The following is a 72,089-nucleotide window of genomic DNA, read 5'->3' on the forward strand; positions in this document are numbered from 1 at the left end:
CCAATCTTGTAAGGTGATCATCCAACCTCAAGAAATCTTTGTTTCTTACAGTAGGTTATCATTCTAATACAAGGTAATAATCATATTCAAACTTTGGTTCAATTTCTATAACTATAACAATCTTATTTCAAGTGATGATCTTACTTGAACTTGTTTTCGTGTCATGATTCTGCTTCAAGAACTTCGAGCCATCCAAGGATCCGTTGAAGCTAGATCCATTTTTATCTTTTCCAGTAGGTTTATCCAAAGAACTTAAGGTAGTAATGATGTTCATAACATCATTCGATTCATACATATAAAGCTATCTTATTCGAAGGTTTAAACTTGTAATCACTAGAACATAGTTTAGTTAATTCTAAACTTGTTCGCAAACAAAAGTTAATCCTTCTAACTGGACTTTTAAAATCAACTAAACACATGTTCTATATCTATATGATATGCTAACTTAATGATTTAAAACCTGGAAACACGAAAAACACCGTAAAACCGGATTTACGCCGTCGTAGTAACACCACGGGCTGTTTTGGGTTAGTTAATTAAAAACTATGATAAACTTTGATTTAAAAGTTGTTATTCTGAGAAAATGATTTTTATTATGAACATGAAACTATATCCAAAAATTATGGTTAAACTCAAAGTGGAAGTATGTTTTCTAAAATGGTCATCTAGACGTCGTTCTTTCAACTGAAATGACTACCTTTACAAAAATGACTTGTAACTTATTTTTCCGACTATAAACCTATACTTTTTCTGTTTAGATTCATAAAATAGAGTTCAATATGAAACCATACCAATTTGATTCACTCAAAACGGATTTAAAATGAAGAAGTTATGGGTAAAACAAGATTGGATAATTTTTCTCATTTTAGCTACGTGAAAATTGGTAACAAATCTATTCCAACCATAACTTAATCAACTTGTATTATATATTATGTAATCTTGAGATACCATAGACACGTATACAATGTTTCGACCTATCATGTCGACACATCTATATATATTTCGGAACAACCATAGACACTCTATATGTGAATGTTGGAGTTAGCTATACAGGGTTGAGGTTGATTCCAAAATATATATAGTTTGAGTTGTGATCAATACTGAGATACGTATACACTGGGTCGTGGATTGATTCAAGATAATATTTATCGATTTATTTCTGTACATCTAACTGTGGACAACTAGTTGTAGGTTACTAACGAGGACAGCTGACTTAATAAACTTAAAACATCAAAATATATTAAAAGTGTTGTAAATATATTTTGAACATACTTTGATATATATGTATATATTGTTATAGGTTCGTGAATCAACCAGTGGCCAAGTCTTACTTCCCGACGAAGTAAAAATCTGTGAAAGTGAGTTATAGTCCCACTTTTAAAATCTAATATTTTTGGGATGAGAATACATGCAGGTTTTATAAATGATTTACAAAATAGACACAAGTACGCGAAACTATATTCTATGGTTGAATTATCGAAATCGAATATGCCCCTTTTTATTAAGTCTGGTAATCTAAGAATTAGGGAACAGACACCCTAATTGACGCTAATCCTAAAGATAGATCTATTGGGCCTAACAAACCCCATCCAAAGTACCGGATGCTTTAGTACTTCGAAATTTATATCATATCCGAAGGGTGTCCCGGAATGATGGCGATATTCTTATATATGCATCTTGTTAATGTCGGTTACCAGGTGTTCACCATATGAATGATTTTTATCTCTATGTATGGGATGTGTATTGAAATATGAAATCTTGTGGTCTATTATTATGATTTGATATATATAGGTTAAACCTATAACTCACCAACATTTTTGTTGACGTTTTAAGCATGTTTATTCTCAGGTGATTATTAAGAGCTTCCGCTGTCGCATACTTAAATAAGGACGAGATTTGGAGTCCATGCTTGTATGATATTGTGTAAAAACTGCATTCAAGAAACTTATTTTGTTGTAACATATTTGTATTGTAAACCATTATGTAATGGTCGTGTGTAAACAGGATATTTTAGATTATCATTATTTGATAATCTACGTAAAACTTTTTAAACCTTTATTGATGAAATAAAGGTTATGGTTTGTTTTAAAATGAATGCAGTCTTTGAAAAACGTCTCATATAGAGGTCAAAACCTCGCAACGAAATCAATTAATATGGAACGTTTTTAATCAATAAGAACGGGACATTTCACCAACAACAGAAGAAATTCAAATGCTAAAAGAAGAAGACATATATCGATACAAATCATCGATAGAAGAACCACCGACATTAGAGTTAAAGCCACTTCCAAACCATTTGGAATATGCTTATTTACATGGTGAATCTAAATTAACTGTAATAATATCGTCTTCTCTTACTGAAAATGAGAAATCACAACTCATTTCTGTGTTGAAAGCTCATAAACCAGCTATTGCATGGAAAATTCATGATAATAAAGGAATAAGTCCTTCGTATTACACACATAAAATCCTTATGGAAGAAGGTCATAAAACGTATGTGCAACGCCAACGAAGACTAAATCTGAATATGCAAGATGTTGTTAAGAAAGAAATTATTAAACTGCTAGATGCAGGTTTAATTTATCCAATCTCTAATAGTTCATGGGTAAGCCCAGTTCAATGCTTGCCTAAGAAGGGTGGCATGACTGTCATCACAAATGAGAAAAATGAGCTTATTCCGACTAGGACTGTAACAGGATGGCGTGTTTGTATTGATTATAAAAAATTAAATGACGCCATCAGAAAAGATCACTTTCCCTTACCTTTCATTGATCAAATGTTGGAAAGATTAGCCAAAAATAGTTACTATTGTTTTCTTGATGGTTTTTCCGGATATTTTCAAATTCCAATAACACCCGAGGATCAAGAGAAAACCGCATTCACGTGCCCTTATGGTACTTTTGCTTACAAACACATGTCATTTGGACTTTGCAACGCCCCTGCAACCTTTCAAAGGTGCATGATGGCGATTTTTCATGACATGATAGAAGAATGCATGGAAGTTTTCATGGATGACTTTTCAGTCTTCGGTGATACTTTTGAATCATGTTTAGTTAATCTTGAATGAATGCTTATTAGATGCGAACAATCAAATCTAGTTCTTAATTGGGAGAAATGCCATTTCATGGTTAAAGAAGGCATCGTTCTCGGTCATAAAATTTCAAAGGAAGGAATTGAAGTGGATAGAGCTAAAGTAGATGTAATTGCTAAACTTCCACATCCCACCAATGTTAGAGGAGTTAGGAGTTTTCTAGGGCATGCCGGTTTTTACCGACGTTTCATAAAAGATTTTTCTAAAATTGCCACTCCTATGAATAAACTCCTAGAAAAGGATGCTCCATTCATCTTTTCAGATGAATGCATCAAATCTTTTAATATTCTTAAAGAAAAACTCACTAATGCGTCGATCATGATAACTCCAAATTGGAATCTACCATTTGAACTCATGTGCGATGCAAGTGATTTTGCAATGGGAGCCATTTTAGGACAAAGGATTGAAAAATGATTTCAACCTATTTATTACGCTAGTAAGACGTTACAAGGAGCACAAATGAATTACACAACTACTGAAAAAGAACTCCTTGTCATTGTCTTTGCTTTTGACAAATTTCGTTCATATCTCGTTCTAGCTAAAACGGTGGTCTATACCGACCATTATGCTCTTAGATACCTATTTTCAAAACAAGATGCCAAACCACGATTAATCCGTTGGATCTTACTCTTACAAGAGTTCGATATTGAAATCTGAGACAAAAAGGGAGCAGAAAATCTCGCCGCTGATCATCTTTCTCGTCTTGAAAATCCCAAATTAGAAGTTCTAAATGAATCGGCCATACAAGATAACTTTCCTGATGAATATCTATTGAAGATAGATTATAGTGAAATTCCATGGTTTGCAGACTATGCAAACTACTTAGTATGTGGATTCCTTGAAAAAGGGTTGTCGTAACAAAAACGAAGAAATTCTTTAGTGATATAAAACACTATTTCTGGAAGATCCACATTTGTTTAAAAGCTGTCCCGATGGAATAATACGCCGATGTGTATTCGGGAATGAAGCTAGTCAAATCTTAAACCATTGTCACACATGACCAACAGGAGGGCATTATGGGCCTCAACTCACAGCAAGAAAAGTTTATGACGCTGGATTCTATTGGCCTACAATTTTCAAAGACGCACACCTTCTTTGCAAATCCTGTGATGCTTGTCAAATGGACGGAAAAATAAGTCAACGTGATGAAATGCCACAAAATGTCATTCAAGTATGTGAAGTATTTGACATTTGGGGTATTGACTTTATGGGTCCATTTCCAAAATCTCATAATAATCTATATATTCTCGTAGCCATTGATTATGTATCTAAATGGGCGGAAGCACAAGCTCTCCCAACTAACGATGCACGAGTTGTAGTCAACTTTTTAAAACGCCTTTTTGCAAGGTTTGGAACACCGAAAGCTTTAATAAGTGATCGGGGTACTCATTTCTGTAATAATCATCTTGAGAAAGTTCTCAAAAGATATGGAGTAACTCATAAAATCTCCACCGCTTATCATCCACAAACAAGTGGACAAGTTGAAAATACGAACCGAGCTTTAAAACGTATTCTAGAGAAAACCGTAGGATCAAATTCGAAGGAATGGTCCATAAAATTGGAGGATGCACTCTGGGCTTTTAGAACAGCCTACAAAACTCCAATTGGAACCACATCTTTTAAACTCGTTTACGGAAAGCATGTCATCTTCCGGTAGAAATTGAACACAAAGCATTTTGGGCTTTGAAGACATGTAATCTTGATTTACATGAAGCCGGACGTCTACGATTAAGTCAACTAAACGAATTAGAAGAATTAAGACATGAAGCATACTAAAATTCTTTAATCTATAAAGAAAGAACGAAGAAATGGCATGATAAAAGAATCAGAAGTTCAAAAGAATTTAAAGAAGGAAACAGAGTTCTTCTTTTCAATTCACGATTCAAGCTATTTCCTGGAAAATTGAAATCAAGATGGTCTGGACCATTTATAGTCAAAAGAGTTTTCCCATACGGAACTGTAGATTAATAAATTCAAATGGGATTGAATTTAAGGTTAATGGTCACAGAGTTAAACATTACATAGATAGTCCAATGGAAGTTGACAACGAAGTTAATCACAAATTCGATACCACAGCTAATTAAGTATGGGGAGAATCAAGTCTTTAAAGGATAATATGTATTTCTGTTAGAGTTAGATTTTCTGTTTTCGTGTAGTTCTCGAAAATGGAACCCGAATGGTCTTTCCCTAGCAGACCTTAAAGAACTAGTCTTCTCCCCCCATTCTGAATTTTTATTTTTTTAGGTTTTACGAAATGAAGACTTCCTGTGAATTAAACCATGGTCTAATGCTACACGCTTTGATCACTAAATGTAATAATGACACCCTTCCAAGTGAAATAGTATCAATAATCAGAGAAAAATTGGACGGAGTAAGAAAAGAATCCAGATGCGAAGATAATAAGTTACAATTTGGTAAAGGAAAATCAAAATTCGCAGCGAAAAGAAGTGCACGACACCTTGAAAAATGTCACAAATGCGGAAAATGGTCACACGAAGGTAAATGTTCAAATAATCAAACCTATTCAAACACCGAATTTGTTACTTTATGCAGAGACGGACCGTTCATATGTTTAGAAGAAAAAACGTTAAATGCTCGAGGTTACGCCTATGTAGCCATGGAAAACCAATTAGTCCGACTATCTTATGAGTGGGCTAGAGCATATCACTAAGAAATATATTTCACAGGTAAGTTTGTACAGTTTTCATTTTCATTTTTTATTTTAATTTTTAACCTTTTGATAATAAACGCTGATTTGTTCGCTATAAAGTATTAAATTGGTATTCGATAAAATTAGGTCTTGCGACCGAAATTATTAATATCATACAAAAATTTATTACATCACTGCGAAATTTACCGTTTATTCTGAAGGTATAAATATCTTTAATCAATCAAACCAAAATATTTCAAAAATTCGTCATGAGTTAAATTAGGTTATGAAACCAAAATTACTTTACCGAAAAGAGGGGCGTATGTTTTTGATAATATTTGATTGATTAAAGTGGGATAGAAGCCAAAAAGATTTTTAATTTTATTTTTACTTTGTTTTTATAATTAATATTAAAATAATATTATAAACTTGTTAAAATTAATATATATTTAAAATTGTAAATATTTGAAAAATTAGTATTTTTAATATAAGTTTGTATGTATAAAAATAAAAATATAATATAAGTTTGGTGTGAATTTTTAATTATTAATATGAATTTTTAATTTTATGCGTTTTAAATTTAAGTTTGGTGTGAATTTAAAAACAAAAATTTACTTTATTTCGCTAAGTTAAAAATATGATTTTTAAAATTCGTCGTGAGTTGAAGACTAGGTCTTTGAACTGAAATTGCTTTACCCGAGGGAGGGACGAGAACTTTTATTATCATTATTTTTAATCTTATTGAATTAAAGTTTGCCAAAAACATTTAAAAAAACCCAAAAAAAATCTTTACTTTTAAAACTGCGATTCGAATTGACAAATTTTAAATTTTTGTCGAGGGACGGACTAGGATAATGATCCAAAACACCCTCGCTCCTAAAGGAAAACAAAATTTTTAGAATTTAATTAATTTTATGTTTTATAAAGTTATAAGGTTTTATAAATATATATATATATATATATATATATATATATATATATATATATATATATATATATATATATATATATATATATATATATATATATATAAAAGGGCCGCGACTCGCGGTGATTTGTGGGTTCACACCACCGCACTCGTGGAGGTCAAAAAACCCAGAAAAAAAATAAAACTGGTCGAACAGACCAGTTTGTTCATCACCACACCCAATTTTCTGCGAAAAACACACACAAAAATCGCCCAAATTCGCCATTTTCATCATTTTTCATCAAATCTTTTATAAAATTACAATGAGGAAACTATTATCAAGGAATTACTCAAGAAAATCGGTAAATTTCTACACCTAAACACCATTTAATCCGAATTTTAGTGTTCATGAACAATTTCATACATAATTCGATTTTGATGCTTTCTAGTGTAATAATGCTTCAATTGTTTGTGTATTATGCTTGTATAACCTAGATTGATGCTATTTAACATAATTAGAAGCTTTGAACTTCAATTTTTGAATAATCCAGGGTTTGTGTTCTTGAGCAAAATTAGGGCTTTTTGATATAAACAGGTTATGGCCGAATTTTGTTGTTAGTTTATGCTAAATTGAGTAGTGTAACATGTTTAGGTTGCTAAATGATCAAAACTTTGATCCTAAACATGATTTATGAAGATTAAAGTGGATTTTTTGAACCAAAATTGCATAAACTTGATTTAATTGATATGAATACCATGAGGAACTTGTTTAATTGTTATAATGATTATTTTTAACATGTTTTAGAAGTTAAATGCGAAGAAACTTTGTATACATTTTTGTATAAATATATTTGGAAAAGTATAGAATTGTAAAAAAAAAAAATGTGAAAATATGTATAAGTTTAATTTTGATTTAACATTTTATTGTGATTGTTTTAAGTTGTTATTTTGCTAAAACTAATGCATATTTGGATGCACAAAAATTGTGTTTGATATATTTTGCAGACTGAAAGAGGTGAATCTTCATCCCAGGCTCGCAATGCTCCTCCGGAAGATGCAAATCAACAGGAAATTAATAACCAATACCGACAAGATATGCCTCACCCAATTGTTTCATATTCAAACATTCAAGAGGCAGATTTACATCCGAATTTGAGATTTGATAGATATTGGATAGACTATCCAAAATATCAAAAGAACCTGCACAACCTTGTGTCTAATAATGTTGAGGTACCCAGAATTATAGATTGGGCACCATTAGAGGTAGTGGAATTGGCCGAGCCAATTAGGGAATTACTTACTCAAAGGTATGGTAATTCTACTTTTAGTGATTGGGTACGTTTATTCAACATGCATAGACCTGTATATAGAGAATGGTGTATAGAGTTATTGTGTACTATTGAAATAAATGATCGGGTAGATACTTTAACCGATCGTAGTTTTATTAGATTTTTATTAGGAGGGGAGATGCACCATATGTCCTTACTAGACATGGCTCGGGCTTTAGGTATATATACGCCCGATGAGCTAGCATCTTATGATTGCCAGAGGTTAATAGTTTATGGTAGGAGGGTGGATGAGAATTTTGATACAAATGACGCATGGAGTAGGATGACTAGCCATCACCGATTTTAGGGGGGATTATACTCTTATCTTGATATTGATAGAGCTGAATTAAGAGTAATCCATAGGTTTTTAGCCAATTCGATTACACAACGAGGTAAGAATAAGGAAAAGGTAAATGAACAGGATTTGTTTTACCACATGTGTATTCGAGACCCACACAGCGCTGTAAGTATACCTTTTTGTGTGGGTTATTATTTATTGACTATGGTTAGGGGTATGAGGCGTGGTAGCATAATAGGAGGTGGTATATTTATTACTTTGATTGCTGAATATCTCGGTGTGGATAGAAGTCGGGGGGGGGGGGGGATTATTAATGGCAGAACCAGAACCTCGCGATAGAATAGATTTGCGTGTTTATCATGGTGCTAAGGTCTTAAAGAAACGAAACAACGCGGCAGCACGTTATGATGGCAGGCATCCACAGGTTGAGAGAGATCAACAGCAAGGTCAACCGGGAGGGGGTAATCCAATGACGGAAATGAAAATTTTTATGGCTCGACACGAGTATGAAATGGCTAGACAAAAAGCATTTCAAGATTGGCAGTATCATCAAAGCCAAATCATAAGTCATTGTACACACGTAGGTAGAGACTACATTCCTACCGTTATGCCCGAATTTGCTCCTTGGACTTTAGAGAGCCGACCACCATATCCTACATATGACCCGGCCCAAGCATTTTACAGCATCTATGGATACGCTTGGGACCCACACTGGAACCATCCTCCTCATCCGTAATTTTCTATTTTTGTTTATTTTATTGTAATGTTACTAATTCTTAATTTTCTTATTTCTTATTTCTTATTTTATTATTATAATAGCTTTTATAATTTTCTAACTTTATTAGATTTTAATAATTTTTGAATGTGGTGTGAAAACCCAACTTCAAAAATATGTATATATGTGTTTGTAGTTTATCTCATGTACAAAACAGGGTAAAACAACGCATTTTCAAACACTGGCATTAAGTTCAGCAAAAGCTAGTACTTTTGACGACAAAAATGAAAAAACAAATGTGATGTAACAACAGACGGAATGAACAAATGATGTGCACCATTTATCATTCAGCAAACAAACGCCAATATGTTTGGAAACTTTGGTAAAATTTAATCATTTTTCTACGCTAATCACCCTCAATAATTTAAATTGTTACTGATTTCTTGCAAATGAGGGCATTGCAAGATCTTAAGTGTGGGAAGGGGTTAAATTCTTTCGGATTTTTAAAATTTTTAACTTAAACACTTGGTTACCATTAAAAATACTAGTAACGTAGTAGTTGTATTAAAATCTAGTGCTCTCTGATAAAAAAGAACAGCCCTAGTCTTATATACTGACTACCCACTTCTAGTAAAAAATTTCAAAATTTTCAATTAAATGAACTCAAAATCATGTTTATACATATTTATGAACGATAAAACTAGGTGTTAACACCGAAATTATTGTTACCTCGGAAAGGACATAAATTGAGAAACAAACCAAAATGTTAGAATTCATTTAAAATAGAATAGAGGACAATAAAAAGGCAAATAAAAGAAAATAAAAGCCAAGTGTGGGAAAATTTACCAAGTTATCTTAAACATATGTCACATATTTCTGTAACAAATAATTGAAGATACTTTTGCTTTGGACTAAACTAAACAGTTTTACCCGATTTACTGTAAGAAAGATGGATCTACACGATGAATCAATTCCATCACTTAAAGGAAGTCTTCCGAAAAAGAAACGCGCTTCTTGATTTAGGTCATGAAGTTGTCGTCCAGACCAGCTGTAGGTTGACGAAAAATCTAGAAAAGTCATCTCTAAAATCAGCAGGAAATTCACGGACCTCAGCATCAAACAAGGTCGCCAAGTGGTCAGACTTATCCTAACCATGAGAGGATCTGTCTTGTAAAATGGGGAGGACGCCGTGCAAATTAGCTTGATAAGACTAATGAATCAGACCCCCAGAAAGGATAATCTCCTTAAAAGATTAAAAATAAGCTTTTAAGCCTGATATTACTCAATCCTAGAGATTGACCTTAAAGATTGAGAATTACAAACTCATGGAATTCGATGATATCTAAACTCGAGCTTGAACGAGAAAATATTTTGATCAAAATTACAAACCGATTTGTTTTCTGAAAACCCATTTTCAATGCGTTCATTACCATTGAACGTAAAATCCTAGGAATTCACCTAGAATTCATTAGGTCACCTGAACCAAATCGGGTGTCAACCGTAAGAACGGTGGTTGCATAGCATGGTCAAAGACAGGACCTTGTGCCAGACCGGAAAATTATAAGGGTGAGCTTTACTATTGCTCCTACAAAGGATAGTAATTGCGTCCGACACGTTATAGACCATAATTAAAAGCATGTCAGGGGACATTGCCTTAACAGTTGCTTGTTCAACACTTTCCTTTACAACCGGACGGTAGTTTACCGAAAGGTAATATTCGGAGCAAGTATACTGGACGTGTTGCTTTCCCAATACAAGGTTAGCAAGTGGGTGACACAAAACCACAAGTTTTGAGCTAAAATTTTCAAATCTGAAACCCACCAAACCCACAAAAATATTTTGCAAACATCGGTGAAGGGTTATTCCGGAAAACTTATCTAGGGTAAAAGCTAGATTGAATTTTCAAAAAGATCAAATGTTTTCATAAAGATCCAATTTCCTTAAAGGATCTAAATTTTTATAGTCATGTGGGACTGTAAACCATAACGTTACTACCATTGTTCATACTGCCGTAATGAAATCACTGATGTACAAAGTGTGAAGAATAAAGAAGTGATTCTAGTATATTTCAAGACTATATTGCTTGAGGACAAGCAACGCTCAAGTGTGGGAATATTTGATAATGCTAAAAACGAACATATATTTCATAGCATTATCCCTCAAGAAAGACAAGCATTTAGTTGCAATTATTCTATTTACAAGTGATTTTCGTTTAAATAATAAAAGGTGAAGATAAAAGACAGATTCGACGAATTGAAGACGCAAACGACCAAAAAGCTAAAAAGTACAAAGTACAATCAAAGAGGTTCCAATTATTGATAAGAAATGTCTCAAAATTACAAGAGTACAAAACGCAAAACGCAAAGTACAAGATATTAAATTATACGCAAGGACGTTCGAAAATCCGGAACCGGGACCAGAGTCAACTCTCAACGCTCGACGCAACGGACTAAAAATTACAAGTCAACTATGCACATGAATATAATATAATATATAATTAATTCTTAAAATTAATATATATATTATATTATATTATATAAACCGTCGGCAAGCTAGGAGCCAAGCTTGTGTGAGCTGGATTCCACAGCTCCGCACTCGCGGAGCTCTGAAGAGCAAAATCCACCGCACTCGCGGAGCCCTGAAAGTCAGAAATCCACCTATAAAAGGCCGAGCATTCGGCCGAATTTTTACACATCTTTTTCTCTTCACTCATACGTAAACTTATATATATATATATTTTAATTTTAATTTTAATTTTAAATCCTAATAATAAGGGTATGTTAGCGAATGTTGTAAGGGTGTAAGTCGAAATTCTGTCCGTGTAACGCTATGCTATTTTTAATCATTGTAAGTTATGTTCAACCTTTTTAATTTAATGTCTCGTAGCTAAGTTATTATTATGCTTATTTAAGCCGAAGTAATCATGATGTTGGGCTAAAAATACTAAAATTGGGTAATTGGGCTTTGTACCATAATTGGGGTTTGGACAAAAGAACGACACTTGTGGAAATTAGACTATGGGCTATTAGTGGGCTTTATATTTGTTTAACTAAATGATAATTTGTTAATTTTAATATAAAGATTTACAATTGGACATACCTATAAATAACCATATACACTCGATCGGACACGATGGGCAGGATATTTATATGTACGAATAATCGTTCATTTAACCGGACAAGGGAATGGATTAATAGTCTATGGAATTATTAAAACAGGGGTGAAATTATGTACAAGGACACTTGGCATAATTGATAACAAAGTATTAAAACCTTGGGTTACACGAAGTCGATATCCTGGTGTAATTATTAAACAAAGTATTAAGATCTTGTTACAGTTTAAGTCCCCAATTAGTTGGAATATTTAACTTCGGATATAAGGATAATTTGACGAGGATACTCGCACTTTATATTTATGACTGATGGACTGTTATGGACAAAAACTAGACGGACATATTAAATAATCCAGGACAAAGGACAATTAACCCATGGGAATAAACTAAAATCAACGCGTCAAACATCATGATTACGAAAGTTTTAAATAAGCATAATTCCTTTATTTTCATATTTAATTGCACTTCTAATTATTGCACTTTTATTTATTGTTATTGTATTTAATTGCACTTTTATTTATTGTACTTTTTAATTATCGCAAGTTTATATTATCGCACTTTTATTTATTGCAATTTCATTATTATTATTTACTTTACACTTTAAATTAAGTCTTTTATTTATTTAATATTTTACATTAAGTTTTAACTGCGACTAAAGTTCTTAAAATCAACAAACCGGTCATTAAACGGTAAAAACCCCCTTTTATAATAATAATATTACTTATATATATTTGTATTTTTATAAATTAAAACTTATATAGCGTTAAGCTTTGTTTAAAAGATTCCCAGTGGAACGAACCGGACTTACTAAAAACTACACTACTGTACGATTAGGTACACTGCCTATAAGTGTTGTAGCAAGGTTTAAGTATATCCATTCTATAAATAAATAAATATCTTGTGTAAAATTGTATCGTATTTAATAGTATTTCGTTGTAAAATATAAGCTATTTCATATACACCTCGCATAACATCACGGTCATATTTTCTATAGCCGCGATCTTTTTTGGATTAGCTTGAATACCTTGTTCTGTAACAAGATATCCCAAAAACTTTCCTTCAGTTTCACCGAAACTGCATTTTAGCGGATTGAGTTTCATGTTTATTTTTCGCAGTGTATTAAATGTTTCGCGCATATCTTCAATAATTCGCTCATGCGTTGTGCTTTTGATCACTAAATTATCTACATAAGCCTCAAGATTACGCCCTATTTGTTTGTCAAACGCGGTATCAATCAAACGTTGATATGTCGCACCCGCATTAATTAAACCAAAAGGCATCATTATATAGCAATATATGCCTTTGCCCGTATGAAATGCGGCTTTATCTGCGTCTTCTTGAGCCATTGTAATCTGGTGATAACCTCTTGCCGCGTCCAGAAAACATTTATACGGGAAAGCATGCAAAGATTCCACTTTTAAATCAATTTCTGGAAGCGGATAGTTATCTTTGGGGCACGCTTTATTTAAATCTTTGTAATCAATACACATTCTCCAAGAACCATCAGGTTTTTTCACCAACACTGGATTCGCGATCCACGATTGGTATTGAACTTCGCGCAAAATTCCAGCTCTCACCAATTTTGCTACTTCTTCGCACAACCATTTTACGCGGTCTGGGGCCATACCCCTTCGATTTTGCACTATATGTTTTAGGGCTGGATTTACATTAAGCCTGTGTTCCGCAATATGACGCGGAACACCAGTCATATCATTTTCGCTCCAAGCAAAAACATCCATGTACTGGACAAGTAATTGGATTATTTGCTTCCTAGTACCCGCACTAATATTGCGTCCCACTTTAATTTTCTGCTCTGGATATGCGGGATTAATAATTTCCATATTATCCTCATCATCAGCAGTTTCCTGCCCTGCGGTTTTTACGTTAACAGCCGCACAAATAGGCACAATCCTCATTGAACATATTGTGGCAACCCCTTTATATGTTGGAAATTTGATCATGCCATGAATTGTAGACGGGATAATTCCAAATTTACTTATAGTGGTTCTTCCCAGCAGCAAGTTATAGCGAGATGAGGCTCGCATAACATAAAAATCTAACTGCGCCTGTCGCGCCAAAGCGTTGTCATTTTCATCGGCTAGCTCGATTTCTAATGGCAAAATGCCCATAGGCAATGAAGACTCTCCTGCAAAACCAGTTAGCGAAACCGCGGTTGGTTGTAGGTTTGCTTTAATACCCTCCGGCAGCTGAACAAAGCATTGTTCGTAGATAATATCAACACTGCTGCCATTATCAACATGAACTTTCATGACTGTAATTTCAGCTTCTGCGATTTTGCACGATACTACTATCGGCATTTCAGAAAAATCATCGCTCTGCATTTTCGGGAAACTAATTGGCGCAAATTGCCAATTATGATACATTTTAGCTGACTTTCGCTTTCTTCCTCTTTTTTGGGCATTTGCTCGCACAGCAACCACTACATCGCCGTTATTTCAGATATTACTCATTATTCTAAGCAATCGAGCAACTTACCACTGATTTTAAATGTATTCGCCTGCAAATCATCACAACAAAAACACGATTGAAATTAAACTAAAGAATTAATCGTTTGATAGCGCAAAACAAATAATTTTCAGTTTAATTCGTAAAACGTGTCCCACGGATGGCGCCAATTGATCAATCCTTAATTAATGATGTTACTTAATTACGGATCGAGTGCAATAAGATTATGATGGAGGATGGAGCGTTTGATGATTATTTTGGGCCCCGATGATCGTCTTTCACTTTATCAATCAAGTGATCAACCACCCCGACCTGGTCTTGATTGTTAATTAGCATAATTCACCTTAACTCAATGTGGAAATTCCTTGGGCAAAGTCACAAGTGAAATTCACAAAGGCTTGGGCAAAGGGCAGCGAATCAACAACCCATAAATGAGAGGCCAAGCTCCCTATTTATAGTATTCGAGATATCCGCGGTCTGCGAATCACCTAACCGTCCGCGGAAACTCAGCGGATTAAACCGCAGTCCCTTATTAATGCGGAAACATGACTGCTGTACTTTATTTTCAGCGAATATTGCATAGCTTAGCTTTAGAGTTCGCGTAATTCTGCTTTTGGCCTTTAGCAAATAAAATATACATATACAATGCTATGTATATGATCAAATAGCAATCATAATAATTAGATGATACTAATATTAGTTTTAATGATAATGATATTAATAAGTATTATAATAATATTAATGATAATACTAATAATTATAATTATAATAATAACGATAATATTAATAATAATTTTTAATGATAATAACAATAATAATAATAATGACAGTAACAATTTTTAATAATAATACTTATATTAATATTAATAATAATAATAATAATAATAATTATTATTATTATTATTATTATTATTATTATTATTATTATTATTAGATAATAATAATAATAATGACGACGATAGTAATAATAATCATTTTAACAATAATACTAAAATTCAGTTGACTATAACTTCTAATCCGTTCATCGAAACCATTTGATATCTAAATGAAAAGTTATTAATTTTTCGCCAGCTTTCCAACGACATGCATATCATATACCTTATCTCAATCGCATATGTATTTAAATTCATGATCTATCATAAGCTATTTAACGACGAAATTAAACATACAAGCATGCATAATCATATATACTCGAGCACTAGTCAGGGATACACTATTAATATATAAAAGTTAAGTTATGAGTGCTCACGTATCAATATTGAGATTCAATATTGCAGGAAAGTATGTAGATGCAATGGAGATGATAAACACTAGTTTGACCTCACGAGCATACCCCCGAACAATACCCATAACCTCCATAGTTATAACCCATAATTTCCTTAGTCCTATCCCGCTCGAAAAACTCGTTTTGAAATAGCTCGAACATACCCTCGTCGTAGCATTTTATGTATAATACTAATAATATCACTCATAATAATACTAATACTAATAATAATAAAATTAATAATCTTAATATTAATATATATATATATATATATATATATATATATATATATATATATATATATATATATATATATATATATATATATATATATATAATACGAGAGAGATAGATGGGATATATGAATGAAAACTGGAACCAGTCGTGCGTTTTATAGGACCTTTCACCCATCCACACCCTATGCGATCGCATGGGGTATGTGGTTAACAGTCATGCGATCGCATGACTCACTTTGGCAGCTGGTATCCATTTAACTCCTTGCCGACACACGTTTTAATTTAATTAATATATAATATATTTAATCTTTATAATTATTTAAATATTCTATTATATTTACGAGTACGATTAACTTGTAATTTTAACACCGATGGTTTGCACGTTGTTACTCGACTAATGTCCCGGTTCCGGTTTTTCAAACGAAGTTTCGTACGCCTAGAAAACTAGTACTTTATGTTTTGTGTAACGTACCTTTATATATAACAAGACTCAAATCAATGAAAAACTATCCCACTCAAAACGTAAATTAATCATTTGAATGTTCTGGCCATTTGCTTCTATAAATTATCGTCTCGTTATATATACATATACATATATATAATAGTATCCTTTTAACTCAAAACGTTTTATAATTAATATTAAATTTATTACATTATAAATTATGTATATATATTCACTTCGAAATATATATTCGAAATATTTATTTCACAATATATAATTTTTCAAAACTAATTATATTTCACAGTTCATTATAGGATTTAATTTCGTTTCGAAATTATTATTTAGTAAACTTTATCTTTTTGAAATAAGAGTATATTTGCAAAATTTCAATACAAAGCTTTAATTAAGTTCTTCAAAATTCATTAACAAAATATATTATAAAATGTTTTGATAATAGAGTTCTTCCTAGGCAGAAAACGTTTTAGTACTAAATCAAATAAATATGATACCTTTCGTTTTTCCAAAACTAGTATATATTTAAGAATTATTTTGTTAAAGGGTTAAAGTAATAGAAATCATTATATCATAAAACGTATTTGAAAAATAAAATTATATATAAAAGGTTTCAGGTTTTTGAATTACTAAGTATTGATGAAGTGTGAAATAAAGTCCAAAGATTAAATGAACGTATGAAATTATTTTAAGGTAAAACGTCGATATCTATTTTCTAAGTTATCTATATTCCCAAATTTCACTTTCACGTAAAATAATATGAAAACTAAATTGTTAACTTAACAAAAGTCACGAGTGAAATATAGTAAAGCATGTATTGGAAATCAAACAAAAATCTTTACTAACTTTTGTTCTTACTTGTAAATCACTTTACCAATTATTCCGAATACCGTTAAAAGGAAAGGTTTCCTAATTCAAAGTGGACCTCTCAACAGAGACTCGAATCATAATGAATCTTAATAATTCAATCATTTGATATTATCTTTCAATTCCGTCGGTAAATACAATCATGTAAAGTATTATACCTAATACTTTGTTTACGTTTTCAAGTTATAATATATATATATATATATATATATATATATATATATATATATATATATATATATACACATACATATATATATACAATCATATCTATAGTTCGTGAATCGTCGGGGTTTGGTCAAAGTTAAATGAATGTATAAACATAGTCTAAAATTTTTGAGATTCAACATTACAGCCTTTGCTTATCGTGTCGGAAATATATAAAGATTAAAGTTTAAATTTGGTCGGACCGGGTTGTCACAAAGCGCACCCCAACGCCGACATCATTACTCTTATTCCCCACCAAACCGTCGGTAGTGTCAAAGCACCCGGAAGCTCTTACAACATCATCAACAACATCTGTAGCCTCCTCCATATCTTGTATGTCCTTTTGCCCATCGAGAAAAGGACTCGAAACAGGAGAGAACCCCCTGTTTAAACTGCACAAAAACAGCCCCACATTGATATCATAATTAACACTCTCGATCACATCCGCCGAAAATCCATCTTCAACGATCGAAGAAAAATGGCCATGTGCCCCAATTCGTTACCCCAAAGTTGCTTCGAACACACTTTTGCATCTTCCAAATTAACCGCAACCATCTCATGAACGTGCTTCAGATAATAAGATTGAACAAATGCAAACAACGAACCAATATTACCGAACCTAGAAGACGAATTGGCAATGGAGAGAACATTATCGAACAAGCTAGCCACCTTCCGAATGTTACCATCCGATATGAATTTGGCCGGTACACCTCTAATTTCGACCCAAACAAATCGACTATACACCGAATCATGATTAACAAACGGAGCAATCAAAACAAATCCTCCAGCCACTTTAATAGCTGCCAAGATTCTGTTATAACTTTCAACCGATGAACACACAACCATACACCCAAACAAACCAACCTTGCAAATCGACTCCACCGCAGCACAAGACCGGACCAAGAACTCTTTAATTTTACCTTCCCTAAGAAGTAGATGATCCACAAACAAAACACTCAAGTTCGTCTTCATAACCACCTCCCCATTAAGCTCCAAACAACACTTAACAGAATTAACCGTAGCAGCCTTAACAAACTCAGTGTTGGAGACGCCCCGAGATCTTCTTGGCCAACCACATAAATTTGTTTACCAAAAACACGAGCACCGTCTAAAATCTTCACCGTCTTCTCGGCAATTTCAACTTCCGAGAACGTAACAAAAGCGTATCGTCTCGCATCCCATAGCTTGATCTCGGCTATTGGCCCAATTTTCCCAAACACATTTTCGATCATGTGCCTATTAACTTCCTTTTCCAACCTACCAATAAAGATAGTCGAGCCTGGAGCCTCGAACGTCGAGCTACACCTAACCGGTGAAGACCCACCGTTGACCAAACGCTCACTATCATCGGGAACCAGAGAAGAAAACAGAGGCAAAGGTGTCGGAACCTCAGTCCCAAAATTAAAAGACTGAGCAGAAGAAGAAGTTTGGGGGTAGCCTTATTTGAGGAGAGATGGGGAAATTCAGAATTAAACAAAGAATTAGTCATATCGGAGGAGAAATAAAGAAGGTGAAAAGGGATTATATAACATGATAGTAAAAGCAGGGGATGAAAGAATGAAATGTTAGTGTGTAAAAATTAAACTATTATTTTGAGTATTCACTAGTTATTAAGTTAACAAAGTTTAAAATTTTTAGAACTAAACTTTAAATAATACTAGCATATATTTATATACATTGAAACATAGTTCAGAGACTAAATGTATAATTATATCAAATATATCATCTTCATCTTCATGCTTTCCTCTTCTGCAACCCGTAACCTACTTCAATTATTTTTTTTCCTTCCATTAAATCATTAAATTAAATCAGGCATCTGATAAGAATTCTTGCTCACATAAAAAGCCCCAATCCACTTGGCTTCGTCTCATTCGCTATACACTTCAACTTCTTCCCGTGATACTCCCATCGCGCCGGAGAAAAATTGGTTCCATCACGCCACATAGTGGCACTATGGTGGCGTGATGGTGGTGAAATCGGTGCCACCACGCTACACTACATATGGTCTTAATACCTCCTTGTTAGAATGTTATAATTCACCCATAATTCTTATTGATCAAAGAGGCCAAATATATAGTACATGATCTGATCTCATATCCCTTGATTTTAGAGATCCTACATTTAATATGAGATATGGATAGATATGCCTACATTTAATGCTAGATATTACATAAGATATTGTCTACATCTAATATCCGTTAACATCCCCCCGCAGTTTGAGCGGGAGAGGAATGAACGGTCAAACTGGATTAAAACGCTAAAAACTAAATAACATTCTTCTTTCCGAGCAGACTGATATTCGTTGATGTGGTTGCGTATTGCTTGACTGCGTTTCCTTTTCCGTAACGTTTTTTTTACGACGTGGCTTACTTTGCCTAAGGATTGAGCAGGACTTGGGCTTTGAACTTTGTCGACGATAACCAGTCTTTATCGGAAGAGATTATTATTCTTATTTTTTTTCGAGGTTTGGAACCTAGTCTAGCTAGGCGGCTCATCTTCACGCCAATGATATATATAAAATGATAAGTGGCTAGTGGGACCAAATGATAATAATAATGATATGGGTAGGTGCCATCTCGTGAAATTGAATTCTAGAATTGAGAAAGTGAATCATTACTCAGGTCCACACCTCACCTTTTGCTTTTAAAAACTCAACTTTTTCAACATAATCAGAAGAAAAGCAGCAGCTAAGTTGAATATTTTCCCAATTATTATTATCATTAGTTTTAGCAGCACAGATAAATTGGGCTAGAAAACGATTGTTTCGGAAACGACCAATACACACCACGGTTTGGTCAGAATTGAAGAACGAAGTCACCGGAAAAAAACGGCGGCAGGAGGTGGACACGCTGGGAAAGATACAAAAATTTCAGGAAATGAAATTCGAGACTGTAGGAGTCGAACGGTGGTGGATGGATAGAAGACCGAAGTAGAGTTTCGGCTCTGATGGGGTTAGGAAGATTTGATGGGTGGTAGAGCAGAAGCGGCACACAGGCGGCTGACTAGGTTTGGATCAAACCCTCTGATACCATGTTAGAATGTTATAATTCACCTATAATTCTTATTGATCAAAGAGGTCAAATATATAGTACATGATCTGATCTCATATCCCTTGATTTTAGGGATCCTACATTTAATATGAGATATGGATAGATATGTCTACATTTAATGCTAGATATTACATAAGATATTGTCTACATCTAATATCCGTTAACATTACATAAGATATTGTCTACATCTAATATCCGTTAACATTGTTAACGGATATTAGATGTAGACAATATCTTATGTAATATCTAGCATTAAATGTAGGCATATCTATCCATATCTCATATTAAATGTATGATCCTTAAAATCAAGGGATATGAGATCAGATCATGTACTATATATTTGGCCTCTTTGATCAATAAGAATTATGGGTGAATTATAACATTCTAACACTCCTTACCCAAAATAAAAATACATGAAAAAGGGAACTTTGTATATATTTATAAGACTTTTCTCTATTATAACTGACATAACATATTGAACTTCTTAACTAAACACATCGACACTAAAAAAGATAGATTTTGTTCACAAGAGCACATATAACGGCCATGTATTTTCGCCATTCAATATTTGACAACACCACGACACCCCAAATGGGGCTTCGTGACTTGTGACTAGCCGTTTTCAAGCAAGTAGGTGTAGTGGAACTAGGGAAGCACGAGCATAGTTTGAAGCGCTATGCAATTAATATTTTTCTCTACTCAAGTTAAATAAAAGTAAAGTAATTTGAACCTCTTTGTTGTTTTGTTAGTTCGGGCTTACGCATGCAAGTATTTTTTAACCGTCTCAACAGTTTTTGAGTGTCAGTTGCTCATCAAGTGGCAAGTTGTCATTGATCGGGTTGTTGATCATCTCGAACGCTAAAAGGGCCAAGCAAAAAACTGAATTATCTATATCATAACTATATTAACTGAATTAATTGAAGTTTGTGGTTCTTTTATGGAAATAAAGAATATCTACATTGATTTAACCGCACCACCATTTTATATCTTAGATTAATAATAATTAAATAGTATATATCAATAAATTACGATTTACAATTAATTAAATTTGATTAAATTTAGAACTGAGATGCTATTATGAAATTATTCTGATCATATCAGCGCTATTCAACTATTAAATCTTAGCATTTTCCTCTATTCACATGATAATCGAGTACCCGGTTAACAATTCTAGATTCATTCATTTTAATAAATTGATATTTTCTTTTCGTTCATTCACATCTTAATGACCTACTTATAAAGAACTTGTAAATCTAAAACCTTATGGTATATGTATATTAATTTTGATCGATTCGTAGGCTTTTAGAGTTAAAATGTACTCCGTATAAGCTTAGAATTTTTAGTAGATCTAAAATTACTTTGATAAATATCATTTTTGCTTTTAAAAAGGGTAAAACTAACTCTCTGGAAGTCTCGCAGCGACCGGTCACACGGTTAATATGTGAGAGGGAAATCGGGTAACCTATGTTTAAAGGGACATTGGGCTTGGATTGAACCATGACCATCGTTTTATGACATATGTCTTCCAACCACTAAGTTATCATCGCTGTTACTCAATTTTGCTCTTATATTAAAGTAATTTAAATATTTTTTATTTTTTTTTAAAGTGAATAAATTAAAATAGAATAAATGATTAAGGGTAATAAAAAAATTAAATTTAAGAGTTAATGATATTTATAGTTTTTGTTTTTTTGGAAAAAACTGATTATAATTATTGTGTGATAGATATATAAATAGAAAAGTTAGTTTTTTTTTTTTTTAGATGAGTGCCTAAAATAAAAATTAATGCTGTGTTTATCTAGTCTAGTTTAATTATATTTCAGCAAAGTTTTATTTGTGCTACTACATAGCTAATTTGTTGACTCAGACGATCAAAATCAATAACTTGAGTAACGATCAAAATCAACATAAACCAAAATTACAACCGATTCAATCTATTTCATGATTAATTCATGTAATTCTATGGAGGAGGAGGAAGAGGATTGTCATTCAGAAGAATCTGAATATAAACCAAATTCCGATGGTATCCCAATTGATCTCTTCTTATCAAAGAAGAAGCAATTGACACGTGGAGGCCTGAAATTAACCGATTCTGATGGTAATTTAGTCTTCTCCGTTCACCGATCACACTCGCATCACTTATTCAACCGTATACTTGCTGATTCTTCCGGGACTCCCCTTATTTACATTGCTCATAACCTCGTAAGTTCCAATTTCAGTTATATGTAAACTAACAAACTTTAAATTCTGTTATTTCATGACTTTGAACGTCAAATTGATGTGGATTCTTAATTACATACAATGTCTTTGATTTTTTTTTTTATATACACAATATATATACAAAAAGGATAGGGTTTTTTTATAATGCATAATGCATGTTTAGGGTGTGTTTGGATGACTAGCTCATCGCAGTTTGTGGGAGCTTAATTCTTTTTTTATGATAATGTTACGGAAAAATTAAAGTCTAGAAAAAGAAAGAAGAGCCAGTGAACTAGCTTTCAAAATAAGCTAATAGCTTATGAAATGATGGAACTATTGGTTGAGTTGTAAAAGGCTCAGTTGGTTCTGGGCTAGTATCCTTGAAAAATAGGTGCAAGTTCAAATCTTGGGGAGTTTTTTTGTGACTCTGGTATCATTCACTCTGTGCGGGCCAAGCAGTTAACCTAAAGGGAGGTGATTCTCACACACCACTTTTTGATTCATGTACACCTATTTACCTATTTTACCCTTAATTATACTTACGATAATAATATAAGTTCAACTCCCTATATTAATCTTGGGGCATAACTGGAAGTTTATGAGACAAAAGAGTACATGGATCAATAAATGGTGTGTGAGGATCACCTTCCTAACCTAAAGCATTCCGCAGTACGCTTTGCGCGATGGATGCGGGAAGTTTCTTCCTAATGGGTGTGTGGGTGGCAGGTGAGAGGATACGATGCCAAAATTGCAGTTCTAAAAAAATAGCTTATGAAATGATAAATTCATAGTTATAAGTTTTAAGTTTCTTACCAAACACTAATTAAAAGTAAATATGCTCCACCTTCCGGCTTCAAAAATAACCACAAACTGTCGACTTAGCTACAAGCTAGTTTCGTCAAACACAACCGGTGGCGATTCTAGGATTTAAAACACAAAAGGGTCCTATACAATTTGAGTGGTACTTTGTAAAAGTTGTTCTCCCCTAAGAATGACTGTTTAACGTTTACTTCAGTAAAACCATTAATTCTAGGGGTCATGTCTTTAAATTTAGTGGTTTCCTCGTAAGTTCAAATTCCAGTTATGTAAACTAACAAACTTCAAATTCTGTTATTTCATGACTTTGAACTTCAAATTGATGTCGATTTTTAATTACAGTGTCTTTAATTTTTTCATATAGACAATATATATACAAAAAGGATAGGGTTTTTTATTTATAATGCATAATAATGCATCTTTAGGGTGTGTTTGGATTACTAGCTCATTGCAGTTTCTGGGGGTAATTTAGTGGTTTCCTATATACAATTTGACTAGTATTTAGTAAGGTTGCAAAAGACGTGAGACGGGGTCGAGACGGTCGGGTCCTAAAAAGGTCGAGACGTTAGAGACGGGGTCGAGACGGACGTTGACCAAAGTTGACTTTTAAATATATAAGTATATAAATGTATATATGTGTTCATATTTTAAAGCCAAAAACTTTAATTGACTAATTTGTAATCATAATCGCTATCACCGTTAATATAATACAGAATATTCAACCTAAAATACGACAAATTTGACCGATTTTTCCGAATTTCTGGTTTTTCCGAATTTTGAGAGACCTTGACCTGATTATTTTCAACTTTGACCCGAATTTTGACAGTTGACTGTCATACTAGACAGTTTTATTCGAGACGGTACGGGCTAGTCACCAAACCATCGCAATGTACGTCGCAACGGCTCGAGACGGGGTGTTTTGCAACAGTGGTATTTAGTATAAAAAATATTCAAACTAGTGAAACACAAGATTGTTGCTTATTTTGAACACACCTAAACAATAATCACTTAAAATTTGCACTCCCAAAAGGACGAAATTGGACCGTGAAACATCCTGATTCACGTTTTACAACAACAACAACAACAACAATACCCAATTCCAACGATGTGTAAAACTGATTCACACGTTTTCTAGAAGAAAAATAACATGTTATGGTTTAACCTAACAATATCATGCCGTAGCTAGCTCATTAGAATATGCTACCAAAACTACTTATATCACAAGTATATTTTTGATTGTTTTTGCATCATAGTAAGATTTCCATTTGATGATCTTACTCTACCAGTGACGTTCATCAATTGTAAATCACAACACCTATTTGAATCATATAAACTTGAAAACAGAATTTAATAAACCCAAGTTACTTGCACATTCAAGATCAATCACTGGTAACTACTCGTATTAATTAACCACTAACAGTGTGCAAGTGCATGTAGGAGCTCTTTTAAGTTGGCTAACACATATATTGATGAATTTGTATATGTTTCACCTTGCAATTAACCTATCCATAATTTAAACCTGCCTCATTTTGTTGTGCAGAAAGCAACTTGGCATGGTTATAGGAAGGACAGTAGTGAAGAGAAGGATATAATGTTCAGAGCAGAGAGAACGATGAACACATTTAATAAAGTCGAGTTTGAAGTGCTCCTTAATAATGCAAATCCAGATGACCCCAAGAAGTCCATTTTTAAGATGAGAGGTTCTCCCTTCTATAGATCCTGTACCATCTATAATGGCGAAACCATAGTAGCACAGGTACTTCTCATATTGTTGTTGACACATAATTTGTTAGGCTACGAATTAGACATTGTATTAAGCCAGCAACTCATAAATATTTAAACTGTATAGATAGAAGATATGTTAAACTGTATTAAATGTATAGTGATCCTTATAACTTAACAGAACAGAATTGCCAATGCAGTTGGCTTTAAGATAGATTAAAATTCCAAATTTCATAAGGGGCATTTAAGGGGTTGTGATGTTGGCGGTTTATTGAATGATAATGGTGATAAGGATATTAACATGATAAATGATACATTGTTTGTTGTCTTAACACGCAGACTAGTCTTATGTACAAGCTTGGGATTCGGAATGTAATTGTGCCAAGAAATAAGTTTCGGCTAACAATATTCCCTGGATATGCTGATCGTGATTTCGTTGTTGCTTTGACCGTGATATTTTTCTATGGTCGAAAATTGTGGATCTAAAACTAGTTTCTTGTAACATATGGATTATGGATAGTTCAGACCCCCTTAACGTGTACATTTCCGCTTGATGCACTTGGGAATACAATGATCATTAGTGTTTCCAAGTTTATGACTCAACGATGTAAGTACATGATTGTGTGCAGGGTCATAAATCATTTTCCCCTTTACATATGAATCTGCAAGGTTTGATCTTGTTGGAAGGAACATCCCAAGTCCAAACAATCCAATAACTTCCAAATTTCAACTCAATTATTATGTAACTTAGTTATTGGTTACTGGTATTCAATCTTCGACTTCTCATTCTTCTACTGATGCAGATTACTATCACCCTCAGCCTCTTTTGATGTGTTTGGTAATAAAAAAGCTTGAACTTTATTAATTGTATATGATGATATATGATGATTTCCCATCTCCTGACTTGTGATTCTATGTTAACATGCACACCTTGATTGTACGGTAGTGATCTTTTCTTGTAACATTTGTATCAACTTTTTAATATTGTTCATATCTCATCAAAAACTGTTTCATGTACACTTAGATTGTGTGGTAGTGATCTTTTTGGTTTTCTTTTCTTGTTAGAATGCTAATCAATTTGATACCGATTACGTGTTATATTATTATATTATATTATTGTAACAGGTTTCTTATGAAACACGTTGAAACAGCCATGATGAAAGATTGGACAACCAAGTGTGAAAATGTTAGAATAACGGAGAGCCTTTTTCTTTCTTTATTCGCCGCAGAAAGAAATTCCAACTATGCGATAGGACTGGAATCCGAACTCCTAGGCAAAAGATTCGATGGTTTTGTTTTTTTAATCTTATATCCTAGTAAATGTATATAAGATAAAGACCACCAATTTCTTATCGGATTTGTATTTAGCTCAATTGGCTTAGGTCTTTTGTCTCGATTTGGTTTAGGTGGTCTTTTGTCTCGATTTGGTTTAGGTGAGGCTCGATATAGATTACAAAAGTAAAGCCTTCAAATATGTAAATCTTGGAGCAAACTAAATTATGTAAAATTATGTCAACTAATAAACGTATCAATATACTGCAAGTATTAGTAACATATCAAAATTTTAAAAACCGGGTGCTGAACCCTGCAAACAAACACCACACAAACAAACACCACAAACAGAACTAATTGATCTATGAATTAAGTTACAAACCCTTGTTCAACGACGAATACACTTGTATACCTAAATAGTCAGCATCTAGTTCCAGAGGCATGGAGATTTGCTTCTACCTGGCATCAAAAACAGTACATATAATCACATAATGAACTAAATTTGAGCCAACAGATACGGAATTCAAAAAGCATTTTTATCTTTATACAACCTATCCATCAATATTTGTTGAAAAAACACATCCTTTCGCATAATAGAAGTTAAAAGTATAATCTCAACTAATTATTGATCAATTAAATTACGCATATCAGATGTAGTAATTTTACTGTACCTAAAATTAGCACGGCCAATCTATGTGTCATAATCTAAATGCACAAATTGGTAAATCTTGAATAAGAGTCGTCATATGTCATACCTTGGTAGCACAGTCTCGTTTGGAGCTTGCGGATAGTTTCACCATTCCACAATTCGAATATTTATAATATTAAAGTGCAGGTCTGAGATCTCTCCACTCAGTATGAACACGTGAACAAATAAAAGCCCTAACTTGTCATCAAAATGGGGATTGGCATAAAGGACAATTAGATTTATTAGATGTGGCAAACCACTTATATAAGCACGCAGAATGAAACTTGTGCTTGCAGGTTCTGCAAGCAAGGCGTGGGAGACTATGATTTGCAGTGTGAATCACGCTGTAACAAATAGGACACTCTTCAACGCCCTCAAATTCCTTGTCAAAGTTGTTCTTCCATATTCTAATCGCTTCTGCTAATGCTCCATTCTGCAATATTAATAAAATAATCTAGTTATTACCACATAGTTGAAAAAGAGAAAACAAGTAATAATAAGTGGTAAGAACTTACTTGATTACGAACGAATGCCATCATTGAAAGTAACCATTTCCTCTTCTTAACATCACTGATACCAAGGCTCCTTGTACATTCAACATCCACAGGTCGCAGTGCATAAGACGAAGGGAGACGAACTACTAAGTCCATTCCTGTTTCGTCTTTCGTATATGTCGCGACAACCTCGTTAGCCGACTTGCTCACACTAACTGAAAAGTTCTCATCAGAGAGATTGGCTTTCTTGATCTGCAATACCAAAACGATTATTTTAAGTTACATTAGACATTTAACTTGTTATAACCGTGGTTGTCAAAGTCCCCGACTAGTCGAAATTTTGAAGCAGTCCGACTAGTCTCCGACTTGACCGATATGTTCGCTCAAAATTGTCAAAAGTTGTAGGATTTATTAGTTCAAAGTCAGAATCATTCGGTCAATGTAGGTCAAATACAGTCAATGTAAAAGTTGTCAACGTCAAACTAGTCCCGAGACTAGTCTCCGACTTGGCGTGTACTATCCATGTAGAAAATAAGCTATGTAGAATATATGACATACATACGACTTTGACTCTATACTGACTGAACCAATGACTATTCATGATTCCACAATTCCATACTGCCGATTAGTCCTTACAAGGTCTCGACCGACAAATCCCAAGGTGGCGACTTTTAAAAACCTTGACTATAACTAGTGTGACAATTTTGACCCATCAATGAATGGGTTGAGGGGTCAGGCGGGTTAAATATAAAGAAAGCAACGTAAATAGGAAACTAAGTAGATGAAGGTTGCCTAATGTGTAAATATAGCATCCCATGTCCGGTCTATCTAAAAAACCCAGATCATTATCACACATTGGATAATAGAGTTCGATTCAACCCGTCGAGAAATGACTCATAATATGAACTACAAGTTATCCTACCCAACCGGCAAACCAAACTGTGCCAAAGCATCACTGATCGCATTAAATAATATGTCAAGATTATGACACACTAAAAAACAAACCTGAGACAACTCATTTGTGATTAAGGCAGGGCTGCACCACGTTCTTGTAAAGGACTCTATTGCAGAAGTTGAAGTACGATCACGTATATCATTAAACCAATCCCTAACATAAGCAGGAAGAGCTTTCAGCATTAATCCATATAGTGCACCAGCAAACGATGCCATTTTGTCTGGACCAACCGGCCAAAGTGATTCTACAACAAATAACACTGAGTTGTCTGCAATGGCTCTAGATGATGCTTCTGCAATGTCAGTTAAACCACATGGGATTTCGGACACTTTCTTCTTTAGACTCGCAGCACACAATTCGAGTGGTATGTGTTGAAATATGCAGTCCAGTATTGTTGAATCGGATGTGTCATTTATGTGTTGAATCAGTTTTTCTCTTGTGGAAGATGATGGTGCTGAGAGTAAATGTGACATCAGCAATGACCAAGCAAGAAAAACATGCACCTGCCCAATTGAATAATATATATCATACATATATAACATATAACATAGTTATAAAAAAGAAACAGATGACAGAAAAATGGGCAGGTTGGGTACTTGGATATGTTTGTACACTTGCTTCCAATGTATATTAACTTTTTTTTTTTTTTTTTTGTGATACTAGTGTTATACATGCAAGGTTGAAAAAGAAGCGAGACGGAGATGAGTCGGTCAGTACCATGAAAGGTCGAGTCGTTGAAGACGAGGTCACGATTCACAAATAAGATGATGTGGTGTTAGTTTAAATAATATATAGGTAATTTATAATGTTTTCTATGATTAAAATGTACGGAGTATTTATTAATTTATCTTTAAGGGATGTTATGTAAGTCGATGTTTTTCAAAGTTAATTTGAAATGGGCTTGGGATTTCCGTTTACACTAGAACAAGGCTAGACAAAATATCAAATTTTGACCGACTTTGACCTAACTTTAAACGCTGACCGGGTTTTTGGGCGAAACGGGACAGGTTAGTCACCAAACGCCGCAACGCCCGTTTGCAACCATGTATAAATGATTGCAAAATTATAGTGAAAATGGGCAGATTGGGCCATTTTTTGGCTACCTATAGAAGACAGTATTGATTTTAGATAAGAAAAGACTTACTCTCTCCGAAGATACTAAATCCAGTTCGAAGATCTCAGATGGTGATTTCTCGAGAAATACAGAAATCTCGTCCCTCAGCTGAATCTTACTTCCTAAAGAAGAATCAAGACGATCTTTATCATCAACGTCATTTTCCTCAACTAAAGACAATATATCTTGAGTAACAAAGGCCATGTCAGCAACAGGTTCACTTGAAAGAATGACATAAGCAGCATACTGCAAATACGGAACCGGTTTTGAAGAAAACAGGATAGCATACAAAGAGCTAACAGCTCCTATATTTAACCCCCAAATTTCAAAAGATTTTATAGCACGGTCCCTAGCATAAGAAGATGATTTAACAGCACTTGAAGCAACTAACTCCCAAAAGTAACGATCGTCAAGCCGGCTCGATGCTATGACAAAAGATGCCATTGAAGAATATGAACCGGCAATGGCCTCAGCTGCACCAGTTGAAAAGAACAAACGAAGAATACCTTCTAGAATCCGATCTTTAATAAGATCCCATTTCTCAAGTCTTAAAGGATCTTGATCATTCTCAATTTTGCTTTCATTTTCAATAACTGGTTGTTGTCCAATAAGCCCATAGAAAATAGAAAACGCAATAAGAGCGTTTCGTGCAAGCTTTAATGGAGTAGAATCCGAGATCAAGACTGTACGCTGGAGCTTCTCTAGTATATTATCTGTAGCGGGACCAGGCCCACCTGCAACAATTTCATTTACAGACTCTGCTACCTCTTCCATCAATACAACTGTGGCTTCAATCCAGTATCTTGATTTGTACAAGACAAATTCCCAATCGTCTTCATTTAGATCGGACCAACAGTATCCAACTACAACAACGATTAACTTAGATAATAACATCTGCACAGCTGGTAGCTTGTTGACAGTGGTTGAAGTAGCAGAACTGAGCCGTTGCTTCCGGAGTAACTCAACCAGCAGACTACGTTCCAGATTGGTGATGGATCTTTGTGGTTCAAAGTTTTGCATTCCTCTTGTTTTTCTTAGGGGATAGCATGCCACAACAAGCTGAAACCAGTCTTCCATATCTGAAAAAGTATGAAACCTTAGTAAGCATTAGCGAAAAGTGGAGGTGACAATATTAACCGCTTAGCTTCGGAACGAGTAAATTTGGGGAAAGGTTCATCCCTAATGGTGAAACACAAATATACCTAAGGGAAAACTGGTCAAACGGGTCATAATTGCGTACATTTATTTCGCTTACAGCCTTCTAAATCATTTGATTTAAAGCTAGAATTAGTGTATTAAAGTAGCTTTCGCAATTAGACATTAAACATTTATAATAAAGGTCAGCCTAACCCAAGTCGACCCTACCCGTCTTTACCCGATACCTTTATCACGACAATGCTTTTTGAAATTTAATTCTCTAACCTTCTCCGGAACACCATGTGTTCAACGGCTGAAACGATAATGCTTTTTGGAGCCATCCCTCAATAATATCATGTAGATGGTTATCAGGTTTGTAGTTTTCAGTTTCATCTGCCTTCGAGCTGAGTGGTCCGATTAGGAGACTCATTATCACAGAAAGTATCTTCAAACAATTTGGATTTACAACTTCACCTACAAAAAGTCTATCAACTAGCAGATTAAAAATCCCAAGAGCTTTGTCTCTTCCCCAAATATTATCCTCAAAAAGTGTACGCAGTATCGACAATAGAGCTCTCACAAATACTTGCTCAATACTCTCTAATTCAGTATACGGAGCAGGATATATACTCGAAACACTCATGCTGTTTGCTCCTTCGATAAGAGCACCATCAAGCAAGATGTTAACAATCGGATCTAACAAGTTGTCACTAGGAAAAGAATCTTGACTTTTTGTGTACTGAATTAATGATGGTAAAAACGAAGTCAAGGCGCTACCACCGTGCCATTTCCACGTGCATAACATCTCAGCGGCTAGCCAAACACGAGGATAATTTGAGAAAGATGACATCACTTCACTGGAAGACGGTGCTGAATATATGGAGCCTGCGATAACTTTAGCTACACCGAGTTCTGATATAAGCTTGTCAACAAAAGCAGCTACTCGATGACTCTCCAACACCTGCAGAAAGAAATTCGCATTTTGTAAACTTTAACGGTAGAATACCTACAATATACAGACTATAAATAACAATGTCACTCACATTGGACAAACTGATTTCGTTTCTCAAAGTAGCTGATCTTTTTCCATCGTTGAAATCAGGTATCACCCACAATGGCCAAGAATCATCCTTGTTTAGAAGCTCCTCTAACAACGTTTGTTCAACAACTTGATCTTGACAAACACTGTCCAAAATATCTTGAACAAAAAGACAACCTAAAGATGTGACACTATCGATATCTAACTTATCTTCATTCAACACACCACCGCGGATAGCCCGAACCAAAATGCTACCCAATGTTCTCCGTGAATCCTGGCTAAGAGTTTTTAAAAACTTATTTATCTTGGAGCGAAAAACATGCACAGACTTGCAAAAATTGAATCGATCTATTTCGTCTGCTTCTAAGCTATTATCATGTCCGTCATAGAAAACGGTTGATATGTTACTTTCCCAATCAATCAAGAATAATGCAGCCAACACACCTGGAAGCAAGCCAGATCTAGCACTGAGAGTCTTCAATCTAAAAATACTACCATTAAGCACTTCCATGGCAAAATTTGCCATTTCAAGCACACTTGATAACGTTTCGCATCTACTGATGGATACATCTTGCTCAACATTTAAGAACGTATTGGCACTACTGATCCAACTAAAGTTTGAAGTCCTGATGAAAGCTTGTAACTTGCGTAAGATTTCCTCAAAAATCAAGATTGATGTGTTCTCGCTCACCAAGTATGTTTGATCATCTTCTGTTTTGCCTCCAAGAGTAGCACTGAAGGAAAAAAAGAAAGAAGGAAAGTTAACAACTTGTGGGAATAACATACAAGAACCGAGAAATAGAACATAATTAAAAGAATCCTCAATATCAGAAGCTAGAATTTACACAAGTTAAGCGATTACGCACCACGTACAATTGTATCATAAAACATACAACAGTACAAAATATTATATACGTAGTAGACAGTATAGATTCATATAACCTACCAAATGAACCTGGCATCTGAAGACCCAAAGGGAGGAAGAGAGCAAGCAATCGAAAGAGCAGTAGAGTCCAGAAGCTCATGATGCCAATGGTTTAGATTTTCACTCAATTTCCTCTTTACAGCTTCTTCTCTTGTTTTTTCCATAAGAAGTGCCAATATGAATGTATAGTTGGCATTGTTGGTGCCAGTTGCATGTGAAATTATGCTATCCGATTGTTCAAAAAAGCACTCGTCATCTAGTAATGCATATACGAGATCCAATCGGGCTAAGGTGGAGTTGCTATTTATTTGCAAACACCATGGAACAAATATCTCCTTGAAACATTGTAAAAACTGCTTTAAGCTCATATCTGTTTTCTTCTCCTCTGATAAACACCTGGAATCATTTTCTTCCCGTACAATTTCTTGAACCACCTTGCGTGGCCCAAATGTAGAGACCGCAGCCACCAAAAATTTCACAGCGTTTGATGAGTCCTACAATCATTACAAAAAAGATGATTAATCTAAGCCAAAGGGCCTTTGGCCTAACTGTATGTGATGAACCCATCAACCAAGAGGATATCATCGGAGAGAATGAGTATATATGAGTGACTGTATATAATAGAATGAGTACGTATTTGTGATTATCTTTTAACAAAAGTCTTAAATGCTTAGAGATTGTGAGTATAAAAGATGTGAATATCATGACATACCACTTTTCTCAAAAGTCTAAAATAGTATCTCTTGTTCACTAGAATGGAGAGTTAGAAATAGTCAATGACCTGTGAGAAACTTACAATAGTTTGAATCAGTTTGAAAGACTTTGACAATATGGGACCCACTAGATACGATAAGGGCCAAGATTCGCCTTTCTGCACGGCATGTACATCCAAAAAAATCAAAAACCTGATGATTTTCTCCATGTTCTCCTGGCTTTCAACGTTCTCGGTTTTCTGGAAAACATCTAGGCAATTCTCTTCAAATGCAAGACAGAAGGGTGATAACAGTTCAGGTTCCAACGGAAAGATGCCCGAAAGGACCTCTGTAATGCATTTTCCAAACTCTTGCACATGTTTTAAGTTCTCCTCAGAAGATGGTAACAAAAGAAAATCATGCCACAGTAACTTCAATAAGACCTCATTAATGATAGTAAGCCGAAAATGACTAATGGCATCGTCTTTGTCACAATATCTGATACGCCAGCAACAAAAAAAATGAGTTCGAATATTAATACAAAAAGTCCGTCCCATTTTGGGTTTCCAGACTTTACTTGCTTGATATTCTACATGAAGATAAACTTGTCTTTTCATTTGTATTATTATCCACATATGGATGGATATGGATTCAAAACCTTTGTTACTTATGGCAATTTGCAAAGGTGAAGATTTCAAATCATATGATAATGAGTGGTTCAATTTGGTTATATATTATCTCTAATAGGCAAATATTAAAATTAAAATTAAAAATAATAATGATAGTAACAAGTAATTCAATATCTGGCCTTTCGAAAGAAAAAGAAAAAAAAACAAGTAATTCATTAACTAAAAAAGAAACATGTCAAATTTGTAGAACGGGCTGAAAAAAGCCTATATTAATGCATCCAACGTCCAAGATCTTATAATAAATTAAGTAACTTGTTACTGACACAATAGTAGATATTATATTGATGCGTTAAATATACATATAGCTTGTTAGAATTTTGAGAAAGAAGTGTTTTCATGTCAAATCATCAATGCTAAAAAATTGCCAATTTGGCATAAACCCATCTTGACCGTTTAGCATTCGACCCAACCCTTTTAAAACTTGACATTTTGTAGAAGGCATGGCATTTAACAGTAAAAGTGAAATCTAAAATAGAAGCATAATGCTACAAGATAGAGTTTTACAATTCTTCAAATTCGCCGAGTGGAAAGTCATACATCACATATAAACATACCACCCTTTGAAAAAAGCAACCTAATATGCATAAGGTATGATCTATAGATATGTAACATACCTTTGAGCATTTTGGAATGTCCAGAGAAAACACTCCCGGTATGACTGAAAAAATGTTAATTGATCGGTGTTTGACGACTGTAAATGAACTTTTCCAGTCCACAAATTTTGAAAAAACTCGAGAAAGAATTTTTCCACTGTTATCGCTTTAGGAGGCACGCAATCTAAAAACAGAACTAAAGCTGGATACGATACTTGTTGAGATCCAAAGCACCCGTTCCTTAAAAAGCTCCAAAAGCGATTAAGCACAGTTTTGTGAACATTTAACGTCGTCCAACTCTCAGGAAACCTTCTAGAAAACAGCAAAACTGCTTCCCACATAGAAGGATGGCAAGCGGGGTCCTTTTCTTGAAACGCACCAAGTATTAAAGGTGCAAGAGTTTTAACATTTGCATCAATGGTAGCATGAGGCATATTTTTAACACAGCTTCTAACAAGTGAGTATGCAGCAGATCGAGTTGCAGAATTATGAGATTTAAAGAAGTCTTGAAAACATTTATGAACGGATAATAACTTCTCTGCATGTGATATAGCAGTGGTTCTTGCTTTAATAGCATGTTTATTTTCAGGACTTGGGTTCTCTGAATTCTGCTTTTCACTTGTCAGAATATCGAGTAGTGTAGCTAAAGCTAGCAAGGATGATGAAATAACCTGCAGCCGCATAATAAATAAATTTATAATATTACATATCTTGTTGAATTTGCCTATGCTAATGTGACACTATTGCCAATCCGTTATAATAAACAATTAATACAAGCCCGTATCAATACACATGTGAGGTTTGGGAATCGTTTTCTCTTAACATTGTTGATCTGGCGCGTGGTTTTTTTTATCCTTTTCATATAGTGTGTTACATATGATTGCATAACTAAATAGTCAAATTTATAATAAGGTGATTTATAATATTTTATGCATTTAAAAATATAGCCTGGATGGCTTCAACCCCTTTCGATTCACTCTAACCATTTGACCCTTTTCCTTTTTAAATTTAGTTAAACCTTTAATATCCCAATTGACACAATTGCATGTATGAAGAGTCAAAATTGCCAACAAGTATTGACAAAAATAATAGTGGACAAAAAGTAAAGTATCTTGCTACTATGCATAGCCAATTAGCAAACTGCCTAAAATACGCACTGGCCTGAAGTGGGTTGTTATTGCGTGCATTTACCCTTTTAATATATTAACATAAAATAACTAAAATATATAATTGTATACACATTGAATTCGTTATGGTGTATACCTGCTGATGCATCTCTTCTAGCTCGTCCGCAGCTACTGCCTTATCCGACATACTTTGTGGAGTTAGCTTTAAATTCTCTTCTAAATACAGAAACACCTCATCCGTACATAGCATAAGAGCATCCAATCTTTTCTCTTGTGCAGGAAATGCAGCCTATAACAAACAACGAATTCAAAAGAAAAATATCATTTTAACAAGTATATCTACTGCTTTCAATGTACCCTTGCCAAGATAAATGAAATAAGTAATGTGCAGTATAACAAGCAATTTCAAACCTGCAATGAACGTTTTGCTGCTTGGGAGACTTCATGGACTGGATCGAACTGAGAAAACCACCAAGGACCCATCAAAGACTTCAAATGCAGAGCCAAATCTCTCCTGGATGAAAAAGAAAAAAAAAATCCATAACTTGGGGAACAGCAAATAAAAATGTTCATGAATTTATTTTAAATATTTCCTATAGCTTATTTGTTAATTACACTTCACAAAATTATTATATAAATTCATGAGTAAGATTAGATCTAACCCAAGAGTGCTAACGAGATTAGCCATTGTATCATGAGTAGCTCGGCGAACATCCCTATTGTAGTCTTGCAACAGCTTTTTGTATTCAAATGCCTAAGACACAAAACGTAGGTCATGAATCAGCAACTGGGTGTCAAAACATCAAAAGTCATCAGCTACATTTTACCTTCTTGGTTTCGAATGGTGTGTAATGAACAATCATGCAATAATACAAATACAAATAATAGTGAATCGAATTAGTTAGGAATGCAAGACATTAGGCACCTACAAAAAGATTCCACTAGGATAAGGTAAACATAGTAGCCGAAATTGAGGTGTCAACAATGACTAACCAACTTAGCTATGTTTTCATACTTTCATCTACAGTTTGAAACTCAACCAGTACATGACGCTACTACCAATAAGCTAGGTTCTATTTATACTAAATACTTTCACTTAAAAACAACAACTTTGGTTGTCTTCGAAACAAAATATAGAAGATTTTACAATCTATAACAACAGACAATGGACTCTGCAACAAAGTGTCCTGCAACCTACACCATAACCATGATAACTATAAACCCTAAACGATAAACGAATGACGTTTTCCCTATTCAAGTTACCCAGGGACAGTGTCTTTAACTCATATGTATGCGGCCTACCAGGGTATGTTCGTGACAATTTATGAACGTCTCCCTGGCGACCCACAAGATGTTGGGCTAGTAAAGTTCGAACCTCAGACCCTTCAAACAAAATCCTACTTATTCAAAGCCTACTCATCAACATGTCACTTCCATTCGGTAAAGCATCTAACTAACTAACTACCATGACAAAAAATAGGTAACATGATGATAAGAATAAGTTAATAACCGCATAAATAATAAGCATACCCATTGTGGAACTATTGGTAATACATCCTTTGCGGTTTTTTGCTTAAGAAGTGTTGACAGTGTTGTCAAAGCCTTCAACTGCAAATAAACAAATTAGTGAAGATCATTATACATCAAACAACAAATTGTCTAATATAATATATGTGTGTGAATCGTTACCTTAGTTATTGGATCTTTTCGTGCAAGCCGTCTCAAATGTTGTGATAATTCACCATCAATATCCTACAATACACAAGTAATTAAATTAAATTAAAAAATTAAATAACAATTATTATTCTAGATATTATTATTATAAATAATTACGTGTATCAGTTATCAGCAAACAAAATTTGTTGTTTAAATTACCAAAATAGTAGAGCCAGCAGAATCTGAAGTTGTGGTTGTTGTTGTTGAAGATATATCAACAAGACGTGAACTACCAACATAACCCCCAAATCCAACTGCTGTAGCACCTGATGACGGTAGCAACGACGATGCTAAACTGCAATTGAATAATTATTTACTTAATTTTCATTATCAATTTAATTTAACCTATTAATATATTAGATATAATTTATAATTTATTTATTTATATATAAGAAAGAAGAAGAAGTGAAAGAATGAATGAAGGACCTGCTGCTAGAGGGTCGAGCTTTGGTTCTTGCTGCTTCTCCCTTTTGTCTGCCCATTCTTCTTTATTATTGACAGATAAAATTTGATAATTTGTAATTATAATTAAGTTTATTATTTAATTTAAGACGAATGGCTGATTCCAGTCGGCCGGAAAAACGAATGACGTGATCGGAGAGAAACAGAAGAGAAGACGGTAGGGAATGCGCGGAGCAAAAGGTCGATTTTGTATCCAACTCAAAGGATGGTTTTTTGAACAATTTATATATACGAGTGAAATCTCAAATTAGGGCTACTTATAAGGATACTGATATTTTATATTTTATATTTATATTTATATTTATTTATATATTTATTTTACAAAATATAATAATGGATTTTGTATCCAACACTGTCTATCAAAAATAATAATTTGTTATAAAAGTAATAATTGGATGATAATTTTATTATTATTATAGATATTGCATAGTATATTTTTTTGAGTATAAATAGGTGTGTTGAGTTAGAGTTTATTGTATGTATTTTTTGGTTAACAAAAACACTCTCTCTCTCTAGATTCCAAATGCCACCAAACTCTCATTGTACATTTTTCTATAAATAAAAAACCAATTACTCATACCTTTTGTTCAACCTTTGTTTTCTCCGTTTTACAGTATCTCTATCTCTATATACCTTCTACAGTCAAGAACCACTAAAGGTAGTTATAAGCCTACTGAATTATAACACGTTATCAGCACGATTATCTCAACATTTATACTAAATATGGTTGGCTCTGCCACCTAACTAATATATGGTCGGTTATACCACCTAAATGATATATGGTCGACACTGTCGCCTAATTTACATTTATGTTATCTAACATTTATTTATGTATACTAACATTTACATTTATGTTATCTAACATTTATTTATGTATACTAACATTTACATTTATGTTATCTAACATTTATTTATGTATACTAACATTTACATTTATGTTATCTAACATTTATTTATGTATACTAACATTTACAGTTATGTTCACTAACATTTATATTTATGTTATTTAAGTTATATATGGTCGGTTATACCACCTGAATTATATTTTCTGTAATCTAACTCTTATTAACTTCACTAACATTTATATTTATGTTAATAAGACCTCATGATTGTACGCAACACGTCATTTGACAACACGGTACTTTATGTACGCAACACGTCATTTGACAACACGGTACCATGGGTCGAGATTAATTCCGATCAATACGAATACGATGGGGTCTTTATATGTTATCTAACATTTATGATTACTTATGCAATTAATCATTATTTATTTCATGCATACTAATGTTTATCCTTAAAAGTAAATTTTAAAAGTTAAAATAAGAAAAAGTAGTTTGTATTTTTATTAAAAGTAAATCTTAAAAGTTAAAATAAGAAAAGTAGTTTTGTATTTTTATTAAAAGTAAATCTTAAAAGTTAAAATAAGAAAAAGTAGTTTGTATTTTTATTAAAAGTAAATCTTAAAAGTTAAAATAAGAAAAAGTAGTTTGTATTTTTATTAAAAGTAAATCTTAAAAGTTAAAATAAGAAAAAGTAGTCTGTATTTTTATTAAAAGTAAATCTTAAAAGTTAAAATAAGAAAAAAAAATCTTGTCCTTTATATTACTCATACGCGTTTTGATATAGTGACTTTATTCGTTAACGTCAACTAACGATGTTACAACGGTCATATATACATAACGGTTGTTAACGTCAACTGACGACGTTACAACAACTATATTTTTCAAATATAAAATAAACATCTCCGTTTTCACATTTTCATAAATCAATCTTCATTTTTCAGATTACTACTCTCAAAAAGTTTTTGTAAAAATGATTCACACAAGGATGATTTTTCCTATTGTATTGGTCATATTAACTATCATCATTGTTGCTAATATACCACCGGGTGAACCTATATTCTATCATGCCCTTGTGGTTTTATTATTTGTAATCATACCATTATTCTGTTGTTTGCTACTTATGAATTTAAAATGATTCTAATTTCATTTTATTATTTGTCTATGAATAGAAGTTGATTATGATTATGATTTATGTTATTCATCTTTTTTGATAATAGAAAATGTCGAATTTGAAAAGGCTTAAATTTGCTCATTTAGAACAAGTGGGAACAACTACTTAACATGGGTTATGAATGTAGAAAAACATCTCGAATCAAACGGTATTTTAGAAACCCTGAATGAAAATAACAATTATTCCGAACAAGAGAAAGCAATAGTAAGTATTTTTCTTAGCAAACATATTGACGAGTCCTTAGAATCTACATATTATATGATCGAAAATCCAAGTGTATTATGGAAAATACTCAAAGATAGATACGATATTAATTATCAAAAAAATAATAATAATAATAATAATAACGGTGATCCATGAAAGAATAAAATTAAAGATATTAGTAGACGCTCTTATAAGAATTCCGTAGATTCTTATTAATGATCTGGTAACATGGATCATCAGTCTAGTATTTCTTGAATACATGAACATCTTGTTTAGCTCTACAAATAAGTCCCAAAAGAAAAGAAAACGAGAGTGAATCTGTTGACAAATCTTGATTAAATTAACCCTGAGCTACCTTGAGACTTGAATGGTTTGAATTTTCTAAGATGCCTAGTTTTTTTTTATGTATCACTCATAAATAAATGGTTTTAGACCATAACGCATATGTTTTATTAAGTGTTATCTTTTATGTACTTCAGATTATAACTTGTTTGCATGTAATATAATTTGATTATCTTGCTGAAATATAACTCATTATTTGCTTATCTTATTTGAAGTTTTAGTATGAATCCTGCAGAAATACAACATCAATTAAATGGTAAAGTCCTATGTATTGCAGATAGTAGTAACATACACACTATGATCAAATCTAAGAAATATTTCATTGATTTAAATCAAATGAGGGAATTATAAATACTATATCAGCTCTTGCAAACTTGATATAAGAAACGAAAAAGGCAAAATTTCATATTACCAAATGGTACGAATTTTTTGGTAAACAATGTCTTGTTTTCTCCCAAATCAAAGAGAAATTTGTTAAGTTTCTCTGATATATATCATAATGGATATGATTATCAGTCAATGATAATCGAAAATGAGAAATATCTATGTAACACCGAAAAGCGCATAGGATTAAAAGCGCATATGATAAAAAGCGCATATGATGAAAAGCGCAGCGCATATGATTAAAAGCGCATATGATAAAAAGCGCATATGATGAAAAGCGCATCGCATATAATTAAAAGCGCATATAATGAAAAGTGCATATGACGAAAAGCGCAGCACATATGATTAAAAGCACATATGGTGAAAATGATATATGATGAAAAGCACATATGGTGATTAATGAAAATCACATATGGTGATTAATGAAAAGCACATATAGTGATTAATGAAAAGCACATATAGTGATTAACGAAAAACACATATGGTGATTAATGAAAATCACATATGGCGATTAATGAAAAGCACATTGAGAAATAATCACCAATGTTTCTTGAAAGAATTCAAGGGTATATATATGGACCAATTCATCCATCATGTGGACCATTTTTCTAATAGACGCATCTAACGCATGGTCTCATGTTTGTGTGTTATCAAGCCATAATATGGCATTTGCAAAGTTTCTTGCACAAATTATTAAATTAAGAACACATTATTCTGATTACACCATTAAAAGGATGAGACTTGATAATGCTGGTGAGTTAACATCTCAAGCTTTTAATGATTATTATATGTCTACAAGGATTGTTGTTGAACATCCAGTTGCTCATGTGCATACACAAAATTGGTTTAGCTGAATCAATAGATAAACGCTTACAGCTAATAACTAGACAATTAGAAATGAGTACAAAACTCTCAATATTTATATGGGGACATGTAAATTTACATGATGTGACATTAATTCGCATTAAATCAAGTGCAAGTTATAAATATTCTCCATTACCAACTTAATTTTGGTGGAGACCAAATATTTTTCATCTTAGAACATTTGGTTGTGCAGTGTATTTTTAATTGAACAACCATAACAAATGGTTCCTCAAAGAAGGATTGAAATATATGTTAGATATGAAATATCTTCAATCATAAGATATATTGAACCCATGACGGGTGATGTTTTTACAGCAAGTTTTGTCGATTGTCACTTTAATTAAACATTGTTCCCTATATTAGGGGGAGAAATGAAATATAAATAAAATGATGTTTCATGGTGTGAACATCAATTAAGGAATATTGATCATCGCACAAAAGAATGCGAAAAGAAAGTTCAAATATAATGCATATGCAAGAACTTGCAAATTAATTACTTTATGCATTTAAAGATACAAAAAATAAGTGACTAAATCATATATACCAGCAGTAAATGCTTCAGCTAGAATTGAAATTACAAAAGCTGGCAATAATGTCACTCATGAGTCTTTGCTACGGCAGAAACGTGGGAGACCAATTGGTTCCAAAGATAAAAATCCTCGAAAAAAAAAATCAGCTGATAATGAGGTAAAAGAAAGTGTTCAACAAGAACCACAAATCAATACTCCTTCTGCAGAGGATATTGATAAATGTAAATACATAAATTGCAATAAATTATGCAATATTATGAAACTGAAATGAAATGAAAAATCTTGATGAGATATTTTCATATAATGTTACAATGACATCATGAATAAAGATGATGATCTGGAACCAAAATCTGTCATTGAATATCAAAATAGACGTGATTGAACTCAACGGAAAGGAGCAATACGAGCTGAATTAGAATCGCTCAATAAAAGAAAAGTTTTTGGATCAATCGTTATCACTTTTAAAGATGTGAATCAATGGGATACAAATGAATTTTTATCCGAAAAGAAATGTGCAAATGAAGTTACAAGGCAAAACTAGACTTGTAACTCAAGATTTCCCACAAAGACCAGAAATGAAGTAGGAGAAAAACTTATCCTCCTATAATGAATATAATTACTTATTAGATACTTAATCAACCTGGTAGTTATTTAAATGCATCTCATGGATGTTGTTACTACTTATCTGTATGGATCACTTAATAGTGATATATATATGAATATACCTGAAGGGTTAAGGTATCATAAGCATCTAATGCAAAACCCAAGGGAATATATTCCATTAAATCACAAAGATTTCTAAATGAGTTTACACAATCGGGACGTATGTGGTATAATCGATTAAATTACTACTTGATAAGAAAAGGGTATACATATAAACTTATTTGCATGTGTGTTTTATAAAAACAATGTTCGGATATGTGATCATAGCTGTTTATATCAATTATCTTAAATAAAGAAATCTATGAAGCCATTCAACTTCTAAAGAAAAATTTTAAAATAAAAAAAAATCAAGTATTACGTTGATTTACATATTGAGCATATAACTAATGACTTACTTATACATCAAACAACTTATACCGAAAAGATTTTAAAATATTTTAATATGGACAAGACAAAAACCATTAAGTACTCATATAGTTGTTAGATCTTAATATTGATACTAATCCATTTCATCCTCTAGAAGATCATGAAGATCTTCTTGGTTCAGAAGTTCCATATTTTAGTGCAATTGGGGCTCTTATATATCTTACAAATTATACAAGATCTGACATTTCTTTTGCAGTTAATTTGTTGACAAGGTTCAGCTCAGCCCCTACCAAAAGACATTGGAATGGGATCAAACAAATAGTTTGATACCTTCGGGGAACTACTGATTTATAATTATTTTATTCTAACGAATCAAAACAAGATTTGGTTGGTTATGCAGATGCAGGTTATTTATCTGATCCACATAAAGCTAAATCTCAAAATGGATATGTATTCCTAAATGGTGGTACCGCAATATCATGGCGTTCTCAAAAACAAACACTTGTTGCAACATCATCAAATCATGCCGAAGTAATTGCATTACATGAAGCCAGTCGGGAATGTTTTTGGTTGAGATCAATGACACAACTCATTACTGATTCTTGTGGACTAGAACGCAATAAAAGTTCAACAACTATCTATGAAGATAATGTAGCTTGCATAACACAGATGAAAGAAGGGTATATCAAAAGTGACCGAACAAAACACATACCCCCTAGATTCTTCTCATACACTCAAAATCTCATTAAGGACAACCAGATTGAAATGAGATATGTTCAGTCCAGCAAAAACTCTGCTGACCTTTTCACCAAAGCACTTCCAACTGCTATTTTCAGAACACACGTTCATAATATTGGCATGAGGCATGTTCAGAAGATGTAACAACTCAGGCGTTGCCTACTTGAGGGGGAGTCAACTTTATGCTGCACTCTTTTTCCCTTAGCTAAAGTTTTATCCCAAAGGGTTTTCTTTAGCAAGGTTTTTAACGAGGCAGTACTAGTTATTCACTAATAAAATTATCATCCAAGGGGGAGTGTTATAAAAGTAATAATTGGATGATAATTTTATTATTATTATAGATATTGCATAGTATATTTTTTTGAGTATAAATAGGTGTGTTGAGTTAGAGTTTATTGTATGTATTTTTTGGTTAACAAAAACACTCTCTCTCTCTAGATTCCAAATGCCACCAAACTCTCATTGTACATTTTTCTATAAATAAAAAACCAATTACTCATACCTTTTGTTCAACCTTTGTTTTCTCCGTTTTACAGTATCTCTATCTCTATATACCTTCTACAGTCAAGAACCACTAAAGGTAGTTATAAGCCTACTGAATTATAACATAATTATTTTTTTCAAGATAACTTTTATAGAAACAGAACACTCTGTTGGAAAAAAAATGAATTCAACAAGAAGTACCGGTGAAGCTCGTATCTAGAAAGCGGCTACTAACAAACTATATATACCAAGTCTCACATACCTAAACCGATACAAACCAAAACTACAAGCATACGAAAGTAACGAATTGAAAATATGAAAAATTAAACAAAACATGAACGTGAACCGAAAATGAACTCAAATGTCCTTTATTAACACGCCGAATTTAACCATTTCAGCGTCTTCAACCACTTTTTCCTTTCGCTTTTGTTGTTTCTTGTTCTTAACCGAGGGACGCGGATATCACTAGAGTTAATAAGATTTAGCGTGGTCGGTTCACTCTCGGCCAAACATGTCTACATGTTATCAAAAACCGCAAAAGCCTCGTCGGCCATATTAAGCTTTGTCGAACCCGTAATGTCATTTTTGATCTCCACCTTACTCGCCGTAAATTGGTTCTGAACGGCGAACCCGAAGTAGAAGCAACATTCCTTCTTGAACGCAAATTCACGCCTTCGAATTGGTCTCTCGGAGTTTTTCTATTTATCACATACCAAGACTTACAAAAACCTTCACACAAAGGGTCCTCGCAATCGCAATAAATCCTTTCAAAAATACGTATAAAAGTGAAAGAAGTATGATAATGTTTTCAATTGTTTTCCAAATTTTTTTAAATAATTAGCACTTGATGATCTTTATTCATATCTCTAAAACTCTAAGTGTCACAAATTATCTTCTTTTACATTTATGACCTCATACCTATCTTGTGTCAACAAGTGATCCGTAGTCACACCTAAAATTCTGAGTGAGCTTCAAGGTCTTTCTGCTTAAAGTATTTTGCAATATCATCAAAGATTGATGAGACCTCTTCAGGAAATGTATTGCGAGATGAAGCGTGGAACTTGGGAGACGTCTACATTTTAATTTTCTTGATTTTTTAAGAGACATGGAAACATATCATCACCAACATAGTATTGTTTGTGTTTTCTCGGCTTGTTCCTTTGGTTCATCATCCAGATGTAAGTCATTTTTTTACAATGTTTAAGAGCGTACGTAGTCCGAAGGATTTTAGATCGTGATTTAATCGGTTTTTCTTGTTCAGCGTTCCAAGAAACATAACTATGAAATATTATGAGGTTTTTCTACTTGTATTGGGTATCGCGATGTGCCCTTAAATCATTGTTGTTTTCACCGCCATGTTAATTATTCTTGAGTTGGTCTATAATGACGTCATGCTTATTGTAGGCTAAGTTGGGTTTTTCTCTTGGGCGTCAAATCATCTTTCGGTACGGACGAGCGGCGAGTCGTTACTATTGTATCAATCCATATTTTTTATTCCAAATGGACATGTACTTTTGAGCATTAATGGGGTTCTAATCTTCCGATACTACAATTCAACTCCTAGCCAACCGTTACTCGTCATCAAGTTCTCAAAAGCTGTTTCTGAGAAAAACCTTTTCTATTTTCGATGTGATGTTTCACTAACGCCGCTTTTTCCCTTCAGTATTTCAACAAATCTGGGTTATAATGACACCTCTTCACCTTGTAAAAAGGATGTCGGGTTTGTTTTGGGGGTTATGATCGAAAAGCCACATTAGGATTTTTGTTGAATTCCTCATTAGAATGTCGTTAATTAATTGAGTTTAGTGTTGGAATAGTAATTTTGTCAACTAACTATATGAGATACTAGCTATGTTTGGCGACGGGCTTATTGGAGCTTTTTGGAGCTTTTAGATTTTATGAAAAAACTCATATTTATTTAAAAAAAGAACTCTGTTTGATTAAAGGAGCTTAAAGCTTTTAGACATTGAGAAAAAGCTAAATGTTAATAGAAGTAACGTTTAGCTTCTAGCTTTTTATCATTTAATCTTTATTTAACAGATCCATCTACTCTGCCAAACATTAAAATATATTTAAAAAACTAAAAGCTACCGGCCACCAACTAAAAGCTACCAACTACAAGTTAAAAACTACCAGCTACCAGTTAGTTTTACCAAACATACCCACTATGTCTTAAATTCCTTAAAAATTTCTACCCCGTATATCATATGATCATGAATGTTGAAATGTTGAAATACTCTCTTAAATCTGACATCAAGATTTATAAGCTTTCAATCTTTTAATTTGTAATAATACAATCTTTTATTTTGTTCATATAATCATATATTATGACTAGTTTTTCAATTTTAGTAGTTGTTAAGAAATTCGTATTCTGATAATGTTAGATTATTTCCTACATGTTGATTTAGATTATATTATTTTCATTAGGTCAATCACGTTAAAAATATTGCTATATAATATAAATACTAGTTTTATAAGCTCGTGCGTTGCACGACAGTTGTACAAATTAGTATTCGATAACGTTAGTATTGATATTTCATCAAATGCAAAAGAAGTTACAATGACAAAAATTATTTATTACTAAAAATATTTGTATCAAAAACATTAGTATATTAAATACTAACTTGAACCCGTGCATTGTACGACAATTGTATAGGTATTCAATAACGTTAGCATTGATATTTATCAAATGTATAACATGATTTCAATGAAAAACCGTTTATTAACAATAACATTAGTATTGAATACTAACGCGTAGATTATGAGTCAATTTATGTGACATATTGCTTATTTAAAATAAAAATAAAATTATAGTAGCATTTAATTATTTAAATATTAAATTTAATAAATAAATAATAAATAAATATAAATAATAATAATTAAAATAAAACGGTTATCATATACAAATATTAATTGCTACGTGTTCATACATAATGATTAATCCCGAAAATTCAGTTCCATATATAAATTTATGTATTATTTATGTATTACGTATATCCTCTTATCTTTATGATAATATGAAACTGTAAATATTATATTATATGTTAATTTAGGGAAATTTGGAAAAAAAAAATGTTAAAGTGATATAAAACAGTTTTTATCTAAATCATTAATTTAGTTATTAACAGTGAAAAGACCGCACATTCATGCAGTGAGGTTATTGCAATGCTGATTTGAAGCGATTTATGAAGGTCCTTAGTTTAATTATATATCAATGTTATATTATATTTATGTTTAAAATAGTGTAATGTATTTTTTCATGTATGGTCGATCATTTTTTGTTCATAACATGATCAATTTTCTGTGGACGTCGTTAGTCAATGATCCGTTAGGTGGTCATACTCAACTCCGAGAAATAAGGAAAATCTTAGTCAAGTAATTTATGATTCAAGACTACCTGATCTAGAGAGATTGGACAAAGTGGATCTCATGATCCAAGAAGCATATGTGCACATGGGAACATGGAGAAAGTTAGTCTTCTTTATATTATTTTACTATATATGGTTGTAAAGAAGACATATGGGGCTCATGATTCATACACCATATGTGCACATGGGAACATGGAGAAAAGTTGGCCTTCTTTATTTTGTTTATACTATATATACTTGTAAAGAAGAGATATGGAGCATGCCTCTATTCTTACATTCAGTTGTACTGTAAGTTAGAGAGAATAATAAAACACATATTCACTCCATATTATTTTATGTTCATTATACTCATCATCATCATATAGATTACATCAGAAAACAACTAAAACAATTATCCTTTTACGTATGGTGTCAAGCATCGATTCGTAACGGATCAAGTGGTATCAAGAGCCACCATTCCTAACCTGTGTATGGTGCAAACTAAGTCGGTTTATCAAGCTACCGGCGAGTCACTGTTAGTGCTTGATCGACACAGAAAATTTACAAAAGGAAACACATCAACGTCCATGGAAGGAAGCGATCAAAATCCACCCATCCAAGACGAGCTTTCCGCTAAGGTGGACAAGCTTACTTCCCAACTCGAATCTGTGTTAAACTGGATTCAATTGCAATCGAAACCCAAAGCTCATGCTACCCCCATAAAAGAAAAAGAAGTAGAGTCAGACATGAAGACTGATACGGAAGACGAACCAGAAGAAGAAACTAGTTCATCGAGAAGAAGGAATTTGAATCGTCCTTTCAAAGTTGAAGCTAAGATTGACATTCCCACCTACAACGGAGTCGTGGACGCCGAGAACTTAGATTCCTGGATCGATCAACTAGAAACATACTTCACCCTCTACGGGTTCAAGAGTGCAGAAAAGGTTTCTTTTGCCCGTCTTAAGCTAACGAGCCATGCGCTGGCCTGGTGGAATTCCCACTTGAAAACATTGGACGATGATGAAGTGAAGTGGCCTGAGTTCACTCGGCTTTTACGTCGGGAATTCTACCCGATGGGATATTCTCAAGACCGGTGGACGCGTTGGCACAATATGCGCCAACAACAAGGGCAACAAGTACAAGAATACACTACCGAATTCCGAAGGCTCGCTGTCTCTTTGGGTATCCAAATCGACGGAGAAGAAACATTTACAAGTATGTGGCTGGTTTGACTCGATCAGTCCGAACAGAGTTACGACTACATTCTGTCTCAAAAATTTCAGACGCCAGTGGTATCGCAATGGCAATTGAACAAAAGAACAGGATGAGTGGTCAACGATTTGATGATCACACGAAAGGAGGATCGAGCAATGGAACGTTCAAAAAAGAAGTTTCAAAACAGAAAACAAAAACTATCACAAGTGAGACAAGGTTTTGTGATCACTGTAAAATTGAAGGGCATGTCAAGGAGAAATGTTGGAAGGCAGACCCTTCATTATTTCCAAAAAAATGGAGCAAAGATAAAAGAAAAAAAACCACTGCTACGACTAGAGTTAATGAAGCTGTTGAACTCGGAGATGTCGAAGGGGTAGATAAAAGCCTAGCACTAATGGCTAAACCATCACGAACACCCACCAGGTTCGAAGTCGACGAAAAAGAAGAACTATTCTCGTTGCGGATACAAGTGAAACAAGAGTTGGTGGAGGCAATTATTGATACTGGTAGTCAAAAAAATCTTATCTCGGCCAAACTTGTGGAACGATTGGGCTTGGATACAACTCCCCACCCACGACCATACTCGTTAGGGTGGATCCAGCAAGAGACGGATACACTCGTGACACGACAATGTAAGTTTCGATTTGCTATAACTCGTCACTACGTGGACGAAATTACATGTGAGGTCGTCCCATTAGACATTTGCCAAGTAATATTTGGAAGTCCCTATTTATGGGAACGTAATGCCATATATTACCGTAGGGAACAAAAGTACCGGCTTGAAAAAGATGGTAAGCACTTTATTATTCGCAACCATAAGTCGTCTCAAGCGGTAGAATTGGTTACATCCGGTCATATCAGGAGGCTTATTAATGTATCCAGAAGTTTTGTGTTATTGTTGGTGCGTCCAGTAGCCTCGGATACAAAAGTATCATCTTTTACTCTTTCATGTGTTAATGGTAACAAAGAAATGAGTGAACTAATCACTAAGTATGCAGCCCTGTTTGATGATACTATACGTTTACCTCCTAACCGTGACGTAAAGCATGAGATACAATTGATCTTAGATTCAACGCTTCCTAATATTGGGATGTATCGTAATTCTATGGTCGAAAATGAAGAAATTAAACGCCAAATAGAAGAGTTGGTCAAAGTTGGGGTGATTAAACCAAGTTGTTCACCATGTGGCTCTCCGGTCATTTTAGTTCCAAAGAAAGATGGGGGTTGGCGGATGTGCATTGACTATCGGGCACTAAACAAAATCACGGTCAAGAATCGCTACCCTCTCCCACGCATAGATGATCTCTTGGATCAATTGAAGCAAGCAAGAATTTTTTCAAAACTGGATCTGAAATCCGGTTATCATCAGGTTCGGGTCAGAGAAGATGACACATGGAAGACAGCTTTTAAGACGAGGCAAGGGTTATATGAATGGTTGGTGATGCCGTTTGGATTATGCAACGCACCGGCAACCTTTATGCGACTAATGAATGATGTGCTTCGTCCGTTTATAGATGACTTTGTAGTCGTCTACCTCGATGACATTCTTGTTTATAGCAAAAACATGGAAGAGCATCTAGTTCACTTGCAGAAAGTTTTTGAGTTACTGACCCAACACCATTTTCGTCTAAATCAGAAGAAGTGCGAGTTCGGTAAGGAAAATTTAATTTATCTTGGTTTTGTTATTGGAGGAGGTAACTTGCAGGTGGATCCCACCAAGATAAAAGTGATTCGAGACTGGCCACAACCCAAAACAGTTACTGAAGTAAGGAGTTTTATGGGAGCTTGTCAATATCTTCGAAAGTTCATCCGCCATTTCTCGGTTATTGCAGCTCCTCTTCATGGTCTCACTAGGTTAAATAGCAAGTTTGAATGGACCAAGAAGCATGAAGAAGTGTTCCTACTTTTAAAGAAAAAGATCAGTGAAGCACCGGTGTTGGCTTTGCCAAACACAAATCGCCCATTTGAGTTGGAGACCGATGCTTCGGGTTATGCAATGGGTGCCGTCCTGTTTCAAGATGGGCGACCCGTTGCCTATCACTCAGAGATGTTCCAAGGGGCGCAGAAAAATTATCCTACTTATGATAAGGAATTGTTAGCGTTACATCAAGCGGTCAAGCATTGGCGGTGCTATTTATTGGGGAAGGAAACCGTGGTTCACACAGATCATCAACCACTTCAATACCTCCAGAGTCAGGCAAAGTTACAACAAGCAAGGCATATGAAATGGATGACATATCTTCAACAATTTAATATTGTTATCAAGTACAAAAAAGGTGTCCATAATAAACTTGCTGATATGTTATCAAGACCTCCAGTGGCCACTTTTTGTTTGTCAATTTACACGCAGGTGCAACCCATGTTTCATGAGGAGTATTCCAATGAGTATAAAAAGGATCCAGACTTCAAAAAAATATTAGAAGAAGTGGCACATGGAGGGATCAACGAATATACATGGAAAAATAGTTTATTATACAAGGGTAGTGCACTTTGTGTTCCTGTTTCATGTGACCGAGTTCGATGGTTGCGAGAAGCTCATACATCAAAAGTAGCGGGACACTTTGGTGTCACAAAAACATTGCAACACTTACAACGTTATGTCTTTTGGCCCCGTATGCATTTAGACGTGGCCCGGTTTATTCGTGGTTGTGTCTTATGCAGTACTTCTAAGCCATCAAACAGGAAGTTGGGGTTGTATACACCCTTACCTGTTCCGTCTCGTCCATGGGATAGCATATCCATGGATTTCGTCGGGGGATTACCATTAACCCGCAATGGTCGTGATTATCTCTTTGTAATTGTTGATCGCTTCTCAAAAATGGTTGTCTTAATTCCATGTAAAAAGAACATTACTGGTGAAGAAGCTGCACGCCTTTTCTTCGAGCAAGTATGGAAGATTTTTGGTTTACCAACTTCTATTATTTCAGATCGCGACTCGCGTTTTCTTAGCAAATTTTGGTGTTCACTCTGGTCTAAAATGGACACGAAGTTACAGCGGAGTACCGCTTTCCACCCTCAAACCGACGGTCAAACCGAAGTAGTTAATCGTTCGGTAGTGCATCTGTTAAGAGGGTATAATGCGAAGCACCCCAAGACTTGGGATGAGAGTCTACCGTATGTGCAGTTTGCTATTAATCACACGGTCCATAGTTCAACCAATAAAGCTCCAGCAGAGGTGTGTTTGGGATTTCTACCACAAAGTCCTTTCGATATTGAATTTACGGTTGATTCGGTTGGTTCTAATGTGAAGGAGCTGCCAGAGATAGCTAAAGCTCAACGTTTTTTGGACAAAGTACGCAAGGTTCATCAAGAAGTCGAGCGTCAATTACATCAGTCCCAAGCCAAGTATAAAGCTCGACATGATCGACATCGAACGCAAGGTAACTTCCAAGTTGATGATTTGGTATGGTTACATTTAGGTAAGGATCGGTTAAAGGGTGAAGGCAAAAAGCTTAAACCTATTCGTTACGGTCCTTTTCGCATCTTTAAACGCATTGGAGATAATGCATATCAGTTGGAACTTCCCGCATACATGGAACTTTATTCCATCGTTAATGTCGATAAGCTTAAGCTTTTCGAACCATCGATGTTGGATGAAGAGGTAAAAGAAGGGCTGCCTGCTATCGAAGATCTTGTTACTGATCAAGAAAAAGAATTGCTAGAAGACACTATTGTAGAAAAAAAGTCTAGTTCCACCCGTCGTGGCGAACGTCTCGCTTTTCGTATTGGTTTAAAAGGGCAAGTCCCGAGTAAAGCCAAGTGGTTATCGGAAGACGTAGCCAAGGCACGTTTTCCTCATCTATCATTTTAGGTTCAACAGGAGTTGAACCTTGCCGGAGAAGGGGAGGAATGATCCGTTAGGTGGTCATACTCAACTCCGAGAAATAAGGAAAATCTTAGTCAAGTAATTTATGATTCAAGACTACCTGATCTAGAGAGATTGGACAAAGTGGATCTCATGATCCAAGAAGCATATGTGCACATGGGAACATGGAGAAAGTTAGTCTTCTTTATATTATTTTACTATATATGGTTGTAAAGAAGACATATGGGGCTCATGATTCATACAGCATATGTGCACATGGGAACATGGAGAAAAGTTGGCCTTCTTTATTTTGTTTATACTATATATACTTGTAAAGAAGAGATATGGAGCATGCCTCTATTCTTACATTCAGTTGTACTGTAAGTTAGAGAGAATAATAAAACACATATTCACTCCATATTATTTTATGTTCATTATACTCATCATCATCATATAGATTACATCAGAAAACAACTAAAACAATTATCCTTTTACGTATGGTGTCAAGCATCGATTCGTAACGGATCAGTCAAGTTGGAGACGACAACGTCGATGTTGGTTTAAAGACTTGGGCATCAAATGTGGAGGTGCGAAAGTGGAGTCTTCGTGAAGGTCTACTAGTGAGCCGCCTAAGGTTTATTCTTTTTCATCTCGTACAATACATAAAAATTAGTTTGTTGTGAGTAGGAGGCAATCTTCTTAAGGAGGGATCGAGATGAAGAAAAGCATCTCTCGCAACGGATAAGCTCGGTATCCCTTGATTGTTTGTTTATATTTGTTCGTTTGTGGTTTTGATTGTTGTTTGTTTGCCTTGTTAGGTTTGGTAAGATATTTCTGTTGGTCTAGAGTTGGATAGGTATAGTCTTGATGCGGTACGTTTCGTCCGTCCTTTTTCTTGATTTGTTTCTCTGATTTTTGTTCAGCTCTTCTAGATAGCTTTTTAGGCTATGTTAGTTAGAGTCCCGTTTGCTTTTTACTTGTGAGGCTTACCGGAGTCGGCGTTTGGTTGTAAGTGTTCTTGATCGGTTTTTTTTATGAAAGTTTTTGGTTATTAAATTTAGTGTTTTGTGAAGAAAAAAAATCTGGTTTATGTATTACATACGTAGTAGGGCTTTTATCCTTTCTATTTTGATTTGTTGAGTAACTACTAACAACAAAAAATATGCAGTTTCCTATTTTACCCCCAACGATTATAAATGACAGCCATTTAAAATAAGATAAAAATAAAAATAAAATACAATACTATATACAAACAACACAACTTAAAACCAACAGTAACCCCCCCCCCCCCCCCCAGCTGAGTCAGCTGACTACATATTCCTCCATGGTCCCACCTCCATACCTACCTGGCCTGCAACTGCAACCCAAAACAAGCTTCACTTTAGTACCCATAATTTCTCTATTTTTTACCCATTCACTCAACTGTTTAAAACATGTGTTTGTTTTATGCCTGGTTGTTTTTTTTGGTACATAATAACATGCTAAAAATATAAACAAAAACTAGACACAAATTGTTGAAAAGAAGGCAATACTAATAGACGCAAGTAATATCCCATTGTTAAAAAAAAATGGACACCGTAACACCAACTTGACCGTAGTTATAAAAACATATAATGTTTTTCATGCTCATTTTATTCGGTAAAGAGAGATAATTTTACTTTGATGTAAACGGCTTAATTAAACGAATTATCTTGTGATCGTTTTTTGACTGATCACATGTGATGTGTTCGGGAGTGAAGTTGTACTAAATAATTTTGCTATTTGCATGTAAATTAATTCAAATGATTGCAAACTCAACTAAAACCGCTTATATATAACCAAAAAATAATAAAAATATACTGGTCCGTGGAATAAATATTGGTTGATTAATTACCATGTTACTAGCTACTACAACTATAGTAATTCAACCATGATCAGGTGTTGGTGGCTCCATTTCTGTCATCATCTCCTCAGGTTCATGGGCCCTACATTCCAAGTTCACTCCAAATAGTCTCACTGTTTTAATCTTCACTTCTCTTTTTATCTCTATTAATCAAAAATTTTATAAACAATTTAGCTAAATCATATCAAAATCTAATTAAGAAACAAATACTAATTATTCACTAGAAAAAAGCTTCATTTTTGACGCTTTTACGGAGTATTATTTTTGACACTTTAATTTAAGCGTAAATAACTTGACATGTCTTTTACACTTATAAGTGTAACAAAGTTTAATAAAGAATAAACTCTATGACACTTAAAAAGTGTCAAAAAGTTAAACATTTAAAAATTTTGAAACTATATTTTTTCACGTTTCAAAGTTTTTGACTTCATATTTTTTAATGGTTGTAACTTATATTCACATTTTTAAACCTGAATTTGTTGTGATTGTTTAATTAATAGATATTTTAAGGACAAACTTAAGTGATCATTGATGTGAATAAATGTGTTAGTACACTTTAATAACCAGTCGACTCTTATGCATAACACTTTTATGTACATTAACGATAATTTCTGGATAGAAGAATCATATCATTCTTTAGTTAATATACATAAATGTATATATGCATATAAAATATCAAACGACCTGTATAAAGACGTTTCTCTGACGAAACAGAACCGTCGCTAATTCGTCGCCTCCAACCAAGAAACAGGAGCGAATTCGAGCAGCCATCGACAACGTGTCGTTGAAAAAACACGACATCGCCAGCATCAAGTTTCTTATCCTTAACAAAACGGCTCCATCCTTTAGTCAACACATAGCTCTGACTACTATTCCAATACGAGTATCGAAACTTCCAAATCTTGCCAGTTTCATCAACAAAACTAAGAAGCAGACTCGCTGATGAAACGAGTGGTAGATATTTTTCGGCATATTGTTTAGGGATTACGAGACGGTTGAGCTTACCTACGTCACTTGGAGTCAAGCGTTTTTCGAACATGTGTTCTTTAGTGAATGGGTGGTGGTGTTGAAGGGGTTGAGTGGTGGTTGTGGGGTAGAACATGGTGGTTGATGGGTGGTGATTGGAGGTTGGGATCATGTAATTTAAAGACATGTTTTTTGTAGTAGTTTGTTGACATGAAACATAGTATGGAAATAGTGGTTGATATGATATGATGCAGTACTTTTTAAGGTTTTGGTTTGCGTGGTGAAAAAGCAAGTGAAAACAGTTGTGTGTGTAATAATTAGTAAAAGGGCTTTCATTAAATCCAATCTAATTTAATATGTAATTCCACTTATTACAAATAATTAAAAAATAAAAAAATAAAAATAAATAAATAATTAAAACCCAATTGTAAGATTTATTATATTTAATAGGAGATGATAATTTCACAATCATTTTTACTTATTCCACATGTATTATTACTTTTTTTTTTTTTTTTTATCAAAATAACCCTTGAAAAATTATAACAAAAAACTCTAAGGTGTTATAATTTCATATTGTATATGAAATATATCTTACTAATATGAAGGAAGATAGAAGAGAGTAAATTCTTATTGAAGAATGGTGTACATACTGATTACAATCGATAACATACTTATAGTACAATAATTTACTGTGTAGTTAGGTGGAACAGTAATATCCGTGATCCACCAAATATATTGATTCACCATGATTATACGGAGCTCTTCGTGCTGATAACGTGTTGTAATTTAGTAGTTTATTACTACCTTTGATCTAAGTTTATACAATACTTATATATTGAAAAGTAGTAATGAAGAGAGGAATATATATTTCATATATATGTAAGAATGGTACAATCAGTGATTACATTCGATTACATATTTATACAACAATAATTCACTGTGCAGTTAGGTGGAATAGTAATATCCGTGAATGTGAATTTGATCCACCAAATTTTACTTTAATAAATGTGTCGGCCACCATATGACTTATAACACTCCGACGACGAGTCCCTAAGCTTGGTAACTATTTAATGTGCTTATAATTCAGTAGGCTTATAACTACCTTTAGTGGCCTAGTTCTTGACTATAGACTAATAAGTATATAGAGAGAATATGAGAGAATATGAGAGAATATATATTTTAGTGTACAGTCAAGAACTAGGCCACTAAAGGTAGTTATAAGCCTACTGAATTATAACACGTTATCAGCACGAAGTGCTCCGTATAATCAAGGTTTATCTAAGCAAGCACACGTCACTAATCAAGGTAAGAAATTATCTAACTTTTATTAACTTCACTAACATTTATATTTATGTTATATATGGTCGGTTATACCGCCTGAATTATATTTCTGCAATCTAACTTTTATTAACTTCACTAACATTTATATTTATGTTATATATGGTCGGTTATACCGCCTGAATTATATTTCTGTAATCTAACTTTTATTAACTTCACTAACATTTATATTTATGTTATTTAAGTTATATATGGTCGGTTATACCGACTGAATTATATTTCTGTAATCTAACTTTTAATAACTTCACTAACATTTATATTTATGTTATTTAAGTTATATATGGTCGGTTATACCGCCTGAATTATATTTTCTGTAATCTAACTCTTATTAACTTCACTAACATTTATATTTATGTTAATAAGACCTCATGATTGTACGCAACACGTCATTTGACAACACGGTACTTTATGTACGCAACACGTCATTTGACAACATGGTACCATGGGTCGAGATTAATTCCGATCAATACGAATACGATGGGGTCTTTATATGTTATCTAACATTTATGATTACTTATGCAATTAATCATTATTTATTTCATGCATACTAATGTTTATTCTTAAATTTATAATCTTAAAAGTTAAAATAAGAAAAGTAGTTTGTATTTTTATTAAAAGTAAATCTTAAAAGTTAAAATAAGAAAAAGTAGTTTGTATTTTTATTAAAAGTAAATCTTAAAAGTTAAAATAAGAAAAAGTAGTTTGTATTTTTATTAAAAGTAAATCTTAAAAGTTAAAATAAGAAAAAATAGTTTGTATTTTTATTAAAAGTAAATCTTAAAAGTTAAAATAAGAAGAAAAAAAATCTTGTCCTTTATATTACTCATACGCGTTTTGATATAGTGACTTTATTCGTTAACGTCAACTAACGACGTTACAACGGTCATATATACATAACGGTTGTTAACGTCAACTGACGACGTTACAACAACTATATTTTTCAAATATAAAATAAACATCTCCGTTTTCACATTTTCACAAATCAATCTTCATTTTTCAGATTACTACTCTCAAAAAGTTTTTGTCAAAATGATTCACACAAGGATGATTTTTCATATTGTATTGGTCATATTAACTATCATCATTGTTGCTAATATACCACCGGGTGAACCTATATTCTATCATGCCCTTGTGGTTTTATTATTTGAAATCATACCATTATTCTGTTATTTGCTACTTATGAATTTAAAATGATTCTAATTTCATTTTATTATTTGTCTATGAATAGAAGTTGATTATGATTATGATTTATGTTATTCATCTTTTTGATAATAGAAAATGTCGAATTTGAAAAGGCTTAAATTTGCTCATTTAGAACAAGTGGGAACAACTACTTAACATGGGTTATGAATGTAGAAAAACATCTCGAATCAAACGGTATTTTAGAAACCCTGAATGAAAATAACAATTATTCCGAACAAGAGAAAGCAATAGTAAGTATTTTTCTTAGCAAACAGATTGACGAGTCCTTAGAATCTACATATTATATGATCGAAAATTCAAGTGTATTATGGAAAATACTCAAAGATAGATACGATATTAATTATCAAAAAAAAAAAAAAAAATAACGGTGATCCATGAAAGAATAAAATTAAAGATATTAGTAGACGCTCTTATAAGAATTCCGGAGATTCTTATTAATGATCTGGTAACGTGGATCATCAGTCTAGTATTTCTTGAATACATGAACATCTTTTTAGCTCTACAAATAAGTCCCAAAAGAAAAGAAAACGAGAGTGAATCTGTTGACAAATCTTGATTAAATTAACCCTGAGCTACCTTGAGACTTGAATGATTTGAATTTTCTAAGATGTCTAGTTTTTTATGTATCACTCATAAATAAATGGTTTTAGACCATAACGCATATGTTTTATTAAGTGTTATCTTTTATGTACTTCAGATTATAACTTGTTTGCAGGTAATATAATTTGATTATCTTGCTGAAATATAACTCATTATTTGCTTATCTTATTTGAAGTTTTAGTATGAATCCTGCTGAAATACAACATCAATTAAATGGTAAAGACCTGTGTATTGCAGATAGTAGTAACATACACACTATGATCAAATCTAAGAAATATTTTATTGATTTAAATCAAATGAAGGAATTATAAATACTATATCAGCTCTTGCAAACTTGATATAAGGAACGAAAAAGGAAAAATTTCATATTACCAAATGGTACGAATTTTTTGGTAAACAATGTCTTGTTTTCTCCCAAATCAAAGAGAAATTTGTTTAAGTTTCTCTGATATATATCATAATGGATATGATTATCAGTCAATGATAATCGAAAATGAGAAATATCTATATAACACGTTATCAGCACGAATAATTTCATATTTCAGCACTTGCATTAGTAACACCATTTTCTCTCTCATTTCCAGAGTATCTCGTCATGATTATATACTACACCAAATTCTAGATCTTATTTATCTGCTCGTCCGAACCGACAATCACCCCGGTGTAATAGAAAAAGTCAACGAGCTTCGCGCTCGGGTAGTGGCTTTGGAGAATATGGTGCAAAGGTTACAAACACCAGCAGTAGCACCAACAACATAACCAGTACCACCAGCAACAACATCAACAGTACCATTACCACCACCAACAACAACCGCATCGCAAACCTCAACTTCACAATCTGTCTCATGAGCATCGACGTCATACGCCCTGTAGATACTAAGGAATACCACAACGATGAAGTATTGATTCATAACTTCATTGGGAAAACATTCTATGATGATTATGTAATTTCTAAAGTTTAGAAATTATCTATCCTAGCCTTAACCATAAATTAAGTGAGTTTAATTTAATATTAACTCATTAAATCAATATTACATCTGAAGAAATATACACATATATTTCCACAAACACTGTAATAAAATTCTTTTGTACAAAATATTAATTGTGACTAATTTTTTTAACGGGTAGGTAATACCCGAGAGATATATAAATTCACAATTAATATGTTACATTCTTCGAATCTGATTCAGCAAATCATCCATTATACTCCCTACTTTCACAACAATATACATTCTTTTATAGAAATCAAAACAACCATACTCATTCAAAAATCTAATTACATATTCTGATTTTGAAATCGCCGAATAATCAAATCTAATATAGATTACAAAGATTTTCTTTTCGGAGATCAATCGTGATGACGTCAAAAGATACGACGAATCACTATTATCTTATTTCATTCATTTACGATAACTTCACTCACACATTTCGATTAATCGAATTATTTTATTCATTCTTCTTGAACATGATAAAACTCTATAATTGTTATAATAACATTCTCATTATTAGTCATGACGACCTCTATCAAATTTCGGGGACGAAATTTCTTTAACGGGTAGGTACTGTGACGACCGGGAAATTTCCGACCAAATTTAAACTTTAATCTTTATATTATTCTGACACGATAAGCAAAGTTTGTTAAGTTAAATCTCAAGAATTTTAAACTGTGTTCATACATTCATTATAACCTCGACCAAATTCCGACGATTCACGAACCGTTATATATAAATAGATATGTATATGTATATATATATATATATATATATATTATAACTTGAGAATATTAATAAAGTATTAAACGTATAATACCTTACACGAACGTATTTGTTTCAATATGATTTTCGATGAAATTAAAAAAATATATTAAATGATTGAATTATCAGAAATATTGAATTATGATTACAAGTCTCTGTTGAGAGGTCCACTATGATTTGAGAAAATCTATTCCTCTTAACGATATTCAGAATAATTTGTAAAGCTATTTATAAATAAAAACAAAAAGTGTCATTTACGAAAGTTAGACAAAAGTTAGTGGAGAATTGGTTTCCATAATATTCTATTAATTTAGTTTCAAAAGTACAAAAAACGTTTTCAGTTTAAAAAGAACTTTATTATTAAAACGTATATATCTTTTATAAATATCTAGAACCACTTTTGACAACTCATTACTTAACCAGTATGATAAAGATAACGATATTTATATTTTATTTTATTAAATATATATAACGATTTAAATTAATATTATATATACTTATACGCGTATTATACGTATATAGTTTTATACTTTTACTATACTTTAACTTTACCTTTACTTTACTTTTATTTTACTTTAACTTTAATAATTCATACTTTAATAATTCACTTTAATAATTCACTTTAATAATTCATACTTTAATAATTCACTTTAATAATTCACTTTAATAATTCATACTTTAATAATTCACTTTAATAATTCACTTTAATAATTCATACTTTAATAATTCATTTTAATAATTCATACTTTAATAATTCACTTTAATAATTCAAAAATCTGTTATAAATAGAATTCAATATGTTTCATTATTTCATAGAAACTTGAAAATATATTTCTCTAAACTCTCTCAATCGAATTACATATATATATTTTCTTTGTATTATTTCAAGATATTATTAGTATACATAAAATATTACGACGGAGTGCTGTCCGAGTGATTTCAAAATAGTTTTTTTTGAATGAGTCGAAGCTAAGGAAATTATGGGTTATAACTTTAGAGGTGATGGGTATGGTTCATGGGTATGCTCGTGAGGTCAATCTTGTGTTTATCATCTCCGTTGCGTCTACGTACTTTCCTGCAATATTGAATCTCAATATTGATACGTTCGTGAATCCGAGTCCAACCTTGCACTTGTTAAATGACGTTATATGTATTTTTACTACGAAATACAGTATTGTGAGTTTCATTTGCTCCCTTTTTAATTGCTTTTGCAATATATATTTTTGGGCTGAGAATACATGCGCTGTTTTATAAATGCTTTACGAAATAGGCACAAGTACTAAAACTAATTCTACGTGGGTTTAAACCAGAAATATACCCTTAGCTTGGTAACATTAAACTACTTGTCTATGTACGGTAGGCGCGAATCCTAAAGATAGATCTATTGGGCCTGACAAACCCCATCCTGACTATGGGATGCTTTAGTACTTCGAGGTTATTTTAAACACACCTGATCTGGTGTACTTCAGAGGGTAAAACATGAACGTTAAGGCTTGTTACCGGGTGCCTACAACTTATAGAATACTTTTATACACTTGCGAGTGTACATATATTTATAAACGGAAATCTTGTGGTCTATTAATATATTGAAATGATTGTTATGATAAACCTATGAACTCACCAACCTTTTGGTTGACACTTTAAAGCATGTTTATTCTCAGGTATTAAAGAAATCTTCCGCTGTGCATTAGCTCATTTTAAGGATATTACTTGGAGTCATTCATGGCATATTTTGAAATACGTTGCATTCGAGTCATTGAGTTCATCAAGATTATTATTAAGCCAATTATAGTTGGATGTATTATGAAATGGTGTGCATGCCGTCAACTTTCGTTGTAAAGAAAGTTTGTCTTTTAAAAATGAATGCAATGTTTGTAAAATGTATCATATAGAGGTCAAATACCTTGCGATGTAATCAACTATTGTGAATCATTTATAATGTATATGAACGGGTCCTTTCAGTTGGTATCAGAGCAGTGGTCGTAGCGAACCAGGTCTTGCATTAGTGTGTCTAACTAGTAGTTGTTAGGATGCATTAATGAGTCTGGACTTCGACCGTGTCTACATGTCAAAAGTTTTGCTTATCATTTCTAGTCGGAAATCATCTGCTTATCATCCTTAGAAAATTACCTGCTTATCATTCATAAGTCTAGACACGTTTTACTGCATTTACTGCATTGATAGTGTATAGACGAATTCTTATCTTAGCATATCTGTTATTGTGAACTTTGACTGATATCTTTTCAAAGATTCTCCGTAATTTACGGGATTTTGGTATTATATATACATATGTAAATTATGTATTGAAGAGTACCAAATCTAACTCCTATAATCTATTCCATACCAAAAATTCATTTTCCCCATTATACAAGATGGATTCCGCATCTAGTTCGAATTCTTCAGATTCCGACAGTTATGCCGATATGGATTTCCATTCGGGCTCCGAAAGCAGCGTCACCGGAATGGATAATGTAACACCCTAGGCAAATCCCACATCGCCCACATACATGAGTGATCATGGGATTATAAGGTAATACCCACGCTTAAATGACACAACGCGTTTTGGGATCACAGGCTGAGTAGAAGTGCGAGTACGTTGTGGTTAAGCGTGATCGGGCGAGAGCACTACCAGGATGGGTGACCTCTTGGGAAAGTGCTTCTCGTGTGTGGTCGCCAAGAAAAAGCCGTGCGCCTGCGGGCAAAGCGGACAATATTGTGGTCATGTTTAGCTGGGGTGTTACAGAATGGTATCAGAGCTACTCATGTGTCGTTGGGGGTGGTGGGGCAAACCTCATCGAGGACGATGAGTCCCTGAGGGGGGGTGAATGTAACACCCTAGGCAAATCCCACATCGCCCACATACATGAGTGATCATGGGATTATAAGGTAATACCCACGCTTAAATGACACAACGCGTTTTGGGATCACAGGCTGAGTAGAAGTGCGAGTACGTTGTGGTTAAGCGTGCTCGGGTGAGAGCACTACCAGGATGGGTGACCTCCTGGGAAAGTGCTTCTCGTGTGTGGTCGCCAAGAAAAAGCCGTGCGCCTGCGGGCAAAGCGGACAATATTGTGGTCATGTTTAGCTGGGGTGTTACAGAATGGTATCAAAGCGGACAATATTGATAGTTAATCGTGCTCTGATACCACATGTAATAACCCGACCTTAACCATAAGGACGAATACAATAACATATGATTTCATCGCGAGGTATTGACCTCTATATGCGACATTTTTCAAAAACTGCATTCGTTTTTACAATACAAACCATAACTTTTATTACAAATACAAGGTTTAAACAACTTAATAATGATTATCGTTTAGCGATAATCTTAGACTTACAAACTTTACATGTGATAATAACAATACGACCTCCAACATATTTTACATTACAAATCCTCCGATATGCAGTTTTATTTTTGACACAAATATGCATACTCAAGATCTTGCTTAAATTCAACATGTTGCAGCGGAAGCTTTTAGTTATCACCTGAGAATAAACATGCTTAAAACGTCAACATAAAGTTGGTGAGATATAGGTCTAAAGCCGGCAGCGTTATGAATATAGACCACAAGATTTCATATATAAACGTTTTAATAAAAATATTCTAAGTTGTTGAGCACTTGATAACCATACTTAACATTTAATCAACGTCGCATATTCCCTTTATTATGAAATCTTACTACACCGTACCAAGTGTAGTCACCGAAACGAAGTACTGTGCAACCGTTGAATACTGGTCGTCCAGTCCGGTTGGGGTTGTCAGGCCCGATAGATCTATCAACAGGATTCGCGTTTACAATACCTCATGTAAATAGTAGTTACCAAGTTACAGGGAAGTATGCCAGTGGTACAACTCAACGTAGAATATATTTTTTTAATCACTTGTGTCCATAACGTAAATCATAAAATGCATGTATTCTCATCCCGAAATATTTAGAGTTTAAAAGTGGGACTATATACTCACCTTTTCCTTGAAGGTATTTAACTCGACTTGGTCTCCGATAGATATCACGAACCTAACCATATATATGATATATCAACATATTTTCTTTTTAAGAAATAAACGTTTCATATATATACTTTTAATACTTTTAATAATTTCTTAGTCCGTAGTTAGCAGTCCGATGTTAGTAGTCCACAATTAGTTGCTAAAAAAAAATAAAGACCCTATCGTATTCATGTTGATCGGAATTAATCTTGACCCACGGTACCGTGTTGTCAAATGACGTGTTGCGTACATAAAGTACCGTGTTGTCAAATGACGTGTTACGTACGTACATGAGGTCTTATGATTAATCTTCTCGTGTTGTTTACGGGTAGTCCTGAAATATATAAAATTAAATCATGAGTAAATATATATGAAATATCATATTAATTAGGAAAGATATGATTTATTTAATTTTTCTCCAATTATTTTCGTTGTTAAACAAGCTTTGGATACCCGATCTTATTTTAGTCGTAGTTTCTTCGTTACAACTCCGTTTTTGTTGATTCAACTTGCCACTTCCTTGGATCGAGTCAAATTTTAAGAATATGAACTGTAAATACCTTGGTTTACATTCGGAATCACAGGTTATAGTCCAAACTCTAGGTGAATCTTATGAAAGTAATCATTTTTGTCATAAAAACAACATTTAATGGTCATTTTTCTAAAAATACTTATACTTTGAATTAAAACTTGAAATTTTTATGTGTTAACATATTCATAAGAAATATCATTTTTCCAGAACATGAACTTCTAATTCAAAGTTCAAGATGGTTTTTAATTATCCAACCCAAAACAGCCTCCGGTTACACTCCGACGACATAGATTCAGTTTTAAGGTGTTCTTTGTAAAAACAAGTTGTATCTTGTAAAATTAGCATATCATTATGATATATTACAAGTCTTGAAGTATTTTAAAAGTTAAGTTAGAAGGATCTATTTAGTTTGCGAACAAATTTGAAATCATTCAAACTATGTTCTTGTTGTTAAAATTTTATATCACAAAATAAGATAGCTATATAAATATGAATCGAATAAAATTATGAACAAGGTTACTACCTCAAGTTACTTGGACAAGATTGCTGTAAAAGATGAGTAAAATCCTAGAACCAAAAGAGTGGTGGAGTTGGATCAAAAGGTTGGAAGTAAACTTGTAAATTTGGAAGGATTTTTGAAGTGTTCTTGGAAAGATTTTCTTATGATGTTTAAGTGTTGTTTTTGAAGCTAGATCTTCATGGTTGTTTGCTGAGATATTTAAGGTGTTTAAGGCTCATGAATATGTGTGTGTTTAGCTAGGAAATGAAGGTAAAAGATTGAATTAGAAATGGAATGGGGGGGGGGGAGGTCATAAAAATGTGAAAATGGGGAACATGGACAAATTTTCATTTTGTTATTTTGTAAAATTAGTCATGCATACTTCCAATTCTAGTTACCTAGCCTTAAGGGCATGAACAAGAGCTGAATAGATGTTGATTTGACATGTATATACCAATAGTAAATACATCTAGAAGATGGGTATGATACCGGTACATATACCCTAGGTATACGTATAGAAATCTTTGAGAAAATGGAACGAGGATTCAAATATAACTATCTTTTGTAAATATACTTATATTGTTTTATGTATGTAAGCCCTTTAAAAGTGATTAAATACATATCTATACGATGCATGTATAAGTATTATAGATTATAAGTATTTATGTCAAAGAACGTTACGTATAGTTATCGTTTTGAAAACTTAAGTTAGTAGTTTCAAAATATACCTACAACTCATTGTTATTAGTACACAATGAGATGTTAAACATCCTTAGATCATGTTAAATATATATAGATACATATATATACCCAGACGTATAATTATCATATGTTATATAGTTCGTGATATCATCGGTCAAATTGGACGGTCAAACGTTGTGTAAAACTCTTTTCAAAAATATAAATCTCAACAATTTAGATTGCTCATCATGTTGGTAAGGTTTAATTTATGTAAATATTAATCTTATATGCAATAAACGATCGGAAAAATCCGGGTCGTTACATTACCTACCCGTTAAATAAATTTCGTCCCGAAATTTTAAAATTGTACCTATTTTGCGTCATCGGGAAACAAATGTGAGTACTTTTGTTTCATTTGATCCTCTCGTTCCCAAGTAAACTCGGGACCCCTTCAAGCATTCCAACGAACCTTGACGATTGGTATGTTGCTCTGCTTAAGCCGTTTAACCTCACGGTCCATGATTTCGACTGGTTCTTCTATGAATTGTAGTTTCTCGTTGACTTGAATTTCTTCAAGAGGAATGGTGAGATCTTCCTTTGCAAGACATTTCTTAAGGTTTGAGATGTGAAATGTATTATGTACTCCGGCGAGTTGTTGTGGTAATTCGAGTCGATAAGCTACCGGTCCAATGCGTTCGATGATCTTGAACGGGCCTATATACCTTGGGTTCAGTTTACCTCTTTTTCCAAAACGTATTACACCTTTCCAAGGTGACACCTTTAACATAACCATGTCACCGATCTGAAACTCTAATGGTTTCCTTCGGACATCGGCGTAGCTCTTGTGGCGACTACGGGCTGTTTTCAATTTTTCCTTGATTTGCACTATCTTCTCAGTAGTTTCATGGATGATCTCGGGTCCAGTTAATTGTCGATCTCCTACTTCGTTCCAACAGATAGGGGATCTACACTTCCTTTCATACAGTGCTTCGAATGGTGCAGCTTTAATGCTCACATGATAACTATTATTATACGAGAATTCTGCTAATGGTAGATATTTATCCCATCCGTTTCCAAAATCGATCACACATGCCCTAAGCATGTCTTCAAGAGTCTGAATTGTTCTTTCACTCTGCCCGTCAGTTTGCGGATGATATGCGGTACTCATATCCAAACGAGTTCCTAGGGCCTCCTGTAGTGATTGCCAGAACTTTGATGTAAATCTACTATCACGATCGGATATAATAGAAATAGGTATTCCATGCCTTGAAACAATTTCCTTTATGTATAATCGTAATAGTTTCTCCATTCTATCCGTTTCCTTTATAGGCAAGAAATGTGCAGATTTGGTGAGACGATCAACTATTACCCAAATGGTGTCATAACCCCAGGCAGTCTTAGGTAATTTTGTGATGAAATCCATGGTAATACCATCCCATTTCCATTCTGGGATTTCTGGTTGTTGAAGTAATCCTGACGGCTTCTGGTGTTCTGCTTTGACTTTGGAACAAGTTAAACATTCCCCAACATATGTTGCAACGTCTGTCTTCAAATTAGGCCACCAATAACGCGTCTTAAGATCTTGATACATCTTTCTAACTCCAGGATGTATCGAGTATCTTGTCTTATGTGCCTCATTAAATATTAACTTCCTTAATCCACCCAACTTTGGTACCCAAATACGGTTTGCAAAATATCGAATTCCATCTTCCCGCATAATGAGTTGTTTCCCATACTTCTTCATTATTTCATTTCCTATGTTTTCTTTAGTAAGAGCTTCTCGTTGAGCCTCTTTGATTTGTGAGTTGAGATTCATGCGAATTTTTATGTTCATTGCTCGTACTCGAATTGGTTCTCGTTCCTTTCTGCTTAAAGCGTCGGCCACTACATTCACTTTCCCGGGATGATAGCGAATCTCACAATCGTAGTCGTTTATCAGCTCGACCCACCTACGTTGCCTCATGTTCAGCTGTTTCTGATCGAAAATATGTTGAAGGCTTTTATGATCAGTAAACACAGTGCATTTAACTCCATATAAATAGTGTCTCCATATCTTCAATGCAAACACTACTGCCCCCAATTCTAGATCATGCGTCGTATAATTCCGCTCGTGAATCTTCAATTGTCGGGATGCGTATGCAATAACTTTCTTTCGTTGCATAAGGACGCAACCAAAACCTTGTCGCGAAGCGTCACAATATATCTCAAAATCATCGTTCCCTTCAGGTAACGATAAAATAGGTGCCGTGGTCAACTTCTTCTTGAGTAATTGAAATGCACTCTCCTGCTCAAAGGTCCATTCGTACTTCTTCCCTTTTTGTGTTAACGCTGTCAATGGTTTAGCTATTCGGGAAAAATCTTGAATAAACCTTCTATAATAACCGGCTAAACCCAAAAATTGGCGTATCTGCGTTGGTGTCTTAGGAGTCTCCCATTTTTCAATGGCCTCAATTTTAGCTGGGTCAACCTGAATTCCTTTGCTACTAACAACATGGCCAAGAAATTGCACTTCTTTCAACCAAAACACACACTTAGAAAATTTGGCGTATAATTGTTCTTTTCTTAACAATTCTAATACCAATCTTAAATGCTGTTCATGCTCTTGCTCACTCTTGGAATAGATAAGAATATCGTCAATGAAAACGATAACAAACTTATCTAAATACGGACTACAAACTCGATTCATGAGGTCCATGAATACAGCTGGCGCATTCGTTAATCCAAACGGCATGACCAAAAATTCATAATGACCGTAGCGTGTCCGAAAAGCAGTTTTCGGAATATCTTCTTCTTTGACGCGTAGTTGATGATAGCCCGACCTTAGGTCGATTTTTGAGTAAATACATGATCCTTGCAATTGATCAAATAAGTCATCAATTCTCGGTAGTGGATACCGATTCTTGATAGTTAACTTATTTAATTCACGATAATCTATACACATTCGGAAAGATCCGTCTTTTCAATAAGGTGGTATAAACCAAGGACAATATGTGTACGATTATATACATCAAATCAACATCCTAATCAACATTATTACTGCCCTAGATATGAGGTAACTAGAATTTGTCAAGTAGTATGAATTATTAGTAAGAAAACAAAATTAGGAATCCTTTTCTTTCTTTATAAACTAAAAACGTTTTTATAAATGAACACCATTTCTTCACTCCATTTTCTCATAACTACACCCTCATTTCTCTCTTAAAATACTCCTAACTTCATACTTGATCATCTCCAAGCATTTTCCCCATCATTTAGCTTCAATTACAAGCCTTAAACACCATAAGAAATCTCTTTCAGGAACATATCAAAATAACCACCCATTTGAAGAAGTTTACTTCCAACCTTTTGATCTAACTCCACCACTCTTTGATTCCAAGATTATTTCTTATCTTTTGCAGTAACTTTGTCCAAGTAACTTGAGGTAGTAACCTTGTTCATAATCTTATTCAATTCATATTCATATAGCTATCTTATTTTGTGGTATAAAATTTTAACAACAAGAACATAGTTTGAATGATTTCAAACTTGTTCGCAAACTAAATAGATCCTTCTAACTTGACTTTTAAAACACTTCAAGACCTGTAATATATCATAATGATATGCTAACCTAACAAGATATAACTTAGTTTTACAAAGAACATCTTAAAAACTGAATCTACGTCGTCGGAGTGCAACCGGGGGCTGTTTTGGGTTGGATAATTAAAAACCATCTTGAACTTTGAATTGGAAGTTCATGTTCTGGAAAAATGATATTTCTTATGAATATGTTAACACATAAAAATTTCATGGTTTAACTCAAAGTGTAAGTATTTTTAGAAAAATGATCATTAAATGTTGTTTTTATGATGGAAAATGATCACTTTCATAAGTTTCACCAAAGTTTGACCTATAACCTATGATTTCGAATACAAACTAAGGTATTTTCAGTTCATATTCTTAAAATTTGACTCGATCCAAGGAAGTGGCAAGTTGAACCAACAAAAACGGAGTTGTAATGAAGAAACTACGACTAAAACAAGATTGGGTATCCGAAGCTAGTTTAGCTACGAAAATATTTGGAGAAAAAGTAAATTAATCATAACTTTTCTAATTAATATGATATTTTTATATATAATTACTTATGATTTGATTTTATATATTTCAGGACCACCCGTAAACAACACGAGAAGATTAATCATAAGACCTCATGATTGTACGCAACACGTCATTTGACAACATGGTACTTTATGTACGCAACACGTCATTTGACAACATGGTACCATGGGTCGAGATTAATTCTGATCAATACGAATACAATGAGGTCTTTATTTATTTTATTTAAGCAACTAATTGTGGACCACTAACATCGGACTGCTAACTACGGACTAAGAAAATATTAAAAGTATTAAAAGTATATATATATGTAACGATTACTTAAAAAGAAAATATGTTGATATATTATATATATGGTTAGGTTCGTGATATCTATCGGAGACCAAGTCGAATTAAATAACTTCAAGGCAACGTCAAAAGTAAGACGAAACTTTATTCTTTCAACTCACTCTTTTGTAATAACTTCACTCATACGCTTCGAGTAATCGAATCATCTTATCAATATTACTCAATAGTAATAAAACTCTATTTATCAACTCATATTCGTCATGAAAACATTTTTAGTGTTAGCCACGACAACCTCGATCAAATTTCGGGGACGAAATTTCTTTAACGGGTGGGTACTGTAACGACCCGGACATTTCCGACTAAATTTAAACTTTATCTTTATAAGATTCTGACACGATAAGCAAAGTCTGTAATGTTGAGTCTCAATATTTTTTAACTATGTACACGGATTCAAATAACCTTTGAACTATTATCATATATCAATTACCCTTTGACTGTTCTCGACGATTCACGAACCATTAATTGTAAATAGTTAAGTGTGTATATGTAAATATATATAATGGAAATTGGAAAAATAATTTGAAACATTATATGTTATTGTATTTAAAAGTAATTATGTAAAAAAATAAAAATAAGAATAAGATATTATAATAATTATTATTTAAAGCATAACTATATATAAATAAAATATATTAAAAATAAATATTAAATGATTGTAATACTCGTTGGACGTTTTGATTATCATTTAGGGAAGTTAAATTCGAACTTATGTGATTTTAAAATAAACGGTGATCCGAAAATGAGTTTTATAAATTACAGGCTTACTAAAAATGTATTTAGGACCTAGTTATTGAATTTTAGAACTTTTTATATTTTGCCCATAATTGAGAGGGACAGCTGATGTAATTTTTATTTAACAATTTAAGGATCGAATTTTTATACCATAATAACCAAAATAAATAAATATAGTTAATCTGAAAATATGAGATTTTTCTGAAGACTTTTATCCACTACTGATTAA

General features: G+C 33.5%; 3 protein-coding genes across 3 annotated transcripts; 1 reads left to right on the forward strand and 2 right to left on the reverse strand.

The window, feature by feature from the left end:
- The first annotated feature begins 22,478 nt into the window (after positions 1-22,478).
- On the forward strand, positions 22,479-26,356 carry LOC139855565 (protein LURP-one-related 7-like). The gene is made up of 3 exons (XM_071844803.1): positions 22,479-22,847; positions 25,201-25,416; positions 25,722-26,356. The coding sequence occupies exons 1-3, from the start codon at positions 22,587-22,589 to the stop codon at positions 25,866-25,868; spliced, it is 624 nt and encodes a 207-aa protein (XP_071700904.1). The 5' UTR covers positions 22,479-22,586; the 3' UTR covers positions 25,869-26,356.
- A 506-nt stretch (positions 26,357-26,862) lies between these two features.
- Positions 26,863-38,470, reverse strand: LOC139851670 (E3 ubiquitin-protein ligase listerin). The gene is made up of 17 exons (XM_071840769.1): positions 38,250-38,470; positions 37,983-38,118; positions 37,797-37,859; positions 37,638-37,715; positions 36,770-36,861; positions 36,519-36,621; positions 36,244-36,396; positions 35,002-35,651; positions 33,803-34,196; positions 33,028-33,500; positions 32,086-32,815; positions 31,328-32,003; positions 29,936-30,984; positions 28,842-29,294; positions 27,858-28,088; positions 27,410-27,775; positions 26,863-27,113 (listed from the first exon to the last, which is right to left on the reverse strand). Exons 1-16 carry the CDS (start codon positions 38,303-38,305, stop codon positions 27,548-27,550), a joined length of 5,565 nt encoding a protein of 1,854 aa, XP_071696870.1. The 5' UTR covers positions 38,306-38,470; the 3' UTR covers positions 26,863-27,113; positions 27,410-27,547.
- A 16,675-nt stretch (positions 38,471-55,145) lies between these two features.
- LOC139853878 (B3 domain-containing protein At2g36080-like) lies at positions 55,146-56,277 on the reverse strand. Its single transcript, XM_071843220.1, has 2 exons — positions 55,809-56,277; positions 55,146-55,267 (listed from the first exon to the last, which is right to left on the reverse strand). The coding sequence occupies exons 1-2, from the start codon at positions 56,275-56,277 to the stop codon at positions 55,146-55,148; spliced, it is 591 nt and encodes a 196-aa protein (XP_071699321.1).
- Between the last annotated feature and the right edge of the window lie 15,812 nt (positions 56,278-72,089).

Source organism: Rutidosis leptorrhynchoides, chromosome 6 (assembly GCF_046630445.1).
Source record: "Rutidosis leptorrhynchoides isolate AG116_Rl617_1_P2 chromosome 6, CSIRO_AGI_Rlap_v1, whole genome shotgun sequence".
Lineage (NCBI taxonomy): Eukaryota > Viridiplantae > Streptophyta > Magnoliopsida > Asterales > Asteraceae > Rutidosis > Rutidosis leptorrhynchoides.

Coding starts and splice junctions, on each gene's coding strand:
- LOC139855565 (XM_071844803.1), top strand. CDS start 22,587: ATGATTAATTCATGTAATTCTATGGAGGAGGAGGAAGAGGATTGTCAT. Junction 22,848..25,200: donor TTTACATTGCTCATAACCTC/GTAAGTTCCAAT, acceptor TTTGTTGTGCAG/AAAGCAACTTGGCATGGTTA. Junction 25,417..25,721: donor GCGAAACCATAGTAGCACAG/GTACTTCTCATA, acceptor CTTAACACGCAG/ACTAGTCTTATGTACAAGCT.
- LOC139853878 (XM_071843220.1), bottom strand. CDS start 56,277: ATGTCTTTAAATTACATGATCCCAACCTCCAATCACCACCCATCAACC. Junction 55,268..55,808: donor AGAGAAACGTCTTTATACAG/GTCGTTTGATAT, acceptor TTTGATTAATAG/AGATAAAAAGAGAAGTGAAG.
- LOC139851670 (XM_071840769.1), bottom strand. CDS start 38,305: ATGGGCAGACAAAAGGGAGAAGCAGCAAGAACCAAAGCTCGACCCTCT. Junction 34,197..35,001: donor ACATTCCAAAATGCTCAAAG/GTATGTTACATA, acceptor CTGGCGTATCAG/ATATTGTGACAAAGACGATG. Junction 32,004..32,085: donor ACGAAATCAGTTTGTCCAAT/GTGAGTGACATT, acceptor TTCTTTCTGCAG/GTGTTGGAGAGTCATCGAGT.